Source organism: Pagrus major, chromosome 13 (assembly GCF_040436345.1).
Source record: "Pagrus major chromosome 13, Pma_NU_1.0".
Classification (NCBI taxonomy): domain Eukaryota; kingdom Metazoa; phylum Chordata; class Actinopteri; order Spariformes; family Sparidae; genus Pagrus; species Pagrus major.
Window position 1 is genome coordinate 22,708,600 of NC_133227.1, and position 71,569 is coordinate 22,780,168.

Sequence of the window (71,569 nt, forward strand, 5' to 3'; positions counted from 1 at the left end):
GTCGAGTTAAAACAAGAAGGCAGAACTGAAAATATAAGAACACAAAAAGTCAATATGATTAACTCCAAGTAAAAAGAATAAAGGTGATAAAACAGGCAAAATCACAGAAAACCAAAGAGAGAAAAAAGTTACACAAGAATAGAAATAAATAAAAGATTAAAATCAATAAAGGCTGATAGTTAGAATAGTTTGTAACTAAAGTCGGCCTGTAAAGACGGACTAGTGAGTAGATGAGGCTCCGTGTTCGATGTGATGACGTTTTATGTCCCCGACAACTTCTGTACTTTTATTTGGCCACTTTAGCAACCGCCGTTTTTAAGAAACATAAGTGCTTTAGAATTAAATTGTGGGAAATGTAATGATGTGATAATGATATCATATTTTATGTCGTATAACAAAATATGTAAATATCTAAAGCCTGTGGTAACCAAAGACCTTATTTCAGGCATTTAACCAAAACCCATTCAAAAAACCCATTGACTCTGAGACAAGGGAACCGATTGTGCAAAAATGCTAAGTGATTTTTGGGTTTTAGGACTCACTAATACAGCACTCAATAAACAAACAAGATGTTAACAAAGGACTATTTATGATTGGAGAATTTTGATTCATGAATATTTATTTTTTTTTGCAAGTAAAAGGATCAAATTGATGATGTAGTATTGTTTTGGTAGAGAATAACTTATTTTCCAATGAAAGCCATTTCATTTTGTGGATGTAAATTGCTAAAATAATAATTAAATGAATTATGTACATTTAATCTGGGGAGAAGTTGGACTTGTTAAAAATGAGTAAAATATCTATCTTTGTTAAGAATGACGTCTTTTTCAAGCATCGCTGAAAGATATTTCTGTAAACCAAAACAAAAGGCAGTAGTGTGGAAACAATCTGTAAAAACATGTTCAACAGTTTAAAAAAAAAAAATTCACTTCTGAGAGCTGAAATGTTATTGGTCCCCTACATCCGGTGATTGTCTCGCATAATTCGGTCACTTCCGTGTTCTGGGAACGGACGCCGACACCTCTTTGGTTCCCACCCAAACAAACAAAGCTCAGATGGAGATTTTTCTCCCCTCATAAAAACGAGCTGGACGTATTTTCAGAAAACAAAGCTCCCGTCATCTAGAAACGATGTCGGCCGGTTACTTTCTCTTCCTGTAATTTTATCTAGCTTCACTGACGGCTGGCGCTTTTATTTTCAGGCATTGCGCAACAGTGTTGGTAACGCTGCCGCAGCTAGCTGCCACTCAGTGTCCACACAGCAGCCGGTGCTTAGCAAGGCAGGGCAGAGATGACAAGCGCTTTGGCTGAGACAGTCTGTACTTTAAAACAGGCTCTGTAGGCACGCATGACAGCCCGGTTTGGTCTACTGCTTGGAGAAGATCAGAGGTTGAGAAGTGTTTCTTGAGTCGAGCTAGCTACCAGGTGAGTTTTGGGTCTTTCTGTGTGGTGCTGAAGTTAGCTAGGTTAGCTGAGATCTCAGACCCTGATTAGCTCCTGTTCGGCTGCTGTTTTAGCTCTGTCATGTTCGTCCCAGTGAAGAAACTGAACCACATACGGCTGATTTTTTTTTTTACAAAAGGTTAATTTTGTTTTTTAGAGGTTGTTTTTTTTAGATAAAGTACAGCAATTTGCGGGGTCAACAACACTTAAATGTGGCTTCATCTTGTAAAAGTTGAACCTTGAGGTGCGACAAGTGAAACAAGTCAGACAGGTTTTTATTTTTATGCTTTCTGTTTTATATTTTAGTCTCCCATTTACAGTCTCATCGTCATCGTTTTGATTACAGTATTTTAGTAGTCATTATCAAGCAGTGATGGAGTATAACTAAGTGCATTTACTCAAGAAAGGTACTTTACTTGAGTATTTCCATTTTCTGCTGCTTTATAATCTAGTCCACTACATTTTGGAGGCACATATTTGTATATTTGTTATGCCTAAACAAACAAAATAAACAAACTCTCTTTGTTTTTATAACTGAATAAACAAACTGAACTCAAAGGACAACACAGTCACATGCTGTCTTACTTTGTTTATATGTGGCGGACCCCACCAGCTTCCTAGCTTCAAACAGTGTTCTGGACCTTGTTTTCCTCTGAGAACAGCTTGTTTATTCAGTTTTGGGAGAGATTAATATTGGGTCTCTGTGGGTCGACCCATGTTATACAGTATAAACATACATGTAAATATATGTATACTTAGCTTTGACTTGTGCTTTTGTTTTTGTGCATTTGATATTGGATATGTATAGACTTTTACTCAGGTACTGTTCGTATGAGTCACTTACGTAAAAAACAAAAACAAAAAAAGTAATATTTACCACAATATCTTTACTTTTACTCAAGTATGACTTTGGGTACTTTTAACAACACTGTTATCAAGTCAGGGGCAGTATTATTTTAGTCATTTGTTTAGTAAAACATTGGCTCTTTGGACTGTTGGTCATAAACTAGATATTTAAGACTTAACTAGATGTATGGGGTGCTACAGTGCTTTTAGTTTTGGCATACTCTTTCGTGGCAGCCCTTATTTATAGTTTGTATATATTGTATATTGTATATATTATAGCCACTGTTTGTTTGTTTATTGTTTATTGTCTTCAATGCATGCACCTTATTCACCAAGAAAAAATCCTCGTCGGTGTAAAATCCCTCTTGGCAATAAATCTGTTTCTGATTCTGATTCTGATTGAAAAGAAAGACTTAGTTGTGGCTGAAGTGTAGAAATACATGAGTTTTCTGTGGACACAACAGATATTACAGATACAGACAAGAGGAAGTGAAAAGATTTGTAAGCAATCCCAGAAAAGTTTAGAATGTGGTAAGGTATAACTTTCAGTTTCTCAAAGAGGAGAAATTATATTTATGAATTCAGTAGTGCGCCCTCTCATTTGTTGTGTATCTCTTCTTTCCACACAGCACACTGAGCATCCTTGTAAATTACCCTCCCCCCCTCCTCCTGTTTGCTCTGCTGTGGTCTCGTCCTGGGCTTCTCCGAACCCACTTACTATGAGTGCAATGCGTGTGGATGCCAAAGTGGTGATGCTGGGAAAGGAGAGTGTGGGCAAGACCAGCCTGGTGGAGAGATACGTTCATCATCGCTTCTTGGTGGGCCCGTACCAGAACGTGAGTGTCATCTGTTCTGCCTTCGATTTCCATATCGGCCCGTTGCTGATTTCCTCCGCGCCTGCTGCCTGGATGAAAGGCATTACTTATATAATTAGCCGCGGGGAGGTTGTGCTAATAAGGCTTGACTCTGTGTTCATCTTAAAGCATAAAAGCACTGATAGAAACACGGGATGCAGTAATGTTTCGGTATGTTTCTTTAAGCCGATGCTGCATTAGACAAGCATTTTTGTTAGAATTGTACATATTAATGTTGAAGCTGTTCAGACATGCCTCTCTTGTGTCCAGATAAAGAATGATACACCATGATATCTTAATAACTTCACAGTTGCATGAAGTAAGTATGAGTAGAGATCAGCTTTGGAGCAATTTCTCACATGTGTTTTATTCCCTGTGATTTTAATACTTCAACCAAATAAAACTGCATGATGTGTCGCAATACATTTGTTGCTTTTGTGTGCAATATCAGTTGCAGTTCAGGATTTCAGCAGAAGCGCCATGTTAGCATAGGACAACATTCTCCACAGTCTACAGGGACTGATGCCTTCCTGCGCTTGTTTTCTCTTCCTCACAGACTATCGGTGCTGCTTTTGTTGCCAAACCAATCCAGGTGGGGGAGAAAGTGATCACCCTGGGAATATGGGTGAGTTGGATATGAATTTGAGTGTGTGTGCTGCAGAGAGATCTAAAAAAGGTGCCTCAATAGCAGCCTGATATCCAGTCACATCACATCAGCTCCTGCCAACCACATCTACACGCCTTTTAAAAGCAGCAAACGGTTGAATGAGCCGACAGCAGAGTGCAGGATGGTTTATCTGGAGGAAACTCTTCTTCTCCAGGAAGCAAAAATTTACCCAAAGATGAATATACAGCAGTATAATGAAGGATACAGTCGACTAAAAATGAAAGACTTAGAAATAAAAGATAAACATTGAGTGTAAATTTGAGTAAACTTTGAAGCAGTGAGGAGAAACTGGAGCAGGAAGCAGTTAGCATTGTGGTTTCTTCTGTCTTTCATTATTTCACCCTGCCTGCTTTCACTGTCGATGGACCTCAGTTGTTCTTTCCTCTGTCTCTCTCAGGACACAGCTGGATCAGAGCGCTATGAAGCCATGAGCCGAATCTACTACAGAGGAGCCCGAGCAGCCATCGTCTGCTACGGTAAATCTAAATTGTTCCTAATCATCTTGTCAGAGAGCTTTGCGGTGTGAACAGCTGGATGATTTATCATTGATTTTGCACTTCATACTGCAATTTGCATTTGCAAGCTTAAAATGGCTTTTTACTTTTGTTTGTTTGCACTGTTCTTTATACCATATGGTTCGTTGATGTACTGCTGCCGCTGTGAATTTCATCCTGTGATAAATAACTTTAAATGAAGGACTTTAGCTCGTACAGAACTGAATGCACAAATGCAAAGGTTACTTTTTGGGCTGTTTTCAACGGGGAGCTGAACATCGTGCCACTGATCTGCATCAGTGAATTTGTTTTATGGATGCTGTCAACTTGTTAGTGAGCTACCAACAGCGTCCGGTTTTGGCTTTGAGTTATGTTTTAGCTGACTTTTCTCAAGCTCTCCTCGTCCCGCTGTAGTCCTGCGCTCTGTTGGCTCAGAACAAGCCGTTGAGTGCAACAGCTTGATCCAGGCTGTTGTGGTGGAGACAGGTCTCTGTGGGCACATGTTGTTTGGCCAGCCTGTTTCCCATTTCGTCCATTTTCCTTTTCCTCCGACTGGGCATTAGCCAGGCAGCCTTTAACCAAGCTGGGTTAGCGTGTCTCTTATTCCGACTCTCTTCCTCCCCGGAGCGGTCCAGCCGGTCAGGTTGGATAGTCGAAAGATGCCGAGGCCTGTGATGGTCGCAAAGTACGCTGCACTTAATCCAAAACACTCACTGGTGAACACACAGGCTTCAGGTTAAAAATGTAACTCAGGGGTTACAGTGGCTACATGGAGACCTGGCTGCTTGTTTTTCTCCTTCCAGTGGTGCTGGTGGAAATTGCTGATAGTGAAGACAAATTGAAGCAAGTTGCCCCTTTCCAGTAACAGTCATCTGGCAAAAACAGCTCCACTGTAAACACAAGAATGTAAACACGACAAGGCGAACCCTCCCATTGTCGCCCTTTATCACAGCGTCAACAAAAGAATGTAAACACAGTTACTGTTGGGGACTAAAATGAAATCACGCATGATACATTATATAACTCCAGGACAGTTTACTGCGAGAAAGTAACCTTAGTTTTTAAAGAAATCTACAACAAGTTGGTTGTACTTGTACCTCAGGCGTTACCTCTCTGTTTGCCAGGAGGATACGTTGAAAGATTGTTGAGTAGCTCAGGGAATAGGAAAAACAGATGTTGTTATTATTTATACACATGTCGATTATTTCCATGATTCACTGATTAGTTGTTTGAGCTGTAACATGTCAGAAAATGGAAATATGTTGATCAGTGTTTCCCAAAGCCCGAGATGACGACCCAAGAAGCTGGAAGTTTGAAGCGAGCTCAGTCCCTGTGAAAATGGATAAGCATCAGAAACGAGATTTAAGATAAGATGAACATTTTGATCCCAGAGAGGACGAGAATATTCAGAGCAGCAGCAGCAGGAGGAAACTGATGAAGGATATGAAAACAATCACAGTATGATTGGACTGAGAGTTTCTTCATAACTTTGAACACGGAGCACTTTCTGCTCACAGTGAACAGATCTGAGAACCGATCCTCAGACAGGTTAAGGCTTGCTGTGTGCAGACTTTTCTGAATGGTTCTCACGTCTCTGTTTCTTTGTTCCACATTGAGGAACTTTGTCTCTGAGGAAATAGCTGATGGCATTTCCCAGTGGATTACTCACACTGCTGTCATGTTTTATTCAAGTCAGCTGGGCCATTTTCTTCTTTACCTTCCATCTTTATTGTTTGTGTGTTTTCTTGCACAAAGCAGTGATGCGATGGGTTATTTGTGAAAAATTACTGAGATAGTAAGAGCTGATAGTTTGATGTTGTGTCTGTTTTACTCTTCTTGTGCTCTGAATGCAGGGTTGTGTTCATGAACATATCCAAAGGAGAATATGGAAATGTTTGAATAATTATACGTACACACAGTCACTAAAAGTGTTTCTCATTTATGTCTTTCAGATCTGACTGACAGCAGCAGCTTCCAGCGAGCTCGTTTCTGGGTGAAGGAGCTGCAGAACTGCGAGGAAGTAAGATAACTTTTATAATTTAATGTTCACACGATCATTATATAGCTTCTTCACAGTTAAAGGTGCAATATGTAGGAATTGTTGTTCAAAAGAATAAAAAAAACGGAAATTATCGACAGAATGTGAACTTTGACGTGATGCCAGAGCAGTCTATGGCGTTAGCATGCTAACTAACTAGCACAGCATGAGGTGCTCGTGGTATAAACATCAACACTCCCTCTGGTGTTTCCAAGCTTCCAGTCCGGGCAGACTTCAGTCAGCTAATAGTACCGCTGGCTGCACTGCTAATTGAGCTAACTAGCTTACAGCAGCAACAGTTATCAGCAGTTGGCGGTTACTGCGGTGATGTGCTGCCCCATATTTGTTTGGCCAATTCTTACATAGTGCACCCTTTTTAAAGAAGCTGAAGTATAGAGTTCGATCTAAGTGGACTCAGTTTGCTAGTTGAAATGACAAAATTCAAAGTTTTGTGTTGAGCTTGTGTTGTTTTTTTGTTTTTGTGTGTCTGCGTTGTGTATCCAGCACTGTAAGATCTACCTGTGCGGCACCAAGAACGACCTGGTCGAAGCAGATCGGAGCGTGCGCCAAATCGACTACCACGACGCTCAGGACTTCGCTGAAGGTAATGAGTCCGTCTCACTGATGTAAATCTGCCTTTCTAGCGCTGTTCATGACCGGTATGTGTGCATGTAAATATAATCACCCCCCTTGTAATATGCTGATGTGCTACAGAGGCTTGTCTGATGGAAAAAGTCAGCTGTTACTAATGTACAGCACAGCGTGTAACTGATGCTGGAAATTACTGTCATGCAGACTTCATTAAGATGTCTGAATTATCACGGGATTATTTTCTTTGTCCAGCAGATTGGAACTAATGACTATATAGACTAACTAACTTAAAAGTTGTGTAAACAAATCAATCATCAAGATAGCTGCTTATTACCTTTCAGTCAATCAACTAACCGATTGACTGACTTGTCGTTTCAGTTCTAAACTTCAATATTTTACTCACATAGTGGATAAACAGGGTCTGTAGCAGGCAAATCAGGCGAGTGTAGCTGTTTGTTTACTCTGACAGTCGTAGTGCCACAGGTTGTGGTCTAATGGGAGTCAGCTGATGGCCGTCTGCACGTCCACTGCTGTGTTTTGATGCGAGACAGTTCACCGACAGCGTATGTCACCCCATCATCTGGGAATTTTTCTGACAAGATGATTAAACTACAGCTGAAAACAGAGCTGAGTGTCTGAGTCATTTTCTCTTACTGTGCGTACGTGCGTGATGCTTTCAGATATTGTTCGGCTGCGTTTTGTTTAGTTTATCCAGTGACACTTTGATCTCCTGAGTATCTTTCATGCACATCTTCGCATGTAAAACAACTTTAACGGAGTCTACAGGTCTTGAAAAGTCTTAATAACTTGAATGAATTTAGTTTACTCAAAAAAAGGCTTCAGACGGTTTGTAGAAGAAGTTGTTTGAACGCTTAAGAAAGGCCAAATCATCCTGACTGGGTTTCCATCATGAAACAGGAATAAAATTGCATTCTGTGTCACACTGAGAAGGCTTAAGAAGTTAAGAACTTGCAGAAACCCTATTAAAGAAACCAGTTTAAGGCTTTTCATTGGTTTCACTAGCAAAGTTGAGCTGTGTTAATCCTTCAACCTGAAAAAAAAGTTAAAGGATTAACATGGACATTTCTGAGATTACGTCTCTGCCCACACTGTGTAATAATTAGATCAACAAAGTTCTTGTAAGCGTCTTGAAAATGGTTAAATGATATTAACAAACCGCTGACCTCATCTGACCGATCACTCTCTGAGCGTGATTTGCAGGAATTGCAACACGGACTGAAGTTACCGTGTCTTTCTTTGCCTCTGCCTGACTGACATTTAACCTGACTGTTTTGATTTGCTTCACAGAGATTGGTGCGCAGCATTTTGAGACCTCCAGTAAAACAGGAAACAATGTGGGTGAGTCACACCTTCAGTCATCTGCAGAACAGATTTAACCCGGGTGGTTGGCTGCTATCACAGCTGCACAGCTGTATCATTCATGGTCTGCCAAAAGAGGAAGTGTGTTTACCTCAGGGTACTGATAATGAAAAAATCTGGACGGATTTAAATGATTTAATAAGTATTATTGATTACTGAAAATAAAAGTATGTTTCAGTAGAAGAGAGCTCAGGAATCCAACATAGAGACAGTCAGTTCTTCAGGAGAGACACCAATGAATGAAAATATGTAAAAACTTTACCTGAAACGAGAAAATCCGTAATAGTAATGAACTAAATTGAAGTGGAAAGTCCACATTAAGCAGGTTTACCTCGTTTAAATTCAGCTCAATGTGAGCCAGAGGCTCGTCACTCAAATGCGAGCCTGGGTCGAACTTGTCGCCAACTCCAAGGATCACCTTCTTCACTGTAATCAGCTGGAGGCAAGTGAGACACAGGAGCTTGGCTTGAATTTTCAGGAGTATTTATTCACCGACAAATAGCTTAAACTGTTCACGTCTATAACGTTACTGCTACCTTCATACTTGCTGTCACAAAGAGCCACACTCTTACTCTCCTTCGCTCTCTACTGCACACTCACTAGTGTTAAGCACACAACCTACCTACTGAGATATTCCTGAAAGAAATACCTACTTCAATAACACATTCTAGTTAAAAAAAACATTTTAAAAGTCCCTGATGCTCAGGGCCGGCAGGGAGTCAACATTCAACTGTTGGGCTGCAAGTCTTGCAATACACAGGTGGAAATCCTGTCCTGTGACTGAATGAATGATTGTGAAAAAGGAAACTGGGCAAAAATGTAAGACATGGGTCAAGTTGAGACATAGAAGACTTTGACCTCTTCTAGAAAAGACAGGAAGTCAAAGCGATTGCAGAAAAATCTGTCTTCACTCAAAGCCCACGATGTGCTCGTAACTAGAAGAGACAATTGAACAAAGTGAATTAAGAGAACGATGTTATTATAACCTCAGTGTGGACTCTTCAGCCAGCAGCAGGAGCTTGTAATCACAGCACTCGCAGCTTTTGCTCGGAGGTGACCAGTGTGTATTTTTACCTACTGAGAGTCTGCCCCTCATTTCACTTCTCTTTAGAGTTCATCTCCTTCTGATTATGTCTCCGATCGACAAAACTTAACACCCTGTCATAGCCTTGATGAGAACATTTCAAGCTTCAGTAGTTGGAGCGTGTTGTGAACCAGGTATTTTTCTGTATGAATGAACTGACAGGCCTCCTCCTTCCTCTCTACAGATGAGTTGTTCCAGAAAATTGCTGAGGATTACAACAGCACCGCCTTCCAGTATATGACGGGTAAATGCACCAAGTGATGTCATGAAGCTCGTAGAGCATTTACCTCCTGAACTGATCCCAAAGCTGCCAAATACATTTTAAAGTCTCTTTCTGTGTTTCAGCAGAAGAAACAGGCGTCGACTTGGGACAGAAGAAGGACTCGTATTTCTACTCCTGTTGCCATAACAACTGATGTCGAGCAACAGGAAGGGAAACGGACGCGGTCGCCTTCCCTCGGCTGGAGGAAAACCTGGATATGCTGGATGTGTGTCAGAGAACTCAGCTGGGATCCAAGAAAAGAAATCAGGCAGAACTGTTTATACCTTGTTAGATATGTTTATTTCTTTTGTGCCATAAAGAACTGAGGGCTGCGAGACTTTAAACGAAGAGGATCTGCTTCTGCTGTTACTGGGTGGAGAGGGATTTACAAACCAACACTCACACTTTTCACCCAGTTATATCCCGTGTTTTATCCTCTCACGAGCCGGTCCCTGTTCCTCTGGACCATGGAAGTAAACATATCCGTAAAAGCTGCGGTGTCAAACAATCTGAAGCTCTGCTGTGGTGAGAAGACGACCTGTGTCGACGAGAAGGATCCCACTGAACACGGACTGGCAGACAAAACTTGATTGAGGCTATTTATCGTTGTAGCAGCTGCAGCGCTTCAGGAGGGTGAATGGTTTGTTTACAGAAGTTGATTTTTGTTTACCTCCAACTCTATTTAACCTTGTTGTGGAAACCCGTCTGTTAGTCCTGCACGTCCTCCGTGAAGCCTACACGAATGGAGCGACGCCTAATCGGATGTGATCCGTCAAACAAAACACTCCCCCGTCGTACTAAATTGAAGTGAATTCTTGTTAAAAGGAAACATGAATGAAATGATACCAATGATCTTTAAAAAGGCCTTATACCCGCAGTAGAAATAGCAGGACTGTGTGTCTCTTTAGCGTTTTTACCAAGACACACCACGACTTTTGCCAAGTGACAGCCACGGATGTATTAACAGAGCTGGATACTGCACCGACCACTGTTTCCCCCAGTGGCCACTCCTGGCACTGCGACGAGCATTTCCCCTTAGACCACAGAGGTTTTAGATTTGTAAAACCTACTTTTTATGTCAGTTACACCATCCTGATCGTGAGCTAAGTGGAAACACGTGAACGGGGCCAGCAGGAGAAACACTAATGAGCGCGGGGCAGCGGGCGACACAACGTGGAAGTGAACCCAGAGGCTGGATATAGAGGCAAAGCCCCGTTCCGACCACCATAGACCATCTTCACATGGCGGCCATTTTCCTCAGGGTGGGAAGCTTAAATGTCGTACTGCTGTGTGTTTCAGGTTTCAAGTCGTATAAACGTAGGAAATCTGACAAATTGTTACTATTTAACCACTTCTTGATTGACCAGCAACAAGACAATGGATAATGAAAATTTCAGAGGGATATCAGGCTGTGTGTCAAGGTAGAACGACATATTTGATCCCGTTAACATCCGCTAACGTTAGCATTCAACCACTTCCTGGCTAGGAATTACGGTTTTATAACGTGATACGACACGAAAGCTGTAAATTAACATTTAAATGTCAATGCACACCTTGTACTCATTTATTTAACGTTAGCCAACTTATGCCAACGGTAGCTAATGGGTTATCAAATCTGTGGTTTTACCTTGAAATATGGCCCGATGTTCCCCCAGATGTTCCCTTTCTTTTGTCTTATCGTTTGCTGATTAATTGGGGAACTGTAAAATAATAATTTGTCAGATTCTCTGCAAACGACATCATCCTTTTGATTTGATTATTTGAGCTTCCCGCCGTGTGATAATGGTCTAAGGGGGCACAGCCTTGCTATCTCCTTTCGGGCTGATACACTCGGTGAGCCTTACTAGGATCCAGTATCCAGTTCTTGTAATACATCCGTAGTGACGGGACGTACAACATATATCGGAGACGTTATCTTTTGCTGCATAAGCTATGTTTCTGTTGAAAGAGAATAAAATAAGCTGATTTAAAGGTGGCGGTTACCAAAATGCCAACATGTGTGTGTAAATTAAATTTCATGGCCTCGGCTGACTGAAAGAAAAACTTAAAAGACGGCCATTTTCTAAATTTTGACTCCAAATTTTCTATTTTGTAATTACAAATGCAAAGTACACATGTAGGAGGACGACTGTTAAATTGTCTTTCAGTCTTCACTTCAGCAGCTCTTTCGAAGACACAAAGATGATCAAAGAGCAAAGTTCCCCTTCACCGTGTTGAGAAACTGCAGATTTCACCAACACAGGAAAAAAACATGAATGTTGTAACATGGTACAAACTGTCCTCTCAATGTTCTCAGAACAATATTTACACCTGTATTTAACTGACGACTCGAGTCACTAATTTATTGCCTTTTAAGTTCGTGACGTGGGGAAATAAAAAGGACACAATCTCCATGTTGCTGCTTCGACGTGTTGATGTTTCATGTGTTGATATTTTGATGCACAACATTTTTTATCGAGGGATGTTTAAAGACAGACCGGTGTAAAGTACAAACATGTTCTGTAAGATTAAACGAATGTTTCAAAGCTCTGACAGACCTGAAGTTTTATAGTGTTTTTTTGTTTTTGCCCTCGTGTATTATATCTGAGCTTTTGTTTTGCATTTGAGTGAGAAAACTGGCAATATAAATAAAATTGTAAAGTGTATTGTAAATCATCACAAAGTTTGTGGCATACTGAAAAACCTGCATTTTTTTTTCTTCCACTTGCAGCTAACTTTTACTGGTTTCAAGTTTCTCATCTCTATAGTATCATTTCTTGCCGTCTGCCTCCACCTGGAAAGAAATCTTGAAACTAGAGCTTGTGTCTCTAGAAGGGACGTCCCCATAAACCAAATAAATCAACTTGAAACCAGCGAAACTGTCGCTGTAAGTGACCGTCAGTTGAATCCTCTGTGCTTTATATTGTAAACCACTTTCAACATAGCACCTGTGTCACAGGCTTCCTTCACTTCTGGCCTTGGTGTTTATTTATGGACACTGAGCATGATGAGCTACGCCGCTGGAAAATCATTACATACGTCATAAAATCAACAATCAATCATATTAGAGGGTATCTGCATGTCCTGTAAAGTCTTAAAAACACTGCATTCAGATCTTAAAGTACTTTCTCTGGCCTGCTACATGTGTTTATGGGCGGTTAGGTACAGAATTGTATTGCTGTCACCAGAAAAAGAAAAACAGATCATCAATGTTGTTATTTCAAGATATTTTCACGTTTTTATGACATACAAACTTATCACAGGACAAGAAACTTTTGTTATAAAAATATAATATTTATATTGTTATAACGTGAAAAAAACCTTCATATAACAATTTTCATTATTTAACCGATCGTTTTTTCTTATTCTGGTGTGGCAGCAGTAGCTTCTTCAGCTGGGAAACATCACTCACCTATAAGCTAAACATGGGATTGTTACGACCTGCTGGAGGCTTTTTAATCTTTTTACGTGAAGCTTCAGTCGCACCATCAGACCTTTAACAAACATTATAACTACTCCTAGCTACAGTCTTGAAATCAATTTAAGCAAAAACTTATGACCTTTGATAAACGTTCTTTTTTAATTGGCCAATCTATCCATCAATCTTCTGCTGCTAATCAGGGTCGAGGACAATTTAACAAACTCATTTTAATGCTACAAAATGATTGTTAGAAATGGGAAGTGATGACAAAAATGTGAGATGAATGTCAATGAATTCATGTACTTAATAGTAAATAATAAAATAATTGTAGCCATACTGTCCCTACAGCTTTTCCGTCAAGTGTTTGACTGGTATGACCATGAAGAGGGCAAGCTAAACCTTCCAACACCACTGATAGGGGTATTTTTAACATGTGTTGGATAAAGTGGGAAATTAATATACTGACAACTCACCCATTTTTTATTTTGATGTAGAAAAACCTTTTTCCTCACCGTCTTCACCTGATGCAACTGCAAACAAATCCATCAAGTCATTAACAACAAATGAAATGTGAAGGAAAACACTCTTAGTTTTGGTGCGATGTGAAGAAAAGATCACTACCAGAGCCGATTTACAGCAATCTTTACAGGTGATGGGAGTCAAATAACGTGTTAGGATGACATTATTACTGTGTGCTCTGTATTTCTGGATGTTCAACCTTCCTCTGTGAATGTATTGCTACATGTTTACATTCATTCTGACGGTCTGGCTTGTGACTGTTGATTTATTTTCTACTCAAGTTGAGTTATTTTCTGTTTGTGTGCGTTAGCTTTGTATCACTTAATGTAAATCTATAAACATACATTGACATTTTTGTGTCTCCTACGCTTTTTTCTTTCTCGTGGCTGAATCTAAAAGGCTTCGTTCCGTCTCTGGCTTTAGCTGTGAAACGTGAAAAATAAAGTTTACCACAGCATCTTCACATTTTGTTGTTGTTGTTTCATTATCAGCTGATTTATTCTTATTCTTATTTATTCCGTTAATGCTAAGCTAACGTACAGGACAGTAAAATGTGAACATCGACCGAGAAAGCAACGGTTTTGTTGGCATTCAGCTACCACATATCTCCCGGCTATAGCTACGTGGCTTTATTGGTTAGGATTTCACGTAAGAAGTGACAAAAGCTAAACTAACGTTAGCTAGCGTCTGTTCCGTTAGCGTCGATAACCCATCTACGTTTTCTCTGCAGCTAAATGGTGGGCCAAGAAATGAAATAAAGAATGAGGCGGGTACAAAGCTTATTTCGTAACTTCTTTTTCTTATATATTTATATAGCAGTTGTTTTATGGTCAATGGTTGAGATCTAACAGGTCATAATTACACTGGAATGAGACATTGCTTGTTGGGCAACTGTAAAAAGGCATTAGTAGGGACACTTGGCTCTCACAGGTGCCAAACCATTCCTTAAAAATATCTCCAAAGAAATACACTCTAAGGCATTGGCAGATAACACACGGACGATATAAAGCTTGAAGACAGAGCGAAACAAGAACACATACTGCAAGTGCAAGCATCATGACAGGAGTCCGTCGTTTCAAGCGTCTCGCGTCCTATCCAAGTCTTTTGTTTGAGTCGAGATGAAGAGGGAATCCCCCTCGTCATCGTTTGTGCGTCACAGAACTGTATATAAATAATAACTACAGAGCACAGCATACACACGGGAACAAACTTAGTGCTATCTCTGCATTCAGACCTCCATTGACCACGAGGGCAAGACTGACTTTCTGTTTTGCCCCGTGTTAGATGGAGGACATTAGCTTCAAGAGTGTCAAACCTGCAGTCCAACCCGTCTCCTTCTACGAGACAGCTTTAGTGTCAGCTTCAGTGAATCCTTGTCGAATGAAATCCTTCTTTTTTGGCATGAAATGGTAGAATCTAGAGCAAGTTTCTTCTTGATACTGGCAGCTTAAATCCCAAAACTATCTGAATCTTCTTATAAACAAAATTTAACTCCTTTCGACGGCATCGCACTTCAACAGTCTCGACCAGCTGCACTGACGGTTTTCTCGCATGTCGTGTGAACTCATCGTGAGGCTACACCAGGCAGCCAATCATCTGGCACTTTGACATTTTCGTAGACGATCTGATCGTGAAGCACTCAGCCATTGAAGCACCATCCAGGAGTCGAGAGGAGAGTAAATGGAAGCAAACGACGTCTGTGTCCAGTGAAATCCCAATTTATTGAACTGATTCAATCCAAAAATGTAACTTAAACTGGTATATTCACGGATAAATTAATGTTTTTTTGTGGTACTTGTGTACACGAGCCGCCACGAAACTTCAAAGATGCAAGCGTGGCCACCGTTTGACTGATACGTGACCAAAGCAAACCCCATTCTTCGTGGTGTTCGTCCGACCTCGACAGGAAGCTTGACGGGAACATACAACGACCGTCTCCAACTACTGACATACACGACACTTTAAATACGACTGAAAACAAACCAGAAGGTGAAATCGGTCAAAATGTGCGAAAACAAGTATATCGGAGTGAAATATGTTTTATACAAAACCCAAAGTTCTATGTAGCAGTTTTCTTTGCTTTTGATTTCATGTGTCTTGATCTCATATCAAGGTGCAGTCAGCACCAGCGTGTGCAAAGTCACTGTTTTTCTCCAGCAAGTTTGTACTGAAGTCCGGGAAAACGGAGCGATGGCGAGGACAAAACTAAATAAATACTAAATAAATAATATCTGTCTATGTATATATGACTCTATACAGTAGTAATATTTATTTATTAATTTATGAAGTTCATTTATTTATGTGTCGATTTAGTTTTGTCCTAAAAGTTCCTCCGTGAATCCAACATGGATTCAAACAGTGACAGACTGGGCTACTTGTGTAACGTGATTGGTTAATTGTCACCTGCCTCCTCTCTATAGTAATTTATAATCCACTGTGTTTTACTCCTCTTCTTCCTCTTCCTCCTCCTCTTCTTCTTCTTCCTCCTCTTCTTCTTCCTCCTCCTCCTCCTCCTCTTCTTCTTCAAGGTAGTCCACTCCCTCCTCCTCCTCCTCCTCCTCCTCCTCCTCCACTGCCTCTCCGTCCTCATCATGACCATCTGATTTCTGATCCTCTTCCACTGACTCCTCCTCCACTTCCTCCAGCAGCTCCTCCTCTTCATCCCTCTCCTCCTCGTACGAGGAGATGGGCGAGTATTGTGGGAGGTCAAACACGTGCGGGCTGCTGGGAGCGTCGGAGCTGCTGGGCGGAGGCGAGGCAGCAGGCGCCGCGACAGGAATAGTGATGGGTACTGGGATGGAAAAAGCAGGAAGTGACTCGGAAGCACACATGCCAGCGCCGGCGCTGATGTCCTGGACCCTCCTGGTGGACTTGTTCACACTGGTGGTAGTGTTAGAGGCAACAGAGGGGATGACGGCCATCCCCAAACCTGAGGTCAGTGATCTGGATTGGGGTGTGTATTCCCGGATCTCCCCTGGTTCCAGCGGATCAGGCCCACAAGGGTCGTGTTCACTGCAGCACAGCTTGCCGTCCAGCTTGGAGATGAAGAGCAGGCCGTCGCGGTGCTGGTTGCAGTAGGAGCTGGGGCACATCTCACAGAAGGACGCCGCATCCTTACCACATATATCACACTGGTGCCACGGACATTCCCAGCGACCTACGATGGATATACAAACAAGAATGTCAGAGAAAAAAACAAAAGCAAGTGTGACAGACCTTCTGGAGGAATAAACACCCAGAGTCACATCAGATTCTGCTCTGATCTGAAACTGTTTACCAACAGAAAACTTTTTGGCAGGTGTTTCCTGACATAAGAAAAGGTTACTGTGTCGATGCAAAGCCACCGACCTGCTGGCCTCTTGGTGAGGTTGAGACAGTCGGCGTGGTAAACTTTGGGACAGCCAGGCCTCTTACAGGAAACCATCTGTCCTCCGTCTCCGCAGCTGAAACACTCGTCCTCTCGTTCTTTGGTCACCACGACCTTCTTCTTCCTCTTGCCGTGGCCCCTCCTCTTCAGCTTACGACCTTTGTCCTCAGATGGAGGGTTGTTCTGGTTTGGAGAGGAGGAAAGTGATTTAGTGAAGACCTGTTCTGATCTAACTCGTACCTCAGATGTTTAACGATACATGTGTCACTCCCCTCACCTTTGGCCTGACACCGAGGAAGCCGCTGCAGTTTGGTGCTCCACATTTACAGACCGTTTTCCCGTTCCCCAAACACTCCAGGTTGTAGTTGAAGGTGAGCTCTGTGCCTGAACACACACATGCACACACACAACTGAAAGGAGGCAGCAACACTGGAACACACACACACTTTTCTTTGAAGTAATCAGCCTCGGTTTTTGCAAAGCAGCGTACCTGCAGCGACGTCAACCAGAGCGAACAGTCCCACCCGGGTGTCTCCGCTCACCGTCCACTTCTGCGTCTCACAGTTCGGCTGACAGCAGTGGTTCATGAAGCGAGCCTCGTTCCCCTTCGGCCCGGCATCGATGATTCGATCCTAACACACAAACTCGCTCCAATAAGAAATTCTGGTGGTTCAACCTGTGGACACTTGAGTCTGATGCCCGTTTGATAATTTCATGCCCAGTGTGGCATGAAAGCGGCTGAGGGGAGTTTTATTCAAATGAGCCAGGAGATGAAATTGTTGGAGGTATTTTGGTGGATGACTCAAAATCAAGTCTGGTTCTGGAGAAAAGTCACTCAGCTGGCTAATAGGTGATTCTTTTCTCAAGTACTTTGTGGGCATTTTTGTGGTTTTATTTCCAAGCAGTAGAGAGACGACAGGAAACGAGGGACGTAACAAAACTCCAGAGGAGACTCATACTGGCGGCCTTGAAATTCATGGTCGGTACCTTAACCTTTAAGCCAGTGGCAGTGGTCTCAGACTTTTTCTGGCATTTCCTCCTTTGGATCTCATCGTATCATATTGTATCGTATCATAAATCTATCATAAATATTCTATCGTATCGTATCCTATCGTATGTTACCATATTTCTATCGTATCATATCGTATTGTATCGTATCATATCATATCATATCGTATCGTATCCTATCGTATCCTATCGTATCATATCGTATCATATCGTATCATATATCGTATTGTATCATATTATATTGTATCGTATCGTATTTCTATCGTATCATTTCGTTTGAGTGCACGCATGTAACATATGGAAACCCAAAAACATAATGACTCAAGCCACGACAGAGGTTTCCACAGGTCCGTTTCTGATCAGGACCAAAACTCCATTATTACCCACTAAAGCATATTCAGATTATATTACATATTTTTTTATGGCTCTAAAGAAACTGAATTCGTTTTTGAAGTTATTTTTGCTGTCCAGATAATTAATTAATTGATTGAATGGGTAAAACATGATCATCAACTTCTGTGAATCTTGTTTTGAAAGTACATTTATTTCCAGAGAAGAATGAATAATGCATGTATTTTTTTGTATCCTCAATGCCATAATATTGTAATACCAATATGAGTTTTTAGTATCAGTACAAACTGCAGTATGGACCTGGGACACAGTTGCTCTTGGAAACACACACACAAACACGCTCTGAGCTGTACCTTGTCCAGAGTCAGCATGTAGAAGTTACAGATGTCGTTCTCCTGGGCGTGTCTGATCCTCGACCTGCACTCCTCTTCATCGATCACCTCCCCAACGTACTCACTCACAAACTGACCCTGAGAGAAAAACATTAATTATTTAGCCTGATCACTGAACACCAAACCACACAGCAGTCAGTAACACTGTCAAAGCAGCGTCGTTACCTTCTTGATGTCGTGGACACAGCGGAGCCCCCAGCCTCGAGACAGCGTCCTGAAGATCTCCACCTGGCTGTACTGACGCTTGGTGAACGCCTGGTTGAGGCACCGCTCACCCGCCGGGCAAACCTGCAGGTTCAGAGGATCACAGTCAAGTTGTAGGTGACAACAGCAAATCTATTATCAATCTACAAAAACATTTTGTGAGTGTAATGGAGGCATTTCTGTACCTGCGGGTGACATTCGTACAGCAGCATGCGGTTGATGCACTCCGAGTCCATCCCACACGGGCTCTCATCTGTCGCCTTACAGTTACAGCGCGGGATCTCTGATAGGTCGGCCGTAAAGATCTGAACCTTTCCTATTGGTCGATTCACCTGGATGAGTCAGAAAGGTGGAATGAAACATGAACTCTCCTCCACAATGTTTAGTGTTGATTTGGCTGATTGTTTGATGATGAAGATAGAGCGGAGTGTCGTCAGTGTGGCGGTGGTAGGAAGATGGAGCCTTGTGGGACAGCTCAAGGCAGTGCCACTGACACCAAACGTAAATACAATTCTAAAGATACAATTTCGTAACTAAAACAACACTGTCCGAATCAAACAAAGCCACGACTCTTCTCCCCCACCTTTATATGTTTGTATGGAGGAGGCTTCCTGTCGTTCTTCCTGTCCTCTTGAAGCTGCCGAAGCTCCTTCTCTGCCTGCAGTTCACGAAATCGAACAGCCGCCTCCTCCAAAGCTGAAGACGGAGATCAACAGTGGCAAAACTCAGCAATGGCAAGTCATCAAAGCAGTTAGAAACTGAAGACACAGCCAACAAAAAAACTCCAATTGACAGCTGTCACTTTGAGGATCTGTTGAAGAAACAGCTGTCACATTTTCCTTAGCTGCTTTGTACAAAGCTTCGGTGTCATGATTGTCAACTTAGGACTTTCAACTTTGCCTGCCAGTGTTTTTGTTTCAAACAACTCGAGTTTTATCAAATATCATTTCTTGAAACAGTTCAAACCTTACATTGTCTGTTGTCATATTTTACGACAGAATCACCAGAAAAAAATGAAACGAATTAAAGTAAAAACCCACAAACAAAATCCTGATTTTGAATACAGTGATTCAGGGAGTCTTTTTTTAAATGAAATAAACCCCTTAATGACTGTTACTAAACTCAAGTGGTGATTTCTTCAACATCTCCCTTTGTAGCAGGACGTTCTTTAAGCTGCAGTGAGGTTGTTTTCTCTGAAAGGCCAATAAATATGGATTGAAGCAGCATATTGCAAAAAACACATTATGGAAATTATTACATCTATCTTTTCTTTCAGTAGATGTTGACTTTTGGATTTTCTAGCCCTCTAGAGTTATTGGAAATGTTTAGATTACATGAGTCAGAGACAATCCTACAGAGCCGCCATTGGAATATAATTCTACAAATACTGTAATACGAGTAATATAAATACAGCATAAGATTTATCTGCAACTGTGCAGAAATAGGGTGTTTGAACAGAATGAATAGACATTTTGCTGGATACCTTTCTTGTAGGTGGCATCAACACCTTTCCCCATCTTTTCTTTGCTGTTGGCGTCCACGTCCATGTAAGGGAAGACTCTGGCCTGGTAGGTCCACAGGTAGTCGTTGGAGCCAAAGAAGTGAACAGGGAACTCCCCGACATCGTGCCTCATCCGCTGGATGTTCTCTGGGATCGTTTTGGGATGGCTGACCTCTGCAGGCCACCACCTTTACAGAGCAGGAGAGGAGCAAAACAGCAAAGGTAAACTGTAAACACAGTGTCTGGGGAGGGATCAGATATCTTGTGTCTGTGTTGGAGGTTTGGAAAAGTTTGTAAAGTTAATGGAAGAGACTAATTATCTGTTTAGTCCATATAAAACATCTATAGCATATATCATATTGTTCTCATGATATGATGGCCACTGACCTGTAGCGCCCAACCTTCACCCACAGGATGTCCTTGAAGCGAGGTTTCTTCCCAGCCTTGCAGTCGTTGCAGTACCAGCTGCCTTTTGGCATTTCGATGTTAAGACACTCGCGGTGGAACGCAGCAGGACAGGATTCGCAGCACAGCAGGCTGCCCCCTGGAGCACAGGAGGAGGAACAGCATGTTAGTGACTGCATGTGAAGGATGGCTGCCTCGTGGATGCCTTAAGCCTCTTTTAGCTCATTTCTTTTCTTTTAGAGAACTAAAAGTTTGATACCACTCTCATGACTGTATCTTAAATATGAAGCTAAAGCTAGCAGCTGTTTAGCTTAGCTTAGCAAAAAACAGTGGAAAAAGGGGGAAACGACTAGCTCGGCTCTGTCCAATGGTAACGAGATCCTCCAACCAGCATCTCTCAGGGCTCTCAGGGTTATTCCAGATGTCCCTAAAGTCGTACCTTCAGTGCAGACGAAGCACCAGCTGACATTGACGTGTTCGTGGTTCTTGACGCCGCGGCGTGGAGTGAAGTGGTTGGGACAGATGATGCTGTTGTTGGAGAGAACAACACATCCTGCTGCCATGCACAGGTCCGTAGCGTGATAGGCAACCGGGCAGCGCACACATCGTACCAGACGACCTGCAGTCAACACAAAACAACAGCTGCACAGTTAGAACGAGGGTGGTGCACAGAAGTAATCACAGTAAATGATCCGAGTGTCCTCTGGTTTTACCTTTAGAGATGTTGGAGCCGTTGGGGTTGGCGATGAAGCAGGTGAGACAGACGTGGATGGAGCAGCGGAAGCCTCGGTTCACAGGCGCCGTCGGGGCGAAGTTGGCGATACACTCGCCGTGGTAAAACTTCCCACATACAGGAATCATACAGCGCCGCACGTCCTCACTGCGCTTTTTACATACGAAGCAGGTGTGGATGCCTAAGAGACAAGGTACAAATCATCACCTGTTGTACCTGTATTTCTGTTTAGATCAAGAGTAATAAATTCAATAATAATAAATAAGATGAAGTTCAACAGCATCATAAATATAACATGTTTTTGGTTGTAAAAAGTGTTGGAATGAAAAAAGAAAATGTTAAACAGAACTTTGGACTTTTGGGCCACAATTAGCATCGATCAACTTTATGTATTTATTTATTAAATTCAGTTGAATTATCTTCACACTGCAGATTAACAGACGTACCTGATTTGCACTCAGGACAGACAAACTTTCCTTTAGGCGCCTCGGCCAGAGAGATGCAGGGCAGGTGAAAAGCTCCACAGCACTGACCCTCACAGAGCAGCAGCTCCCCCGTCTTCTCACACACCTGGAACAAGCAAACACAACCTGCTTTAAAAGACATGATATGATGATGACATGATTCATAATAATAAAACAAGCGAAGTAAGAATTATGAGAAACACAAGGAAAACAAAATACAATGGAAGAATGACCAATTCAGGAGAAAGCCATTCTGGAAAATGTGTTTTAATATTTCTAATATTGCATAAACAAATAACAGTCTGGCTTTTTCCAACGTTCCCATGAGGAGTTAAATCATTAACAAACCCACAGTGTCACAAGATAAACTTCCTGCTAGATCACTGCTAAAGTTATCTTGAAAGCTCAGAAAGCTTCTGAAAGTAAAAAACCTTTCTCTGACTGTAAACTGGACCTTCCAGTGAAGCTCACCTGACATATGTTCTCCTTCATGGAGGCAGGGCCTCCTCGGTCCCCGATGATCTTCCTCGAAGGTAAAAGTAGGTCATCACACAGCGACAAGTCGTCTTTCATGGAGGAGAAGCTTTGATCCAGGCTGGACTGGTCGCCCTGAAGAGACAGAGGAAGAAGTCATGATGAATTAAGTAAACAGACCTGTGCCTGTACTTATCAAGCGTCCCCAGTGTAACCTAAAACACTCCCTCAGAGAAGACTGAGAGCAATGAAAGAGCCTTCTGTAGTTTTCTGACAACTGCTGCTTCAGATATTAAACAAACAAAATCAATTTCTCTGTTTGAGTAACTTTTTGGAAAGGAAAACATGTTCAGATTTATTTGCTTCCAGCTTCTTAAATGTGAATATTTTCTGTAGCCTTTACTCCTCTGAGACAGTAAATTGAATATTTTTGCGGTGTGGACAAAACAATTAGTTTTTATGGATGTCATCTTGGGCTTTGGGAAACACTGATCAAACACTAATTTCATCATTTCGGACAATTTACTGACCAAACAACTAATTATTCAATCAAGAATAGAATCGACAATGAAAATAATGTTTAAAGCTGCGCTGGAGAGATACTTGTGGCTTTAACCATAAATATGTAGAATTTAAAATATTAGATAATATGATTCAGCTGTGTGACTATCCACAGTATGTCTTCAATATAACTCCACAATTGGTGATTTCATACAAGCTTGTTTATTTGCAGCTTTCCATGTTGACTTTCCATATCAGATTGATTATTGATGAAAAAACTATTGGTTGTAAAGGAATCATCGCTGTTTCAAATCAGCATTGTCCCTGACACTGTTTGTGTCATAAAAATCATCTTTTAATAAGCTCATTAGTCATCAACATGTCTTTTCTTGTACACTTTATCTTTGTTTGAACGCCATCTTCTGGTGACTCCTGACAGGTTTGGACACAAATATTAGCTGATGGAGGACTAATTTCCAAAGTTTTGGCCAGTTAGAGACCGATTTCCTCTTCCGATAGGGCTGATAAATATGGGTCTATACAGAATGAACAGAAAAAGCAAAGATGGCTGACCTCTGAATCTGCTGCGTCCTTTTTGACCTCTTCAGATTTATTGTTCTCGGCTTCAGGAGCATCTTTGTCTGCTGATGGTGTCTCCACCTGCTCGGGTTCGGGTGGGGCCGGCGTAGGAGTGGAGGCTGCAGGAGAGCTGGGAGGAGGATCTGTCTGGACGGGGGGCGCTGGGGCAGCGGTGGAAATCTCTGTTGTTGTCGGTGTGGAGCTGGATGCTGTGAGCTGCTTACTCTTTGATTTTAAAGGCGGTGCAGCAGAATCTGTGAATGAGAAAGACGTTGGAATAAAACCCCAGGCAAAAAAGTGAAGTCTCAGCACTGCATGAAAGTCTAAATTATTTAATTCTCTTCGATTCTGGGTCATTTTAACTTATATTTTTTCACAATCATTTTTCTGACTGGAAATCCAACTGAATTTTTCTTTAATTTTCTAAAGTCAGGACGCAGGACTTTAGTTTTACATGTCTCAAAGAAATAAAAGTGCAGCACACGATCATGATGAATTACTCAACAGTATAATAAACGCTGCTGTAAGATGATTCACCAACCTGATTGAGGAGCAGGATTTGAATTGTTCTTCAGTGTTTTGACCTGTGGAAAGAAAAACATAATCAAAAACTGTTCATGTCAAAGTGACAGCATTAAAACATCCTTCTGACATGAGACAATCCATTACATTGGAGACAATAACCTTCTTTTTTCTCATTTTCACTGCTCCTGACAAACATCGGTTCCTTAACTTTACCTCCTTTTCACTGAGGTTCAGTGGTGGCGACTTGTCTGTACAACAAGCCATCCTGTCCTGCAGCTTGCATGTTATTGAACGTTGTTGCAGACTTGAAGTACGTTATGTTTTGTTTTGCTCGTTAGTTAAATGCAAACCTCTCTTCCCTAAAGGATGATTCAATCACAGAACATCATGTCGTACCTTCTTCTTGAGACCGGTTGAAGCCTCTGCCTCCAGACAGTACTCCAAGATCTTCTGAGTGGGTTTCCGCTTCCTCTTCCTCCCCAGCACAGGAGCGTTTCCTGTGAATCAAACGTCACATAAAATAACTCAAAATGTTAAATAAGTTTTATGCGGCTTGCTTGAATCAACATAAAAGGAAAAGATGAGTGTGAAAGCTCATTTTTGATTGGGCAATAGGCTGATAATCAGGCATTTTGTTTATCTTCATTCGATTTGCCTGTTATTGAATTCATTTTAGTAAATTTCTTGATGGAAATTTTTTTTTTTAACTCTTCCCAGGAGAGTATAGACTGTTATGTCCACATAAAGATGTATTGTTCTGGTGTCCACATAGTTTTGGACATTTACTCTACTGACGCTTATCAAGAAGACCTACATTTTTTATCTGTGAATGCTGTTAAGCTGCAAAGAAAGATACGCAAACACGTCCTTACCGGTGTCTTTGACGAGGCCTTCTGACAGTGAAGGATCAGCTTCGGGGGGAGGCGTTAGCGTGTCGATGGAAAGCACAGGTGCATCTTGGGGGGATGTGTTTTCAGTGCTGGGAATTTGTAGTTCAGAGGGCGTCGTTGCAGCGATTTCCTCAGGAGGCGGTGTCTGTATTTCAGGAAGCAAGTTCAAGGACGGGTGGTCATGCGCGTCCTTGTCTGATCCCGGGGGTTCAGACACGAGGGTAACGGGCTGAGTGACCTGAGAAAACAAATGACGTCAGTTCATTGCCAATCCCAAAATACAAGGTTTTAAAAAAGTGACACTGAATGCTTAATGCCATAGTATCATGCAAAAAGTTGGAACAGATCTTACATTGTATCATTTTTACCTTTCCAATCAACTGGAGAGGCTTTTTGTTTTTCTTCCTCGTGGAGAAAATCTGATCGTACTCTTCAGTCCATTCAATCAGCCTCTTGCTTGGTTTTCTTATTCGCTTATGTGCTGAAAAACATGTGTAAGAAAATACTATCTTTTTAAAATTTCTGTTGTTTATAGCTGTTGCACACAATTTCTAATGTCTTACCACACAGGTTTAACTCACTAGTCTGAACTGAACAGCCCTTTGTCAATTAACATTTATCTTCGAGTACATTGCACTGATGACATGGCTACTTACCACAGGCGAACGAGTAATGCTCAAACTGTTTGATTTTCAGATTTATTACTGGCTGTGATGTAGTCTATGTTCATTACCAACATTCATGGTGATTAAACCAGTCAGTGCTTCGACCCTGCTTCCCTTTTTTGCGCTAGGTTTTACCACATAACAATCTGCTGTTAATCTGTATACAACCACGGTGCTATTGTTGTTACAATAACCTCGGAAATATGAGTCAGAGCTGGGAATGACTTTATACCCGAGTTGACTGCATTCCAGTAGCCACTGTTAGCAATACCAGTTGATACCAGTAAAATGCACATAGAAACACCGAAGCAACATGTCCACAGTTGAACAGTACTGTGTGTAAGACTAATGTAATAACACAAAAGCTGCTGTCACAGCTGTTGATCAGCTAACAGCTGTCTTTGGGGGTCGGAGCTGTTGAGGTGCATCCCACTATCCGAGTCGTAAATATGACTTGTTAGCTTGGATCAGGTCCACTAACAGAAATGGCTGGGCTTCTGAGAAGGTCAAGTGAATGGGCCCAGATCTGCTTTAGTTGTGTCAACACATGTGCGTGTCTCTCCCTTAGATAAACATCTTGGCTATAATCAGCATCACAGGTGGTGGCAGCTCTTGCACGGACTCATGGCTTGTAACATTAGCGGTAATGTTAGCCTCCTGGTTACTGTTGTCTCTTCAGCCTCTATCAGTAAATTTCGCAGGGTTGTGTGACCAGCTGACCACAGTGCACTTTTGACATTTTAATGCCATTTTCAGGAGAGGTGGTTTTCATTATAACACAGGCTACATTTGACTAAAGCAACAATAAATACATTTTATGTTTTTGTTTTGTTTTAAAGAGTAAAGGTTAGTATTTTGGTTCTAAATAAAATGTGCTTGTCATTGCTTATATTAGCAGATGCATTAGCATATATTAGCATTTCTTGGGCCTGCAAAGCAGCTGTGCCCAGGAAAGCTTTCCCTTCTCCCCACTTCCCTTGCTTAGATTAGTCATCGGCCAAAATACAGCTCAAGCTGGTTAAAGTATTCCAGAATGTGACTTGGTTTTTGTTCAACTTTGCGAGCCAAGAGTCATGTAAGGTGAAATGTGCTTAATATTTAATCTAGTAAGAATGAGGTAATGGTAATGCTGAACAGTAAAACTCTTAGCAGATGGAAGCAACATTTATCATTTGTGTAAAGAAAAACCTGTTACCAAGAGTAGAAGAAGCATGCCAAAGCCCTCAATTTCATTATTTGCACTGAGGGCTCAAAAGTGTCTCCAGCAAACCAATACCCTCTGCTCTTTCCAGTCATCACACTGCTATCGTTCCAGATTTGTCTACAGCACGGGTTTTCAAAATCTGACACCAAGTCGAATTCTTCATCAGCAGTTTCTGTTTGCCATGTATCCATATCATCACAGGTGATAATATCCTCAGAGAGTGCAAGTCGCAAGAAACTTAAAAATATGTGTATTATGTCTGTGTTTTAAAGGTCCAGTGTGAAGGATTTAGGGGGATTCAGGAGGATCCACTGGCAGAAATGGAATATAATATTCATATTTATGTTTTTATCAGTGTACATTCACCTGAAATCACGAAACATTGTGTTTTAGTTACCTTAAATGAGACCTTTATTTCTAGAGGAGGAAGCGGTTCTCTTCCACTGAGTCCGCCATGTTGTACCGCCATGTTTCTACAGCACCCAAGAATGTACAAACCAAACACTGGCTCTAGAGAGGGCCTTTCGCATATTTAGCAGCCACCGTAGGGGAGGGCGAGGCAAGGGGTATTTCGTTGGTTGGTTAATCCTACGTACTTGAATGAGTTACTACTTTGAGAAAATGTCTTTTTGATGTAAGGTGGACATGGATCTCTTACTCATGTCTCTTCCTCTGTGCCCTTCTGATGTCCCTCAATCATATTATCAAACTGATTGGTATGCTGTACGTGTACACAATATGATCAACTTGAAAGTTTGCCATTTTCAGCTGGTCTTTGTGCATGTTTTATATATAATTTTCTGGGATCTGGACCAGACTGTGCATCACTATTTAGGGCAGACTCTAAACTAGACTGTTCTTACCTGTTGCAGCCTTGTCGCCTTCTCCAGCACTCCGCATCAAGCTTGTGTTAACCTCAGTGCAGTCTGCAACAAGTCCGTTCGGCTGTTCCTGGCGCAGCGTAGTGTTGAATCCCCTCTGCTCCAAAGGCACCATGTTCTGTAGATTCTCATTTACTCTGCTCCACCTCTGATCCTTCCTCTCGACAACCACTCCTTCACCACCTCCTCCTGTCTGCCTCTCCCAGCCGCTGGTCTGTATCTCCAACAGGGACTGGACACTGGAATCCAATCCTGATGAAGAGTCTGTTGCTGGCAAGGACTCCAGTCCTGGAAAACCAGGTCCAGACCTGGCAGGACGACAAGGCACTTTGCGGTTGGCTTTCTTTTTGAACCCAGTGGAGCTGCCCCTTCTGTGGTAGGGCCTCTTGGATATTCGACTTGTGGTGACTCCACTGTGTGCGATTGTGATTTTGTCTGGACTTGAATTTGAATTGTTTTTAATATGTTCAATTTGTTGATCTTGGCTAGCAGTTGTAGCCTCCCCAGGCATCACTAAGGGTTCCTCCTTAACATGTGCACTGGGTGGCCCAATTTCCAGTTCTAAGGGAGTCCCATCCCGCTCTCTAGTGTCATGCAAGTCCTTCAGCATCATAAGAAAAGTGCTGAACTTGTAGTTGGTGTCTGCTTTGAAAGAGATGGGTTTACCATCACCCTCATTTGTCAGGGACTGGAAGGATACCTCCTCCACGTTTTTAAAGGCATTCATAAAAGAAAATGGCGAGGAAGGTGATGATGAGGAGCATATGTCAGAGGAGTGATCTTCATTCTTTGCTTTTACCCGAGAAGTGAGGGGTATGAAGTCCATTGGTGGGGTTGAGGATATCGAGAGGTCCTCATCTTCGCTCTTGACTTCAGCTTCAAAGTCAGCGGAATCAGAAAATACCAAGGGAGAGGTGCTACAGCTAGAAGAAGTGTCCTGATCATACTTGCCATTGTCTTTACAGGGAGATTTAAGAGATTTTATTTTAGTGCAACTTTCCCGTTTGGCCTCAGGATTCCAAGTGGAGTTACGTGCATTGTTGCACGTAAGGTTCTCAGCTTTTCTGTGCGGATTCAAGAGGTCTTTCTGTTCAGCCTCCTTTCGCACTCTTTCACGCTTCTTCTGTTCCGCCTCCTGCATGGCCTTCAAGGCTCTGGTCATCAGCCGATTGCTGGCTGGGAGGTGGGCAGGCTGCTCGGGTAGTCGGATTTTATTCACTTTATCTGGAACTTGCTTTGATTTGTGGAGAACTTTCTTGGATTTCTCAGAAGACAGGCCTTCGGGTACATGCGCCTTCCTACATTCTGAATTCCCATGCCGGTGAGAGGGCGAAGGAGTCGTATTAAAAACTGTACTAGTGGTAATTTTTTGCTGTGAGCTACCAAACTGATCAGAAGAAATGCTTGCTACTTTGGAGTCAGAAGTCGTCTTACCTTCTGGCTGGTCTGATTGGTTAGAGGATGAGTTAGCCACCTTGCTTGGGTTCACATTTAAAACAGGTATCCTTTCTGATTCCAGGCTACCCAACTCACTGGAGGCAACGATGGTTTTCCCTTGTGTTGATTCCGACGAGAGACGAAGAATACCAGTCCCACCACTTGCTTTTAACTTCTTAACTGAGAGCTTTATGGGTTCTGAACTGGCTTCTTTATCTATGGAGACACGTGCCTTGCTGTCCAAGCAATCCAATTGTTTAGAGGACATTTTAGAAGCATTAGTATCTTGTGTTTTTTCATTCTTTGTAGATCCAGGTTGGTCAGTGGTACTGGAGTTTAGGAACTTCTTTCCCTTAATGTCCTTGCGTATTAATTTGACAAAGGGCAGCCTACACTTAGAGACAAGACTTGTTTGCTTTTCCGGCCTTGCTAATTGGTCAGTAGTGGATGCTAGATACTTACTTTCTTTTTTTTCCGCTTTGTCCAGAATCCTGTCAATTACATCAACCTTTTTATTAGCTCTCATGTCGGAATTTTCCTTTCGACTGACACTCTCTGAAAACCTGGACTGGTCATTGACGTTGACTGTCGTGCTGGGCTCTAAAGCCTTTTTAACCTCTGAGCTACCTAACTGGTCAGACGCTGTGCCCATCACAGTGTCAGTTGTGTTGCTGATTGTATGTCTACCCTTTGAATACCCACACCTGTCAGAGGGCACAGCAGCCTCAACAGAGACCAGGGACTTCTGCTTGTCTGACGATCCTGACTGGTCAGTGGGACAGCCAGTTGTACCAAAAGACCTATTAGCAACTGAGCTGTTTTTACACTTCAAATGTCCCGACTCTTCAGATGCCAGAACTGTTTCAGCAGATACCAGAGTCTTATGTTTGTCTGACAACCCTGACTGGTCACTGGGCCCACCACTAGAGGAGGAGGCACCAGGAACCAGTGTCTTCTTACTTACTACAGATGAGTTCTTCTTCTTACAGGACACCTTACTAAAGAGAGTGCGGTCTGGCATCGGACTGGTTGTTTTAGGTCGTCTGTCTTTGCCTGATTTACTGAACCAAAGACCAGTCTGAATCTCTGGCTGCTTCTTCACCTCTTTGACAACTGTGACGGATGGCTGAGTTGTTACTACCTTGGACTGACGTTCCAGCGCTTTAGGACACAAAATCTTCGGGACTGAGTCGAGGTCAGAATATGGGCACTCTCCATTGTCTCTATCAGACTGATCAGGGTTACTATGCAAAGTCTTTTTAGAGTGTTTACTATTCACATCCTTTGACGATTTACTTGGTTTCTTCTTGCCAGATGATTTCTTTAAAGTGCTTGGCTTTGCTGGAGTTGTTATTGGTGATAACACTTCAGGGGATGAAATGGACCCATTTGTCAAGTGTGATGTCTCAGGACAGGTTGGTGAAGAAGGAGGAGGGAAGATTGGATCAGCCTTGTTTACTCTCTCCGGTGTGGAATTGCCATGGAAGGCATCATCTATGGATGATGGAATGAATGAAGCCATTTTGGATCTCTCTGGGAGAACAGATTCAGCTTCTGCCACGCTGGATTTCCAAGAGTTCTGAAAGCGCTTTGGAATCTGCGGAAAAAGACAAACACATTAGTTTACCGACAAATTTGCTCAAAATCACCATTGCAACTTCAGTAATTGCTGAACAAGGATGTTTTAAAGAGAAAGAACTACATTTTGTTGTTGTTTGTTGTTGCGTGCAAACTTTCTTTTATTGTCCAACATGATGATCACCCAGCAATGATGATTTCACTTTTTATTAAGGCATGCAAGTAGCAACTCAGAAAATTCTCAAAAAACTCAGTCTTAAAATATTAATTACAGTGTATTTGTGGTTCTGCTCCTTTTGCTTCCCCCTCCGGCGCAGCAGGGGGAGCTGTTCGAATTCAAACCCTCCGTGAAAAGTGTGAGTTGATTTTTCTTCCACCCAGATTTGCTCCACAGGCTCCCCAAAGGTCCTGACATGGTAGAGCCGACCGGGCCGCTCGCTGGGCTCTGAGACAACAACAGACATCAGCCTCAATCTCATGAGACACAAATTAAAACCACATCATCCTGCACAGGAAGTAGAGGAAACCATCAGCTCAGCTTTAACATGCCAGAAAACAGAACTCTCTGACTGCATCACTGCTAATCATCAGCTGATAAGAGGACTGTAGTGTGCATTTGTTGTTACAGTAAATGTATATATGATTTATTAGTGCTAGAAAATCTGCAAAACTGAAACTTAAAGGGTAACTCCACCAATTTTACACATATAAGTGTTTACAGGTCCACTGCATAGGTGAAAAAAGTAGTATAAAGCCTTTTGTGGCTCCAGAGGATGTTGCATGTGATCTGGTAAATTACTACTAGTGATGTCACTCAGTGGCTAAGTTGAATTGTGATATCTCTGGTTCTGCTATATCAATTTTGATCATTTGTTTTTAAACAGTCCACAATGAGTCCACCACTGCTAGACCAGTGGAAAGCTTTTCAAAACCTGGCACCTACATTACCCACAAGGCAATTTGAAAAAAGGGTTTATACTACTTTTTTCACATATGCAGTAGTACCCCCCAAGACCTATAAACACATGGTAGTTACCCTTTAAATTCACAATACCAACACATTTAACTCAACTCGCTGAGACATAAGGATAATCCAAGAAAAGATAATAATTGTGTGACTAGACTTTTAAACTATTATCTAATTTGCTAACGTTTTGAAAACTTTTCTGTCATGATGGTTCTCTCCACTTGGTAAACTGACCTAAAGCAGTATATGTCATGTCAGTAATGGCATGTTTTACTAAATGAAACAGTTTACAACATAATAACTACACATTTTTACAGGTCTTTTCTCAACATGCTATCTTATGTCCCAATTCATTTTCTCAAACACTGTTTTAATCAGCTTCTTAAAGTACTGTTAATCAAAATTTATGATACAAGGCAGCTCTGCCATTATCATTTGGGGATGTCAATTAACTGATGAACAAAATAATCCTTTTGAGCATATCTCACTGCTGAAAGCAACAGGTAAGTCAGTTCCAGTCCCACCTTTCACTCTGTGATAGATTCCCTCTACGGGGTCAACGATCACCTCACAGGGCCACCATGGTCTTCGGTTGAACTTTGCCCAAATAACTTCACCCTCTAAAAACTTCACTGGCGGCAAAGACTTTTTCTTGAGGCTGTTCTGCTGTTGACAACATAACAATGGAGAAAAAACTGCAATGAGACGTATGAAAATGAGTGGTAAGACGACGTCTGACTCCAATGTAACAAGCATTTCTTCTGATCAGTTTGGTAGCTCAGTGGATTTGTTTTACCCTGCTTGACCTGCCAAGGCTTCGCTTAGTGTTTGCCTGAGCTATTATGGCATGAAATGTGAACCTGTGATTAAAATTCAATCAGTATCTCCTCACCCCCATGCCCGTGGAAATTTGGGTGAAGTTTCGTAGTCCACAAAACATTTCTGGAGCTTCACAGCAAAACAGCACTTCAGCTTTCTCCTAAACAAGTGAAGTAGTTGGGGACTACAAAAACATTAAATGGCTCCCGACAGCTTTTCCAGCGTAATCCAAGTCTCTAGAAATCCCAAGATCCCAAATTGATTCGACAAGTTGTTACCGAGTCCAGTTTTAAAGCTGAAATCTTCGCTGTAGCTCCTACGCTAAAAGCGTTAGTGTGCAGCCCGTCTGAAGCTAGGGCACAAGTTTTTCCATGCATCGAGTGTGTTAATGATAATGTCTTTTCAAATCTATTTGAGATCTCAGCACTTAAGGACACTTAGGACAAGCTTTATGGAGCCATTTAAGGTTTTTATTGTTGTTTTTTTACACAAGTCCCCATCTACTTCAGTTGTTTAGGAGAATGCTGCAACTCTGTTTTGCTGTGAAGCTCCAGAAATGTTTTATTGACTACAAAACTTCACTTGACTTTCCATCAGCATTGGGCTGAGTAGATAATGACTGAATTTCCTTTAATAGCTTTCTGCATTCAGAGCTGAATAGTGTGATTGAAAGCAATTTAGATTGTCTTTTGAAATGAAAATTCACGCTCCGATACTTTGGCTTGCTTTTCATCACAAAGTTTTACTTGACTGAACAGAACAAAGACAAAATGTGAACCGTTGTTTGCTTAAAATCATCTGCTCTTGGTATTCCTAAATTGAATCTTTTATCACATTTGTGGGTGTGCAGTTTATTCACACATATAAAACTGCGTGAAAATGAAAAGGCCTGTCGCTTTTTATGCTCTGTCCATAATGAGTCAAAGCCTTCAGTTTCTGACCGACAATGTTCTCTTGGGTCTTTTTATAAGCTCTAATTTTAGCTTGTCTTCTCTTGATCCAGAACAGGATTCCAACCACAACACAAATCACTGCAAAAAAAAATATATCACAACTCGGCACCACTACTATATCCTTTGTGTAAATGGGAGTATCGGCTCACAGCAGGTTGAGTGGACTGGTGGGATACATGAGCAGGCCTGAGTTATGACTGGCATGTAGCAGGAACAGCCAGAGGGGTGACACTGGCTGTTAGCTATGATGTAACCCATGCTGGAGCATTTTAAAGGAATAGTTCAACATTGGGATATATGTTTATTTATAAATGTTCGCTCTTATATCTGTCTGTTAAATATGAAGCAACAGCTAATAGTCAATTAGCTCATCTTAGTATTAAAACAGGAAGCAGGAAACAAGGGGAATCATGCTAAACATTCAGGTACTACAGTCCCCATGATTTCTGGAGGGATGTAAACAGGTATAATTTTGCCATGGAGTCAGTTAGCTGTGGCTACAACATCAGCCCCTATTCATTATCCTATATCTGTTTAAAGTATGTCCAATTATCTATTAGCAGTTCCTGTTTGCATTGTATGGATGAGACACTGAGAAATCTTAAAATTGGGACGATTCTCAAGCCAGTTCTGGAGTTATAGGCGCATCTTTTTCTACTATTTCTAATTAGATTAATGGACATTTATTAGCAATGGACATTTGATAATATAATATCATCAGGAAGTGTAGATTACACTGAACCTACAATCATGTGTATCATGTCTGTGTACTCAGATTTAACAGTTATGGCTCTGAGAACTTGTTGATTTTTGACACAAATTGTTGCAAATGGTTTTTCTGTACATGAAAAGGTATAATTTGTAGAATCTGGCCAGAAGTAGCTCCAAAAACATAGGGGGCATCGTATCACCATAGTAACTGACAACTGCTGCTCTTTGCTAGACGTCCTGGGCTGTAGCTAGCTACCGTTAGCTAATTAGCTCATGGCTCAGTTAGCCATGGAGCCAGCGGACCAAGACTTTGTCTAGACTGGAATCTCAGATCACGGGGGACGTCATCAATGGGAGGTGGGGCCCAGCTCAACTGGGGTTAGCAGCCTGAGAGTGAACGTGGTTGGACACCAGACTGGGGCTGAACACAGCCAGTCTGAAGACAGGGGATACAATACAGAGGTGATTGACCGTGGATCTGGACTATGACTTCGGGGACGAGGAGACACAGCAGGTAGGGACACGAGAGGCGTGGATTGGTAGAGGAGAGTCGGGCATCAGCAGCCAGAATATCTTCACATCTTACTCTGTGAATTGGGGATTTATTTCAACCAAACCACTCGTTTATGTCGAGTTTGGGTGTGTTTATGAGTTAACACGGCAATTAAACTCATCTTTGTTTGGTTAAACAGAGAAATTTGAATTTTTAAAGTAAAATTCTGGCCATATCTTACAAATTGCTCCTTTAAGGGTTTCCATGAGCAGCCACTGCTACATCTACAACTGCTGACCATGAAGACGAGCAGGCCGAATCCTGCAAATCCACAATAATTAACTTCCTGACAGTTTGAAACCCTCTGGAGTAGGTGAACCTTGTCCTCTTTGAAAACAGAAGACAGTCAAGTTTTATCAACGACAGAGTTTACAGTCGTGGAGCTGTGTCTTGTGTGCGCCCATCCATTATTTACAATGACCCCCGTTCTGTAATGACAGGTTAGAGTGAGGTGTTGTATGAGTTGTATGAGAAGGTATTCCAGCACCACAACAAATACTTTCTAATCAGGTGAGTGTCAGTCCTCCTTTAAGGCCAATTTTGGAATTTTACTATTATGTCTCTCTCTAGACCAGAAAATAAAGCTGTTGCTATTGTTGAAAAACTGAAAAGCCTCTTGTGGCAAGTTAACTGAGGGTAATAAGGGTAAAACTTGCCATTGAATGCCTTAAGGAACTATCCCCGAGCAGGAACAGCTCGGTGTCGCTGTCCCACTCGTCATCTGAGCCGTCCCAGTATCTCCTGCGCTGACCCGAGGACTGGGACCGGGTGACCACCTTTGCTGACGACAGAGTAGCCTTTGAGTCCGAGTTTAAGCCTCCAGGAGTGGACTGAAGAACGTTCCTGGTCGTCTCGTCTTTGTCCTGCAAGCCTCCGGCAGGTGACACAGTCTCCCGGTCTTCATCGTCGTCCTCAAACAAAGAGGATTCAAAGTGGAGGAAGCCGTTAGCGAAGGGGCTGTTGCTGTCGAGAGAGAAGGCCGGGCTAGGCGGTCCTGAGAAACAACTTTCCGTCTTTTTCTCTGAGACGACAGGATCGCTCCGATTGGTCGTCGGCGCGTCTCGACTTCTAGCTAGTTTTTGTCCAGCAGGAGATTTACCAAAACTCTCCTCCCTGCTTGTGTTCTTGGTGCCAGAGTAATCACTGCTAGTGCAATCAGCCCAGGAGTCCCTCTCCCTCTCCGTCTCCTTCCCCCTCTCCTTCTTATTCACCCCCCACTCCCAGCTCCTCTCTGGCTCCCTCAGAGGCAGCACCAGGTCGGGCTGGCTCACCATGGTGGTGAGATGTTGCAGCCTCCTGAGAGGACTGTAGGAGGACGAAGAGGAGGAAGAGGAGTGGTCCGCTTGTGCAAATCCGTAGACAGATGCATGCTTGTAGGTGGAGGCGGCAGACATGGTTAGGCCGATCCTGTGGTCATTGTGTCTGGAGGAGCAGGAGTGAGTGGAGAGGTCACGGCCGGAGGTCAAAGGGCAGCTGGACTGATGAGTCTCCCTGCCGGGGCCTGTGTAAGGCCCACTCATGCTGGCATGATTCCTCCCTGAAACATGAGCAGAAAATGATCAGTGTGGAGCCAAAATGATTTGAGATCAGAATATCAAAGTTTGGATTATTACAAAACACAAAAATGCACATTTTCCTACATTACGCCTCGTTATAATATGCCTGTGGGTCTGCAGAGGTCAGCTGTGATTTTATTATATTTTCTATCACCCTACCATGTCAATGCTGTGAGGAATTACACGTTGTCGTTTTTGGGTTTTTGCATTGCATCGTCCCACAATCGGTCACAACATTGCTGCAGCTTATCTAAAGTTGTCCCGGGCAGCTGGTAATGAGGTATTTTTTCAAAGTGTCAAGGCGAAAGGCGAAGCTCAGGCATCAAATCCGTGCACACAACAACAATCCATCTTCGCATGATGTCAAATAAAACGTAAACAGACTCACGGATGTCGAGCGGATCGACCTAATGTGACATGTTTTTTTGGGGGGGGGGGGGGGGAAGAGACTCTGCGCAAACACCGCAGCCTCGCTGTAAAGCCTCTGGTGAAAGATTATCGCGATATGATGAAAATGACATCAAGTACGATAAGGTCAGCCGCCTGTAAACTCACACACATGCATGCAGCACACACACACATTAAAGCCGGAGAGATGATTACAGCGCGTCACGTCAAAATCCACCGGATGGAAACACGCCGGCGCTGTGACCACCAACTGGAATTAAAATGGACCCGCTCGTGCGCGCGCGTGTGCATGGGGTGCGTGTGTATGTAGGTGTGTGCAACTGCATGTGTGTGTGTGTGTGTCGCTTCTTTTTTTTCTTTAACAGTGGCTCCGTGATTTGCACGAAAAACGCATGAACGCAACACAACACGAGACGGCGACGCAAAAAACAAGTTCACCTCCACACACTGACACGCACACGGACGCACGCACACACACACACTTCCACAGGCTTCCCTTCCCCGACGGATGCCAGGCTATGTGCATCAAACAGCAAAAATCACGCACAAAACGCACAATGACACGGGATCTGTCGCGAGAATCTTACCATTCCGGTGTCGGCCACCGCGAACGTGACCCTCAACCCGCTCATTTTGGCGTTTAAATGTGCCAATTTCCAATTTTTTGAAAGCGGATGAGGAGAGTCCCAGCGGCAATACTACTAGGCCTGGATCCTGTGAAACGTACTCACTCACTCACTCCCCCCCTCCTCCCTCTCCTCCTCCCTCCTCCTCCCTCCTCTCTACATGCGCTAAAGCCTGGTCCAGCGGCCCCTGGAATAGATATTCAGGCGTGTTGTGCTCCTCCAGCGACACTCCCCCTTTTGCTTTGTGATAACTGCAACTTTATAATTCGTCGTCTTTGGATTTCTTGCTCTGTTTCCTGCCTGCAGACTCTCTGCCTGCCCCCTTTGAAAGTCTCTCTCTCTCTCTTTGCTTTGCTTGCTGTGCGCACTGCCAGTCGTCACCACCACTGCCTCCCTCCCCAGCCCGGTCCACAGCGTGGAGCACAGAAGGGGCCGTAAATCTCCTCTTCAGGAAGAAAAAAAATTAAATAATTTGTCTTGAGGTGACAGCCTCAAAAACAGAAAAAGAGAAAACGACCACACGACACCTCCAGAGAATCGCCCCGCCCCTCTCCTTAATTACAAGCATCAATTATTAACCTAAACCTGGGCTGCCATCACCAGTGACATGTCACATGCCAAACTTGTGCCAACATCTCCTCCACCAAACACCCTCCCTCCCTCCCCCCCGACACGCACTTGCGCCTGGAGATGATGAGACGAGAATAAACAAAACAAATGAAGTCATTCAGAAAAATGTCCACCACGCCTGAGAAGAAATGGTGCAGCAGCAGCAGCAGCAGCAGCAGCAGTAGAAGAAGGCTACCCGGAAAAAAAACAGATGGGTTTCCTTTTTCCCTGAGACGAGTTGCTGCTCTGTAGTCTCTGGCTGCACACCCGGTCCCTTCAAAATGGAGTCCTCCAGCCTGAGAGGAGGAAAAAAAAAAAAAAAAAAACAGGCCACAAAGTGTTAATACATACTCGATATAAAGTTCACCCAGCCACGGAGAAACTGAGCCTCAAAGCGCACCTCTGCTGGGCTCTGGATGTGCTTCTGGAGGCTGCTTTGAGTCTTGAATCAGCCATGCCACGACAGGAACATTTCTCTTGACATGCTATGCCTCCCAAAGTCACTGTCTTATGAGCGTTTTTCTGCCACGACAGGGGGGGACTGAGGCACAGTTGTGTGTGTGTGTGCGCGCCTTGTTGTGTGTGCCCAAAAAACGCGTCTTGACAGCAAAAAACACAACATTTTAATGGCACTCAAAGCGTCGTGTGAGCTGCTTTGGTTGCTGTTGGGGGGAGAAAACAAGACGGTCAGCTTTTTGTCTGCTTTTTTCCCCAGAAACGAAGGGGTGAGAGAAAAACAACTGCAGCTCTCGGCCGGGAGCTGAAGGCTGAAGGCTGAAGGCATGAGAGTCACTGCGAGATTTCAGCCTTTTGTTGGTGGGGTTTTTGATTTTTATGGGTGCATATTTGGAGACGACATGGAGGGCGGATGTGAGGACATGGTGGGGGTTGTTTCAGGTGTAAAAATACCCCCTCTGCTCAACACACACTCCTCTCTTGTCCCCGGGAGGCGATGTGGAATCGGTCGCTGATGATCGACACGGTCGCCACCCTCCTCCTCCTCCTCCTCCTTTCCTCTTCCTCTCTGAACATTTAACAACGAATAAGTAGCAATAAGAAAGCAAGCATGAAGCACGATTGTGTCACTGGTGCTCCCACAGACACAGACGAGCCTCTGCAGGATTGTTTCAATGTGAATGTTTTTGGGTTTTTTAATGCGCTCGGTGAGTCCACTTCCCCTCCTCGGTGTTTCCTTTTTCCCCCCCCTCACCACCACCATCTCAGCTGGGACGGAAACACGGAGGATATGAGATGATATTTTTCTGCCTCTCAGACTCGATTGTAGCAAGAAAGCGTTTGGTGAGCAAACGAGAGAGAGAGACACTTGTGGAGACAGACAGGAAGGAGAGAGAGAGCGAGAGCGAGACGGGCAGACAGGACAGGGCCTGCTGCGGGTCTGTGTGCTGCGCAGAACAGCGCCGCGGACAGGCCGCACTGCGCACGTCCCCGGTGTCATTACCAGCTATTAACGTGGTCTCAAGTCTCATTTGAGCCGGTTAGTCAGCGGCAGTTTCCACTTATCGGACTTTCCACCGCCGCGTCAAAGCAGGTTTCGGTTTTGACGAAGCGTCGAGGCTGTTTTTTAAATGAGTTTCAGCTCTGATAACACGTCGGTAAGTCCCCTGAGAGCTGTGACAGAAAAGGAAAACACAAGTAGTAGGCCTCAATGTCATTTTCAGACTCTAAGTCCAGAGGAAGTGTTAAAAAACAGCCTATAAAACAAACAAGGTACGACAAAAACATATAAAATATATACTACTAGGTTATTAATAGTGATATTGGTCTCCTAACCAACAACTTCCGGTTAGCAAGCTTACATACTCTCAAATTATTCACGTTATTTCAAAGTATGTACATCTAATTCATCGATAACACATGTTTGATTCTTTCATATCTTGTTAATTACAAAACTTTGAAGACCTAAAAGAGTGGTGACGTAGTTTTGTTGGCTAACCCGGAAGTTAGCATCACCCTGGTTCCCCTCGACAAAAAGTCAATGAGATTTTTGAATTGGATTTTTGAATATCGTTGAAAAATAAGCTCTGTGGCAAACACAAGTTTATGATAATTACGCGTTTTATTCAGCAAGATAATCTACACAGATGAACACCACTTTTATGATTAAAACTAAAAACTACACCTCTCCATAACTTCCTTTTAGAAAACTGCTGCATCAGCTTACATATAACTAAACTTTGTTTTCTCATGATGTTATTTCAAAATGTGTACATCTAATTCATCTCAAATACACGTTCGATTCTTTCATATCTTGTTAATAACAAAACTTGGAAGACCCACTGTAATAGAGAGGTGTAGCGATGACACTATATTGGAAACACCTCTCAGTGTAAAGCGATGCAGCTCAACTGCATTGTAAACTACAGCCTCCTTTCTTAACTGTTATAAATAAAAACTGAACGTTTTAACCTTCAGGATGGGATGATTTATTTCAGTACTGAAGACTGCATTAGTTTAAGCCAGATGTACATAATAAACTGCCAACAGAAGAAGCATTCAGAGTCCTAAAAACCCTCCATTTACAAATAAAGTTAGAAGTTTTACTTAAAATACAGAAAATGGCAAAATAAAAGTATCAGTGAAGTTATGTAGAGTAGAAGTTATGTAGAAATACTCCTTTCAGAATGAGATATTATTATCAATTATGTATTGTTTTATTTATTTACATAACATACACAACATATCCTCACAAAACAGACAATCAGACATGAATAAAAGTTTTTTGAAAAACGAGTCTGAACTCTTCAGCGATTCATTTTATCAAATACCCGTTCATTTAAAAAAGGAAAAATCCATTTGACAGGTGTAGAGCATTTCCTACTCCACTTTCACTACACCAGTGAAGTGTTAAGTGCACTTCTACAGTCTAAAATTGTCAGATTCGCGATGGACAGGCTCACTAAAAAGTATCAAAATCAATACAGCAGAACCAAAGACGTCCACTTTTATTCCACGCTGTCTTTTTCTTCGTCAAAACCTGGTGCCGACATTACCGACAATGGAACCAGGCAGCTATCCACAAGCAGAGATCAGGACTGGGCTGGTAGTTAAAACTAGCTTCACCTCAATAGCAACAGTAAAATGCTACTTACACATTGATGAATCAGCAACCACGATCTGATGACGTAATGTCAGCCACGGGGGGACATTTTTCTGTTACTTTAAGAGTAAAGTAAAAGTTTTAAGCTCCAGCATAGGGTTGGGAGAGTCCCTCCTCAGGTTGGTTCAAGCTGTCAGTGTGTAAAATATGCAAAAATAATAACAAATGATGAGCGATTTATGTTCCTAAAGCTACGCAGAGCATTAATGACTCTCTACCACAAACATGACTCAGCTGAGAGAAGTGATGGTATCTGTTCTGGTAATATGAGACTAAGAGAGCTCACAGTCATTGCAGTCCAGGAGTGACATTTTCATTAATGGTTTCTAAACCTACTTTCACCTACTTTTACGTCTGTTAACCCTTAAGTAGCTCAAAGAACCGATTTTGAACCTGTGTAATTTAAAAATATGTAGTTCGGCTGGTTTATGGCTTCTGGACTGGTCGTGTGAGGGATTCTTGAAACACTGCTGGAAGCTAGAAACATCTTTGAATGTAGGTATGTAGCATGTATCTAATGGGTGATGCAGATAATCTATAACGGAGTAAGAAAAAATGTGTTGGACAATATTTTGGGGAAATATGCTTATTTAGATTGTTGCTCAGACCTAGTTGAGAAGACAATACCAGTCTCATGTCTGTATGCTAAATGTTATTTTCAAACCCAGAGAAATCCACAAGTTACTCATGGTAAGGGTGCGTTTCATTTGGTCTCCTGTCGCTACTTCTGGGATAGGAAAGATGGCAAAAGAGACTTCACGTAAATACAATTTTAAAACATTTTTGACTGAGTCACGTCAGATAGAATTTCATCAGCAGTTGTGGTCGTTTAATGCTGTTTTCACCACCAGTGAAGCAAGTCTGACCACAGGATCATTTGTGTTTATTCGCCCAAAACTGCCAGATTACTTAACTGCACATCAGCTGTAAACTAGCAAGCAATGGCACAACGAGAGTGTGTGTGTCTGTTTAAATCAGCACTCACCACAGACTCAGACTCTCTCTCTTCCTTTCCCCTTTCCTCTCTGTACTTTCTTCATGAAGTAAAGTACATTTCCCCTTCGGCTCCAGTCAACAGTCAACATTACAGAACATAAACACCCGACAATTGTGGTCACATTCACGGATCACTGCTGCAGTTTGATAAACAGAAGTGAAGACAAATCCACTTTTCAATCCCCCAAATTTTAAAAGTAATCTCGGACTTCTTTTTCTGTTGAATCAGAGCAGAATCCAATGTGACTCTGGGTGTTTATTCCTCCTGAAGTTCTGGTTCTGCACCTGAGTTTCTCCTCCAGAACTAGGTGGCTCTTAGTAGCTGTAGCAGCTTTGTAGTAGTAGTAGTAATAGTCCAGAACATGAACCTCATAAAACCACAAATTGTTGTTTTTACATTTTGGTTTTTGTACCAAGTTGCAACATGCAAATAAGTCAGCTTTAAAGGTGCTGGTAGACAGATTTGTCTAAACAGAGCCAGGCTAGCTGCTTTCCCCTGTTTGCAGTCTTTCTGCTGAGCTAAGCTAACTCAGCTGGCTGTCACTTCATGCTAGCTTATAATCATGAGAGTGTTCTGACCGGCCCTGTCACCAGAATAAAATGTTGGCAGATAACGTTTCTTTGTCATACCTCAGCTTACATTTTTACAATACATGACATATCACGTTCACATTACGTGTTTATGACCTGCCTTCCAAAATAGGAAGACAGAGGGGATGTTGGTGGAGTTAACGAGCCGAGGCTGCCAAGCCAGTGACCACAGTTCAAGACTGCGTTTCAACATTTGTAAGGGTGAAACCTACGGATATTTTTCAAGGAGACCTGGCAACAAGAAATGCATATTTTTGGCGGAGAAGTCGTGACATCTCCAGCTGTGTTTGTGGCGACCAACACAGGTATTTTAAGCCACAATGTGATCTTTTTCTAACCCTAACCAAGTGTTTTTTGTGCCTAAACCGAACCAGTTGCAACAAAGAGAAGTTTTAATGTATCAGTGGTTTGCAGAAGTGTACATTGCCAACATTTATTCTGGCGATTGGGTTGAGTATTTCTCAAAATTTAAAACCTTTCCTTTTAAACTTGAAGGAAGTCACTGGGACTATTCATTCAGAAAAAAGGACAGAAGAACATTAGTCATTAGTAGAAGATCTGCCAGCGTTTGTCAGCTGTCCGTTCTGTTGAGTGATTCAGAGACGACAGCTCTGCTTTCTGCTCTTAACTGAGTTCCAGGATAAGATGGCTCATGATGTAACATGCAGCTTGTCGACAGGTTGTGTTTGTGTTAAGATACTAAACAAAGACGTAATCCTTCAGGCACAAGGCTTCACTCTCCCTGTCGAAGGCTGGAGAGGAACAGAGAGCACAGGGATGGAGAACGGAGGGAGGGAGGGAGTTTTCTGGTAGGAGCCAGGCTGTTCCAGGCGTGTGCAGCCTCCCTCCTCCCCTCTCTGACATTACTCATGAAGCTGACAGCTCATTGGCTCAGGTGCAGTATGTCATCAGAGGCTCTTTTAGCTCATTTGGAAGGATGTACAGGTATTTTTTTATTTAATATCAACTGGCAACACCAACTGCTCAACACTTTGTGTGAAAACCACAGGACCAGACACGACCGGTTGTTTCTATAAAGTTTTAGAAGATTCATACAGGATTCAAACCGTCTATAAGTAGCTCCATCTCAACCAGCTACAACAGTCAAATGCTGCCTCAACATTGATGCATCAGTGTTTACAACACAGTAATTTGTCAAACATGCTGATAACATGTCTGTACTTTTACTTTCCATTGTAAGGACTTGTCATGTCCACTAGAGGGCAGCAAAGCACCTGCTGTAATATGTTCACAACATGACTGAAGACTGTCAGTGTGAGCTGGGACATCTTCATTTACATACATACAATCTTTGTTCATATATTTTAATAAATGCACATATCAAAGTTAAAATGAGTAAAGGGGCTGGACAAAAATAAAGGTCACCACTGGTATGATTCACTTTTGCACACGCATCTTTTATGAAAATAAATCAATACAAACTAGTCTACTGCTCAGTCTTATCAAGTTGATAAAGACCTTAGTGTGATTGTTAGGGTTAATGAGGCCAGATTACTCAAACACATGCAAGCTAAGTTGGGCTCCCTCCACAGAAGAGTCCTCAGCTTTAGGAAGCCTGAACTGCATTTATACTTTGAGAGTCTAATCCTTACCTTCTTCACCGTGTGTGATATACTTTCTCTGTTAAACACAGTTAATTCAACCATAAAGGACTGGTTCCACTGGGGGTTGAACCCAGGACCTTCTGCGTGTAAAGCAGACGTGATGACCACTACACTATGGAACCGTGTTTTTTTTAAGAAATAGACAATTAATATCAAAGTCTGCAATGGGAGCATTAAACGTCTGCACCAAAAACCATGGAAGTCCTTTCAATATTGAGATTTTGAACATCTATTGAAATATCTCATCAACTATTGGATGCACTGCTGGGAATTCCCCCCCCCCCAGGAATTAAAGATCCTCCAATGACCAGCCAAAATGACAAAATGGCCAATGCTCTCAACTATTTTTTTTAATTTTTTTTGGGGCAGAATACAATTGAATAGAAATATCTTTATTTCTTTAAAAAGTTTTGTATCAACTTTGAGTTAACAAACTGAGGTCTGTAGTTGAGTGGTTAGCATGTTTGCTCAACACACAGAAGATCCTTGGTTCATTTCCCAGATGAAACTCTGTATTATGGTTAATCAGTACATTAGTTAAGTCATTCACAGAGTATCAGACACTTTGAAAAGACTCTCACTGTCTAAAAAGGTGATGTGGTGTATTCTGGATAAGCAGAGCTGAATGTTGCATTTTGTTCCCAGTTCATCAAAAGCTGAGATTTTTGGTTGATCTAAGCCACAACGACAATAACATCCAAAAAGTCATTCATGCTCCTCAGAGCTCCCCTGACTTTTCAAACACCACCACTACTCTTCACATGTCGGCTAATGTTGAGTCTGTCAGTGTCTGCGGCCCTAATTGTTGTGGTGTGTCCTGCACAAAAAAAATTGCTTTATGACAGCAGCGGGTTGTATATCCACAGTCCTGAACGTAGGAGCCAGTTGGCCGTTGGCTGTGCGGTGCGTTCAAGTGCAGCTTTTTGGTCGAGACACAGGCGACGTGAGGCGACACCACAGTCAGCTTTCATCACCACGAGTTCTTTGATGTAGGTTTGGTGTGTCTGGGCCCTGTTGGCTTTATGCACAATGACTACAGACAATGGCTGACTGGCTCCTACGTTCTGCTCCTGAGAGAGAGGAATAAACTCTTGATACCACCAGACACTAGACGACTTTTTTTTTTTTGTGCAGGACACACCAAAACAATGAGGGCCGCAGACACTCCCTGACAGACTCAACTTTTTAGGACTTTTAAGTATATTTGTAAGTATAATTTTTATTAAAGTCAATCATATATTTTACTGTGTGGTTCCATAGTGTAGTGGTTAGATCCTGGGTTCAATCCCCAGTGGAACCATTGTCTTACGGCTAATCAATACATTAGTGAAGTCATTCACAGAGAGACACTTTGTAGAGATGAGAACTAGACTCTCACTTTCTAAAAAGGTGATGTGGTCTATTCTGGATGAGGATAGCTCAATGTTCAGCTCTGTTTCCCAGGTTGTCAAAAGCTGACATTTTTGGTTGAGCAACATGTTTTTCCAGACGGCCATACTGACTTACAAAAGGTAAGAGCAGGGCCACACATTGGGCAACTGAATCGAAACATTAAACACATCATCTTCTAATAATAAGTCAATGGTTCCACTGGGGATTGAACCCAGGACCTTCTGCGTGTAAAGCAGACGTGATGACTACTACACTATAGAACCACACAGACAAAGAACATCAGCTGATGTATCATAATGTGTGCTAGACGAGGATCACCAAAGTCTTAAAAAAAATACAAATAATATTAAAAAAAAGATCAATTCTAAAGGCTCCGACATTGGCTGACGGTCAGATGTCGGAGTCTTTCAGTGTCTGCGACCCTAATTGTTGTGGTGTGACCTGCACAAAAGAAAAAGATTGCTTTATGACAGCAGCGGGTTGTATACCCACAGTCCTGAGTCGTCTGGTGGCTGGTGGTACGGAGAGTTTTTTCCTCTCCCTCAGGAGCAGAACGTTGGCCGTTGGCTGTAGTCTTTGCGGTGCGTTCAAGTGCAGCTTTTTGGCCGGGACACAGGCGACATGAGGCGACACCACAGTCAGCTTTCGTCACCACTAGTTCTCTGATGTAGGTTTGGCCCTGTTGGCCTTTTTGATCCCATAAGTTTTGCTCTCGCACCACCTATACTGTTTTTTTATTTTTCATTTAAATATGTCAACATGCATTGAAAGGTTTACAGTGAAATTTGGTGTAGATATGCATGATCACAATATGAAGGCTGATTTGTGTCTTGAATGTGAGTCTAATCCTCAACTCTACAAAGTCAGTATTCAGACTCTCTGTTAAACCCTTTATTCAACCATAAAGCAGTGGTTCCACTGGGGATTGAACCCAGGACCTTCTGCGTGTAAAGCAGACGTGATAACCACTACACCATGAAACCTCTGTAGGGACAAAAGGACAGTGTAAAATCGAAGGTGGAGGTCTTGTTTTTATGCAACCTACTTCCAGAATGTAATGTATAGCAGGTTACTAGTAACTAACATTTGAAAGTAATAAGTAACTTTACAGTATTACTGTCTGTGTATAGTCCCAGAAAATGGCATTATGAATTGTGTGAACTATTTTCCTGAAGAACTTTTTTTTAAAATAACACAGTAAATCTGAAGGGTTGATTTATTTATAATATTATATATGATGTCTTTGTGGTTCCATGGTGTAGTGGTCAGCACGTCTGCTTTACACGCAGGAAGATCCTGGGTTCAATCCCCAGTGGAACCATTGACATTTGTTTGAAAGTGAGGATAAAGAGATGATGTAAAACAAAACTCCCCTGCAGGAAAAACAGTTTGGGAATATGTGTTGTGTGTCTCTCAAAGGAAAAATTCACCCAAAAAATGAAAATGCAGTCATTATCTACTCACCCGCCTCCTCTAACCACTGTAGGCCACCAGGCTTTAGACCTAAAACAGACTGTTTACCTTACTGGTGGTTTGTTCTTTTATGCTAACAATATCCTCACTTTAGTACCATCTTAATCTTCTTAAACTTGAATAGATAGCAGCATGTAAGAGCAGACACACACACACACACACACACACACAGTGAAAGCTCCTGGATCAGATGCGTGGGAGGAAGCGTTCACACCACACACTGATGAAGTTTTAGTCAACTGTCTGTCACACGAGAGAGAGAGTCCCAGAGGCCCACGCTCGTCTCCTCTTCCGGAGGTGTGTGTTTGTGTGTGTGTGTGTGTGTGTGTGTGTCTTCCTGTTGTTTTAGATTCCTCTTCACTCCCCCACTGCTGCCAATCCATGACCTCTGACCCCGGCTGAACCCAGCTGTCAGCTGTCCTGGCCTGTATGGGACAACTCTCTCTCTCTCTATCGACTTCTTTCTTTGTGTCTCAGTTTCACTCCTCCTCTCTCCTCCGCTGCAGCTACACTGAAGCTCTTTCTCTTTCACGTTTATTGTTTCAGACAGTGGTGGAAAGTAACTACGTACAATTTTGAGGTACTTGTACGCGAGTATTTCCATTTTCTGCTAATTCACACTTAAATTTCACTTCATTTCAGAGGGAAATATTGAACCTTTTCCCCACTAGATTTATCGAACAGCAGCGTTAGATTTCACTTTAAAAACATAAACACACTGCTTAAGATTAACCCTCCAGTTCCCTCTTTTTTCTTTTCTTTTTTTTTTTACTTGTGACTTCTTATAAGAGAACAAAACGCTGCTTTGTTTTACACAACAAGGCCATCTTGATTCAGAAACTAAACAAAGTGACATTTCTTGCAAAAACAACCCAATCGGGAGATGTACATTTCTGCAAACCACACATATGTCATGGATTTTCTTGAAAAAAATTCACGTTGAAACTTTGATTACTGTAACCATTCAGCAACAACTGTTTAAATGAAAACATGTTGCAAAGTTTCCTTAGGGTCTCTGAGATGTGATTAGTGAGACTTTGAATACACATACAAAGAATCACAAAAATGCTGACATTTAACTCAGATGGCCAAACTTCAAAAACTCATCAATTATTTGGAGTTCAGCTATGAGTCCCATGAATTTAATAGAAGTTTCAACACGATTTTTTTCAAGAAAATATCCGAAAATCCCTAGGTGAGTTGGCATGTAATGACCCTTCTTTAGTTTCAGTTTTTAATGGTATGTTGCAACAAGGCTGTACTTATGGTCTGGTTAGATTTAGGCACGAAACTCACTTGGTTACGGTGAGGAAAACATGTTATAGCTTAAAATATCCGTTTCTGTCACCACAAACATGGCTGGAAATCGTCCCAAGGTCTTTCTCTTTAAAATATTCAGTGGTTTCACACTTACAAATGTTGAAACGCTGTCCTGAACTGTGGTCACTGGCTTGCTTCTGGCCTGTAACTCCCCCACCATCACGTCCACCACCTGATATGAAAGTCAGATCATAAACATGTAATGTGAACTATATATGACATGTTTTGTTTTATCCTGGCGACTGGGCTGGCAACAACAAATGACAGTCACAAAAATGATTCACACGACTGAAATAAAGTAGGTTCAAGGCACTGCAGCGTTGGCGTTCAGATCCAGAAGCTCCGTCCATATTTGATACATTTTTTATAAATTATTTAAATAAATAGATTCTTTATAAAATATAAAATGTGTTAGACTTCATGGTACCGCACGTTGTAGCTACCTGGTATTGACAAAAATACTTAGATTATAATTTGTTCTCCTTTCCTCTACTCCCGTGTTCCCCATAGTCTTGTGACTAAAAATGTTTTTGGGGAAAATGGTGTTAAAACCAGCGCTGTTGATATTTTACACATATCATCAAAAACAGCAACAAAACGAGGACAGGCCACCAGAGGAAACACATTTTTCGGGGTTAGTGTCAGCACCTGGAGTTGAGTCACTGCTGACCAACAACTGCACATGCTGAATCATCTCATCACCATGGAGACAGCAAGCAGCCCTTTGAGGTCGTCACCCTGGATGTCCATCATCTGATCCACAGCGGCATTTCACATGGTCGCTGTGAGTGAGAGAAACACATGGAGCCGCTCTCCTGCCGGACGCGTTGACAGAGTCGTGGTAATGAGTCGAGGCCGAGCGTCTCAATGTGGACTCTGCAGTGACCGGAGGAGCTGCTCAGGGCAGCAGTGGACGTACACATCAGTGATTCACCTGCACCTCAACAAAACCTCATTTTCCATCTGGTGCAAATGTCATTGAACAAAAAAACTTCTTCTGTTTTCCTCTGCGTTCTGGACAGCCAAGTAAAACAAAGGAAGAAGTCAAACACCACAGAGGAAAAGGAAAACAGAGTGAATATACAATAATAATAATAATAAAATAAAACACCGACATTTTCATCACGTGTGACATTTGTGCAGCTTTCGAGCAACTTTAGCCCCGAAAGAAAGAAAGAAAGAAAGAAAGAAAGAAAGAAAGAAAGAAAGACAGAAAAACAATAATTACTTGCATTTCAAGAGGGTCCTCGCACCGTTTGGGACCCGGGCCCTAAAAATAAAATACAGTTTCCATCATATTGTCACAGCAACAACAGTAATGACAGCAGTAATTACAAGAGTAACTACTGGGCCGGCAAAGAATTAGGTACAATGATATAGTTTTATTATAATTATTATACGTTCTTTGTTTTTTGATATCAAATAAAGATAATAGAGCTAAAATAAAGTTATGAGGAACTTCAACAATGAAGAAGAGTGAAGAATAAATACAAAAAATAAACCAAAATACATTAAAAAAAAAAAAAAAAAAAAATTAAAGGTGCACTAAATAAACAAACTGACCTTAAAGGACAACACAACTTCATACTGTTTTACTGTGTTTATATTTGGCGGACCCTGCCACCTTTCTACAGTGTTCTGGACCTTATTTTCCTCTGAGAGCAGCTTGCTTATACACTTATGGGGAAAATGAATATTTCTGTGTTTGTATTATTACATTATTAATACTGTAATATTAAAGTTTGAATTTCTTCTCCAAAACTACATAGTGCCCCATTAAAGATAAGTATTTAAAGACCTTTAGACGGATCAACCTTTAATAAGAAGTATTCAGGAGATGTGTTGGTGTGATGAAGTCAGTCAGTGTTGTTGTAGCAGCAGCTCTTCTCCACACAGGGGAGGTAACAGCTTCTCTTTAACAGGAAACACACAAACAGGGTGACTTGTCTCTTCTCTTCTACATTTTTTCCGTTTAAAATAATCACTGTCTCGCGTCATTTGTTTTGTCCTTTTTTAGTATTTTGTTTATATATTCTCAGTAAAATATGAAGATAAACTGACTTCAAGACAAAACCAGGAGAAGTCAGCAGCATCTGATGACTCGCTGAGATGTTTTGAAATCTTACACTAAATATCCTCTCTACTCTCATCAAAACTCATTACCTCTCCTCATATACATAATCCTCATTAATCCTCCTTGTACTCGTGAACAACGTGTGAAAAAAGAAGAAAAAAACACTCTTTGAAATGAGAGTCCGCTTCAGTCCAGCTTTGGCGCCTCCAGACAAAAATATCTCAGGATACCATTAAAAAATGTCAAATTCAATTATGCCTTTCTCTCTTTTGGTCTTATTAGACATCACACACACACACACACACACACACACACACACACACACACACACACACACACACACACTTATGTAAAATCTGAATGAAAGGAAGAGGAAGTCCTGAGGGCTTTGAAAGCATGATTGGGAGAAAGCTCTTGTGCTGGTGAGAAAGGAGAAGGTGAATAACAGGCCCTGGTAGCCGGCAGCCAGCACAAAGTGGAGTGGAGAGCTCCATTCTCCCTGCCAGAGAGGGAGACCCCTCACGGGGGGTGGGTGAGGGCCCAGAGGGCCCTCGGCAGCCCGGGACCCTCGCTTAATGAGAAATTCCTGGGGATTTAGAGGGGCGCAGAGGTCTTCATTTTCTCACTGCGCCCACGGGCCCCCGGTAGCCGGGTGGTGAGGGTTCTCTTTCAGCCCTGAAACGTCCCCAGAGGAAGGGAGAGTCCCCCCATTCAACAAGAGCAGGGGCCCGCCTGCCTGCTGGATTATGTATATGAGATGTGGGTTGTAGGATCACAACCTGCCACCTTCTGCACACTGCAAAAAATGTCAAGTCATTTAAAGCTGCACCTGCCTTCACAAAGTGGGACTTGAGCAGGGAGGAGCATCCCATCCCCTCTAATTAAGATGCTTTACATTCACACTGATGAGTGTCAGGCACCAACATCAGCGAGAAAATGTCCCAACACAGGAACTACAGAGAAAAACACACTTCACGTGCCAACGCTCAGATTCTCCAGGCCAAAACCACCGTAATATGTAAACAACTTTTAAAATTCAAACAGTGCTAGAACTTTTTCCAGGAGCACTGTTACAGACGAGGAATATGCTTATACAGAGAGAAGAGCTAATGTACAAGATGTAAACACAGACACATGTAAACAAACACAAGCAAATAATACTTAAACACAAGTGAAAATACGACAGCTTTTCTTTCATTTTAAAGGTTAAAACGAATCAGGTAAAACAAAAATGATAAATGTAAACTTTCCTCCATCTCTCGATGTTGCTCGTCAGTGCTCATATTAGAATTTTTATGACATTTTTACAAAAGGATTTTTCAACAATATCTTTTTTTGGCAACTACAATGTGCTTTTATGGTCAAGGTCAGGAACACACTGTGGTGGTCATGGTTAAAAAAGTTGCTCAACACGTTTGTCCACACTGCAGCATCTTCACATATGAGCATGAGCTCTAGGACACTGGGCTGGTCTTCCCCCACTTCAGGTTTTTAGCACTGTAAACACACCACAGGTTAATGAATGTCTTACTGAATGCAAGAACAGCCATTTCTTAATGCGAGATTATCAGTTAATTATTGTTAATAATTGTCTTCTCATTATAATGGTATCAATTTCTCGAAGTAATAAGATAATTCATCGTGAGAAAAGGGCTTCATAAGATTAGTATGAGTGAACGATGACTTACACACTCTGCTGTGTGGGGTATAAACTTTGATAAACTATTAAACAATTTTCGAAAAAGAGTTAATGCGCTCCATGTTATAGAGCGGTGTAGTCTGTAGTCCTAAAACCCAGAAATCAGTTCGCATTTTTGCACATCTGGTTCCCTTTCCGGCTGATGTCGTGTAGTCCAAACCTTTCATTAGACCAACTTGATCAGACGATTGGACAAATAGAAAATGCTGCTTAAAGATATGAAAAAATCACTTAAACTAGACTCCACCTGAGCTGCCCTAACCACAGAGAATAAAGAGGGATGACACTCTTGGTTCTTTCAGTGAAATGTTCGATTTGAAAACTAATCTAATGAACATTTTATTTCCAGTCCTCTCTCCTCTGGCTGCAGGGGAGTGGACGCTCATCTTACCCTTGCGGGAGTTAATTCTCCAAATGTCTAATTAGAAGAATGAGGCGGACGTTGAGGGGCCGCTGGGTTTCAGCTGCCCCTGTCAGAGCCTCCCAGCACCAGGCCTTTTGGACCTGCTCAGGCCCCCGGGCCCCCGGCTGAGCGGCTCTTACAGCCGGCCCCCTCGGCCGAGCTTCAGAGCTACGGGGTCGGGGCGTCGGACATTGTGTTGAGAGAGCTCTTGCTGAGGATCGACTCAGCTGCCGACACAAACAAACCCCAGTCGTCCGTTTGACGGCTTCACAGGTAGAGAGACGGCGTCCTCTCGCCAGGACTCAACTCCTCAGGAAGCCGGTATTCATGACGGAGCGTCAGGGGAGCGGAGCAGCTCAGAGGACGCTTCGCCATTTATGTCTGCATTCACATCTTTAGTGTTAAACTGACAATCACGCCCACGGCTTAGCTTCAGCCTGGGTTGACCCGGCCAAGACAAAACATGGAGTAGATTCCTGTGTGCGGGGGTACTTCAGAGTGATTCAACTTTTAGATGGTCAGTATTAGGGTTAAGGTTGTCGTATTTACAGATTTCAGAAAATAGTTTAGAAAGTATTTTTCAATCTTTCATATCTTGTGAGAAAATGAGTCAGTCCACAGACAAATAGGAGCACAGCTGGACTGAAAAGACACAGTATGGCTTGTTTTATGTCTCTTTGTGGTAGTTTTGTGTCTTTTGTGGTAGTTGTACGTCTGTTCGTGGTACTTTCTTTCCTCTTTGTGGTAGTTTCACATCTTTTTCTTGTACTTTTGTGTCTCTTTATGGTAGTTTTACATCTCTTTGTGGTACTTTCTTGTCTCTTTGTGGTAGTTTCATATCCCTTTCTGCTACTTTCTTGTGTCTTTGTGGTACTTTTATGTCTCTTTCTGGTAGTTTTACATCTGTGTGTGGTAGGTTAATGCCTCTTAGTAGTAGTTTTAAATCTCTTTGTGCCACATTAATAGATGATTTAATAATAATTACCATGAAACCTTAAACACCTGAATAAGGATTGGAGTAGCTCTATGTGTGGTGATGTCTTTGAGACACACACACAGACTTGGCTCTGAGCTGGACTGTGTTGGTCAGTGCCACTGCTCAGACAAACAACCCTCCTTTTTAAACCCAAAGCACAGCCGGAGGCTTTGGCAAAAAAAAAAGATCTCCAGTCGAGCTCTCAGCGTGAGCAGCAGACTCTCTGTGGACACGGCCGCAGAATCGCTTGGGATCATTATGCATCTATTCTGGTGAAAGAAAACCAGGCTTTTATTTAACCATTAAGTAGAGATGGCTGCACTTCACCCCCATCTCACCACTGTTAGGATTAAATCTTAAGAAGCTGTTGTTTGACTTTCCATCAGACTTATGTGATGTTTTAACAGAGAGTCACTACACTACAGATATTAACAGTAAAATGTAAAAATGAAAATATATCATATGCTGTTTTACGTGAAGCTAAATTCTTTCAGGACAAAACAAAAACACTAAGCAGCAGTTTTTAAAAAGGCTAATAACAAGTGAAATCTGCCAAACATGACACAAGAATTGGGTCTCATTAAAATCTGTGCACCACTGTCCGACTCTGGCCGTCTGAATGTGAAGCCGAACAACAACCACCAGGTTTTATTTCTGTTCTGTGGACACAGTGACCATCAAATCACAGGCTTCAAACCCTTCTGAACACGCCACTCGGAGATCCTTCGAGGACCGAATCCAGAACACACAAGAGAGAAAAAGCTGGAGAAGCACTGCTTTCTCCCTCCGGCTAAAAACTCAACATCCGAGAGCCGCTTGTTCACTATTTAGCACAAGTGTAAAGAAGTCGTCTTTGCGGGAGAAATGTCCAGCTAATTGGTTTGTTAAGACGAGAGAGGGTGTGAGGGGAGAGACAGGGAGAGAAATTTCCCTTTTCTTTCAGTCCAGACAGGTTAAATGTGCAGTTAGGCCCGGACAATGGAGCCGTCCTTTCACATGCAAAGATGAGGTATATGGAGCGAGCCGGGTTTTGTGGCCGGTGTTCAGACTTCAATTGAGAGGCACCAAAGCGTGACGGTATCCCCTCCCCTCCCTCCCACTTTCCCTCCTTTGCTCACTCTATCCCTTCCTCGGTTCCTTCTTTCATTCTCCTCTTTCCCTCAATCCTTTTGCCTCTCAGTCAATTTCAGCCCAGTATCCCCAAATCTTATATTCACACCGGACACTTCTGCACCTGAAGATTTAGCAAAGTGGAAGGTTACAGTGCGGTGGGGGATGGCTGGATAGCATCTATGATTTTGTGATAGGATGTAAAACTTCGATCTCTAATTTGACTTACTATTAACTATAACTGCAAACTTTCCCCAATCTGTACTGCACAAAGTCAAGAGCTTCTGATAACAACACACATGGCCAAGGTTGAGGAGGTTATCGTAATGTACTTGTTAAAAAAGAGGCTGTAGATGGTGGTGATCTGTGAGGCCATTAAAAACATCGTGACATGTGGACGAAGAATCCTCTTCACTAATGTGACCGATTAGAGAAATTGACATCATTTCCAGCACTTTCAGATGTCGGCCATTGTTCAAACTTCTTGATCCTGTCCTGTGGTCATCTCACTTGAACTATTGGCTGCCAAAGTTGTCGGTGTTACTGCTCCATTTCATCCGCACCTGTAAGCTTCCGGATAACGTGCACAAATACAGATGTATCACAGAAAGATATAGGCAGATCTTAGGAAAATGAATAGTAATATAGACATACTCAAGTATTCACTTTTAAAGTTTTTACAATGTAATTTGAGACTTATTTTTAACTTCACGGACGGTCACAGACGTCTCGGTTATCCAACCTTGAAATATTTGCCTACTTGATGAAGGTTAGGATAAGGGTTAGTACGTGTCTCATTTAGACTACAGAGGTTGAGATCAGGGCTCAAATCCTCCCTGAAGCTTTTGTTGCATGGAGTAGTAATCGTGGTAATCTTAAAACAGAATATGACTGTATTTAATGTCTTACCTCATCAACTTGATTGATTTATTATTTTTTTTTGAGTGATTCCTTGATTTTAACAAATATCTGCTTATTCTGAATTTGATGCCAACAACATGTTTCTTACAAGTTGAGACAGGGGCAACAAAAGACTGGGAAAGTTGTGAAATGCTCCAAAAACACCTCCACAGGTAAACAAGTTAATTGGTAACAGGTGATAGTATCATGAGCGGGTATGAAAGGCCCATCCTCAAAAGGCTCAGTGGTTCACAAACAAGGATGAAGCCAGGTTCACCACTTGATTGTATAAAGGAGTTTACTATACGGGCTTGGGGACACTGCGTTGTAGGTGAACACAGCTCCTTTGCAAATGATGAATTTCTGTTTTCATTTTGCTTTTAAACAGCGTTCCAACTTTTTTGGAATCAAGATTGTAGTAGAAGATTTATCCAAAAATCTCAGCGGGGTAGCTCAGAGACAAAAACCTTTCTGGCGATGGATGGAAACATACTTAACTGCTATGTTTTTCCTGTTACTGGCTGTTTCACTCATTATAACTGAAGCTGTTATGTCCCATCTCAAAGAGACAGGACAGTAATAAGACAGGGAGGGGTTGTGTAAAGAAAGAAGTGGAGAGAAAAACAGAGTTAGGGGTTTGTATCAGGGGGGGATGTTGGGTGGTGTCATACAAAGACTGAAGCCGTGAAATGGTGCTTGTAAAAGCCCAGCGCTGGTCGACTCATTGAGTTGTCAATCTGCCCGGCAGGTCCCCTGTATGATGAGACCTGTCAGAGAGCCACAGGGACAGAGCAGGAGGGGTGGGGATGACCTAATGCTAAATCACCTCCCTCCCTTTTCTCCTCTGAGGGGTTTGAGTGACACCCCCACTGGCCCACAATACGACCCCCTGTGGCGCCATGGCAGCAGACGGACCGGACCAATCAGGACACTGGACGCCGGTCAGTGGGGAAGACTAAACACGAGGAGACACTCCTCGGAGATACAGGTGGTAGAGAAGGTAATATCAGCTTCTCATAGAATAAAGGACACTTCTAAAATACTGGTGCATATTCAGTTCAGTTCAGTTCATGAACTGAACTGGTGCATATTTTGAACAACCATTTGCAAAGTATGTACATCATCTAGCAATCGATTAAACATGTGCAAATGCTCATTCTTGGGTCACACAGCTACTGGTATTGAAAGGATGCAGTTTTGATATTGTATTTGTTTCTACTTGTATTAAATGATGAAAAAGTTGCTGTGGCAATTGATCGTGCCAAACGTTGAGATGCATTAAGATGCATTGAGTCGTTGCGCATTCAAACTGCTGACAGCTAAAATTGTAATCGAATCAAATCGGGAGGCCACTGAAGATTCACACCTCTGTCATCTGTATGGGTCACTGCCCACAGCTCATGATCATTGTTGAGGGTTGAGGCGTACATTGACATGAGAAATAAGAGCTTCACCTTCAGGCTCAGCCCTCCGTTCACAACAACAATCTGGTTCCATCAGACACTCACTGACCCACTAACCCTGTGTGTATTCTCTTCATGTCTGTGACATACTCTACAGATACAGACATTAAAGCTGTAGTGACACGCTGGTGTGATGTCGATATGACTGTCTACAGGTTGTTTTCAGGTCTATTTTTGCTGAGAACCGAGCATGTGCGGCGGGAAAGATAGGACGACGCACCGCTGCAGCCTTGCTTGATGGATCAAGTTGGTCTGCTCTAACATGTTTAAACGGACGCCGAAATAAAAAGCAAGACTTTCCGCCACACACTGCTGAGACAGGCACTGTGTTCAGCCAGTTATGAACAGGACCCAGTTACCCAAACCATGGCCTCAGACTCCGCTGCAAGCCTGGAAGTAACGGTCCAATGAAGCAAACAGAGTCGTATCGTCGGCAAAAAGGCAGAGACGCTCTCTTAAGATTTCCATATCTCCAGTCCTTTGAGTCTGAAAATCACAAACAGAAACAGTGTTAAGTGAAGAGTTACTTCACCCAGAACAGGGCAATGTGAACATAAACAAACCAAATACAAAATACTTCGAAGTTAATGGTTCCAGAAAGAGTATTCACAGATTGCATCTTAACCAAATGTTTCGCTCGCAGAGTCATTTGCTTGATTTGCAGTTTTTCAGACGGCGAGGGGGCAGGTGGCGACACAAACAGCTTCACCCACTGGCCTTTAGTTCCCTGTCACCTCCTTCCACCTATCACACCATCTCTTTGTCTGTCTCCGTCTCCCAGAGTTCAGCACTGGACCAGACGCATTGTCCTCTTTGATGACTTGACGTCTCTGTCTGTCACCGAGACGCAGACACAAAGACACGCACACACATACCAGCACACCCCCGTCAGAGTCTGGCATCCTGACAGATTCTCTTTCAAAGGTTACATGTCAATCTGATGTGACAACCATGATAAAGACTTTTAGCTTCACATCCCACTTAGAATAAGAACAAAGATTGATCACCAGATGAATGTGAGACAGCCTCATGTCATGCACAACTGGTGCTTTCAAATGCCCCCAGATATTAGGGTGATTTGAGGTAAGGTAATGAAATTTAAGATCTTGTTTTCATGTTTATTTTCTGTCTAGCCCACATGTTTTACATGTTGGCTGAGAGAAAGGGCCCACAGGGTTTGCAATAAAGGCTCACATTTGGATCGGGTAACCGTGACATGGCAGGCCGAACTACATCAAGACAAGAACACCATTTTGCTCCTGTGTTCATTCATTTTCTGCAAGTCTGTTCACTGAACCGTCCGTCTGGTGTCTGCTTGTGTCTGGTTTCATGTAAATATTTTGTCACATAATTTGTTTAAAATGTAAAATTCAGTCTTTCTATTTGAGATTCAAAGTTGCAGAGAGCTGCTGGAAGGAGAGACAGAGGAAGGAAGGATTTGCATGGGGCAGGCTAGTTTGTACTGTACAACATTAAGACAGAAACAACCAGGTGACTTCCACAGAAAGTTTTTTTGGGGGGGGGATCAAGGTGAGCTTGCCCTCTGATACCACATACAGCATAACACTGAAAAACAAACAGATTAGTTATTTGTTCAAATGTTTAACTTCAAGTTTTATGATCCATTCCTGATGGCAAATTATGCTCTAACTTTTACAACACACGTATAAATCTTGCTGTATGTTTCTAACCAAGCTCTTCCTTACTTGTGACTAACTGCTCTTCAGTCTTGGCTCAATCAAACTGTGGGAGGACATTTCAGGAATACTTGCTAAATGAAAATGGTCTAATTAAGTTTTTACGGTGAATCTAGTGGCATGTGTTTTCTCCAGCAGTAGACCTCCGTGTCACACACATCCCTCTCTCATCCTCCCCTCTCTGGGCCTCACACACACTTATAGAGGAATAAAGATGCCCACATACACAGACCTGCATGCAAAAACAAGCCGTTGGTCATGAAATGTATGTTTTAGATATGAACCATCAACCATTTCTTTGTTAAATTGTTAAGTCTTGATTTTCTTTATCTGCTCATATTATTCATGATTGAACTAGCTAACGCTGCCAGCTGTAAAAGCTGTAAAAACTGTAAGATGTCCTCATGGTGTTGGTCGTAACACTCGGTTACTACTGTAGATAGAAAGCTAACTATGTGGACATGCTAACGAATGTAGCTTGTGTTTGAGCAGATAAACACATTTAGTCTGATCCTTACAGTACCATTTTGCACTTGTCCTTCTAGTTTTAAGGTTAGTTTTTGGTTCTGGGAAGGCAAAAAACTACAAAAAACAATTTTCTAAACTCTTTAAATGCCAATTATAGCTCTTACTACAGGCTCATTTAATTCACAGCTTTAGTTAAAGTTGCTAAACTATGACGAGACAAATACAGGTTTTGAGCATATGGTCAATTTAGTGTACACCTCTACAGTGTAATTACTTCAACACAAAGACAAATAAGACTCCAGGAGAGTCTGGTGACATTTAAAATGACTGTCTTTCAGGAACACAGATTCCAGTCACCGGTTGGTGACGTCCACACATCAGAAGTGACAACAACAGCTTGCACCACAACATGTGGAACGACTTTGTTTGCGACTTACTGAAAAAGTTTCTTGTTACTGGAGTTAAAAATGGAGAGTCTATATTTTCGGACCGTCAGAGGTGGGTGGTTTGTCCCGGCTCGGCTTGGCACGACTCGGCTCAGGAGGCCCTCTGGGACTGGCCTTATTTGTTTGGACAGCAGGCAGTAATGTGGCGTGTTGCAGCCCAGGAGACTGACCAGGAATGTGGCTGAAGGTCTCATCTGGCCTCATCAAAAGACGGCCGTGAGTCTCTCTGCTGTCTCCTCTCTCGAAAAAACCAAAACCATCAACACTGAGATTACAGCTGGACCTCACAGCACCAGGCCGTTTCAAGTACTCTTACTGCCACAATAAATGATTGAAGAAAAAGCCAAAATCTGAATCCACTTACAGCGCAATAGGCCGGCATTAAAGTTAACAATTTAGACACATTTGACAGTTGATGGCTATGTGTTACGAAAAACTAATTTGCCTCACAACTTTCTTTAGATGGTTTCTTATAATATTTTATAATGAGTATCCTAGACATCAGTGTCGATCTGTTGTGGCAGGAAGGTCTGGACAAGATTTAGACGCACTCCCTTCAACCACAGCCTGAACAAAATACTGACGTTTACAACAAACAGCAGCACTTTAGAGGTGTGGTTGACCTGCAAAATGTTACAGAAATAGATGCAAAATGTCCGCAGTTCTGGTTGAATCTCTCTCGAAAACTGCCGGCTGCAGTCTGTGTTTTAAATCGAATGTTTTTGTTTTTTCACGTGGCTTTATAGCTGATACCCATCTATCAACAAATTGTCACACTCCCCAAAAGTCCATCTGAAGTCCGTTCGAAGTTTGCCTGCCAAATCTGAGGCCAACCTGCCGGGACAAACATCAAACAACAACTTGTGCCGTCACTAGCATTAAAGGTGATGCAAAAAGCTTTAAAAGATGATGAGTAAAATGGGACAAACCACATTCAAACACCAAGCAAAACATGTTTTTTACTTCAGGATATTTAAAGAACTGGAGGTGGGTTTGATGTATCACGTCACAGCAACTGACTAAACCCCCGAACTGCAAAACATCACATTTAAAAGGCAGTAAAAATAAAATTGTCCATGCTTCACAAACACACCTCAAATGTGTTTGTCTGGAAGCCAGGGTTGTTTTGATCAGGTGTTTTCATTCAATAAACAAAATCTCTTTGTTTTTCATGACTGAATAAACAAATTGACCTTAAAAGACAACACGATTTCATTTTACTTTGTTTATATGTGGCGGACCCTGCCACCTTTCTGGCTTCAAACAGTGTTCTGAACCTTATTTTCCTCTGACAACAGCTTGTTTATTTCAGTTAAGGAAATAATAAATATTTATGTTTGTATTAGTACCTCATTAATGTTGTAAGTATTAAAATTCTGAGTTTGAATGTATGGGGTAGCGCCACTGGTTTCAAAAGAGGTCCCATTGTATGTAATCTTATGAGAAATTGAAACTACTTCTCACTTGATTTATCACCTTAGTCAACAGTTTCCTAATGAGTTTATGGCCTGAATTAGTAGCATGATGTTCATTTTCTGTGCAGAGTTGGCGGCCACATTGTTGTTGATGATACTAGATGATATTTTACTTTATTTACCACAAACTGCGACTTTCTCGACTTGAAGAATTATCTTTTAAATTGACAAACATGATCTGTGAAGTTCATGGCACAATTCAAATAGGATCAAACACATTTTTATCTCTCCCCACTGACTACTGTACAATAGTTTTCTGAAATAAGGTCCCATGAGGTCCGCTGGGAGGGGCATGACTTCAGCTCTCTATATGTATTAGGACATGGCTACCTTGTGATTGACAAGTCGCTACCATTTGTCAGACCGGGTCAGGATATGCTCTCCAGCTGCACCCTCTTGTCCAAATATGGTAAAAAAAAAAAAAAAATCCTAAAAGATGCCGTGGTCGTAATGCCAAACTCGAGGCCTCACAACTGTCGTCCACACCCAATGGGCGACGTTACATTGGGTTTACAATTGGTGTAAAAACATATGGAGGACTGACGCGTTGACTTGTGTAGTGGAACCCTTATTATCTCTTGCCTTATACCTGCTTTTTACAATAAGCTTACATTTAATTAAGCAGCACACACTCTAAATTTGAGTTTAAGTACTGTTTCAAGTGCCGGTGAAACAGTGAGTTCGAGTATCACAGTGAGCCCAGTGTTTCGGGGATTCCAGGCTCGGCTCCTGACTTCCTGCTCTTCCTCCCCTCTCACCTTTTAATTGGTCGGAGCAGCCGGCGGCCTGTCAGGACGTCTCAGCGCTCCGTGACGCCTGTGCTCCCTCCCTCACAGCTCAGACAGAAAGGCCTCTGTCTGCTTCAGTTTCCATGCTGAGCAACAGCGGGGAAGGAACTTACCGGTTCTGTTCATTTCTATTGTGAGTTATGTGTTTATAAACGTCTGCACCGGCCAAAAGTGTCTAATTTTAGCTATGTGAAGTAGACGATATTAAAAAAAATTTTTCAGTTTGTACCTCCAGCATTTTTAAAGCCAATCTTTCGGCTTGCTGACTGTCGAGCACGGGAACACGTCGCCATATCTAATAATTGTGTTTACTGATATCACCCACGCACTTTTGTGCGAATGCCAGTCAGATGGATAACACTGGTGCCTAACACTTTATCTCTGGCCTGTTTCTTTGTCTCTGGATCATTAACGTCTTCTGGAGGAGACCCCGGTGGTCGTCTCCCTGTCTGTCTCTGTGTAGACTGACCCGTAGCTGTGTGGTCAGACGCTGGTGACAGTTTGAGCCTCCCGGTCAACGGGGCTCTCGCCAGACTGTCTCAACCCCACAGCGCTCGAGACAGACAGGTGCCTGCAGAAACATGAACCACAACACACTTTTGGATGTTGGTTCAAAGCCTACTGGTACCTATGACGAAGACATGTCCAGTTATTTATCTAATGATGTTAATATACGATGACATTTCTGAGGAAACAGGTTTTGGACTTACATAGAAACCAAAAGGGGAGCAAGAGTTTTGATTTACAACTTGTCCTCATAACTTAAATTGCGAGTGCGTTGGAACAAACCCAACCTCATGGCTGACCTTTGGGTGAGAGCAGAGGGTCACTTTCCCTGCCCTCCTCCTCTTCCTCTGATCAGAGCAGCTGGTCCTCGTCTTGTCTCGGACGTTTGTTGTTGAAAGCAAAACAAAGTCAAACAAACAGAGGGAGGAGTGCTGATTTGTCATCACTGCTACAAACACAACAATCACTGACATACCAGAGAGATCAGAGTCACAAACATCTGTCTGATGTTATCAAAACGTGTCCATGTCCAAACTAATATTGATCAATTTAAACCTGCATTCTTTTCTCTCAAGTTTAAAGTTCGTTTTGGTGTTTCTCAGCCAGACAATCCAAAGTTGATCTCTTTGAAAATACTAGTGTTTTGTGTAAGAGTAAAGCTTTGTATCGTCATGTGGTCTCAGGGATCTCGTTGTCCTTGGAAGGACACTTGATGACAAACTTTTACAAAAGAAATCTGAGCTGCTATAATCAATAGTTGTATATTAACAATGGATCATATTATAATGTAGCTCAGGGCAACAGTGAATAAACGCACAAAACTGCAGCTCCCCTCAGATTTACGGAGCGTTTTAGTGTCTTTTAGCTAGTTTTTATTTTCAGGCCCACAACTTTACTGTTTTGGTTCACTCACTCTCATCAGCAACTGTTTTCAGCAAAAAAGCTAAAAAAAACTGGTGAACATAAAAAATGTAGTAGTTTTAAAGCCTGATATTCCATCAGGATATGGTGGAGACCAAAAACGGAGCAAAAAGATGTGCAACTGTTTGCTTATATGTTCATCGTAATAAATTAAAAGGTAGTAATATGCAAATGTTGTGTTCACAACTTGTTTTGCTGCCCTCTAGAGGCCCAAAAAAATGTACAACACACATCTCTTGCTAGTCTTGTGGTAAGTTGTGAGGTGATCATCTCAGCCTGTAGGAAACAAACGTGCCTACCAACACCTCTAGTGCTCACTAATTATTAATTCATTATCAGTTTTTACTAATTTATCTAATCTGCACACAGATTAGATAAATTAGTTAATAACACCCACAAACAAACAAACTAGCTAACACAGAGGGTCTGCCCGTGCCTACATTGGTATTTTTGTTTATTGTGAATAAACAAAAAATATTGATCCAAAACAATTAAAACAAGAAGATGAACAAAATGTGTGTTATACTTTATAAGCTATTTGAACTATGTACATGTTTTGGTTCTTGAAAATATGTTATTTTTTTATGAGAAGGGAGAAAAGGGGTGAAGTTTTTAGCAAGAAAGCAAATCACCATATTTTACCAAAATGTCAAACTGCTCCACTAACAAACAGATATGAACCACATAAACATTCAGTCATTTGAGATGAAGTCATGGGAGTCAGGACATGGCCTCTGAGAGACTTCAAGGCTCCAGTTGTTTCACCTACATCTGCGTGTACGACAGCGCTGCCAGTTTGTTTTAATTAACCTCCTACTGGGATCCTCTCTGGTCTCGAATGTAGAAGCTGCTGCTGCCCACTTCTCCTCAGGAGGAGGGGGGAGGGGACGGCCCCAGTTTGGATCTGTCCTCACTGTTACAAGAGGGAAACTGTGATTGTGCCCTTATAAACACAGACACACGCGAACTGCAATGCTCCAGGCACTGAATCACACATTCAAACATGAGATTATATGCCGATGGAAAAGGCAAATGTTCTTCTTCAGTCACGTCAGTTCCTCGATGCTACTATTGGCTCTCGGCAGGAGTCGGGACTCCCGGGGAAATCCTTATCTCCTGGATGCTGGGACACATGTGACTCCTCTGTAACGTGTTTGACTGACTGAGGGCATGTAAACAAAATGTTGACTTGAAGTCTTTACATTCAACAATGGTAACTGTTAAACTAGTTTGTTTGAGCAAAGAGGCAAACAAACAACTTTCCGAAAGAGTTTCCCGTCAGGATGATAGATCGGATCGACTTAACATTGTTGTCTTTATCTACCTTTTGAAAGACATGGCTTTTTGTCATTTAGACATATAAGATTGGACCACATTCACATATGGATGTATGTGGTGCTGTGATTGGTTGGTAGATGAGAAAAAGCACTATATTAATGCAGTCCATTAAACCACACAGTTTCAAGTTCACCTTGCTAAAGTTAGCCTGGGAGAAGCTACAGAAAGTAGCATTAGTGAGCAAGACTTGATTTTGAAATGACATAAATGTCTTTTAGGTGTAAATGCAAAGGCCCCATGGATTGGATGTAATTATACAGATTAAGCATCCAGATGCAGATCACATGTTATTAACAGTCCACAGCTATGCTAGCAGGTCTGAGGCTACACTTAGCCACAGGCATGTTTTGACCTAAATGCTAAGTTAAAGCGACATGGGTGGATGAGACAGAATAAATTGGTCCAACACGTTCTGGGTTTTTCCTCATAAATTTAGTGAGCTCCAACGTCTAAGAGGAACGAATGTCTGTACATCTCTAACCCATCTTGTGGATGTTGAGAGAAGGGATCACGAAAGTCAGTGGGATTTATCCTCTGGGCAATCTTATAGATATGGTTTTTAAGATATGGTCGTTTTCCCGATGATGGCACTAGATTAAAAATGAAGGGACCACCAACAGTTTTACAGTTCATCCTGGGAGGAACATGAATCTTCATACCAAATCACATCAATCCAGTAGCTGTTGAGATACGTCAGTCTGGACCGAAGTGGTGGACCGACAGACTGGCATTAGCATCCCTAGAGCCATGCTGCTAATGTGGCAAAAATAAGTTATGTGAGGTCTCCCACAATTCCAGATCTGAGTCAGTTTCCATAATTACATCAGATTGTTGTTAAATGTGGGAGGTAAAATAGAAAAAAAGGCCGTGGTGGTGAGATTTCTTGATGCCACAGCAGAGGATCAGAGGTCTCTGTTTACGAACTGTGTCTGTCTGTGTGTGTGTGTGTGTGCGTGTGTGAAAGAGAGAGCGAGATTTTAAGGCGGCTGAGAAAACAAACACACACACATTCACAGAGGAAAGAGCAGAATATAAACAGGAGGAGGAGTGCTGCTCTTTCCGGACTGATAATTACATATTTCACTGATGAAGAATGAATCGTGGGGTGATGACAGCCTTCTTCTTCTTCTTCTTTGTTTTTTCTTTACATTCTTTCTTATTTTTCCATGCGCTTCACATGCCCACAGAGACTCCCAGGGGCTTAAAGGGGCATTTCACGCATAACTCGTACTCATAACTCTTATAACTGTCCGGCTCTCAGAACAACTAATAAAAAACATTCGCTACAGTATTCAGTTGATTTGATTGTTATGTTTTGGTTTAACTTACAGTCTTAATAGCCGCTCTTGTCTGTACAGGGTGTTCAGTTACTTGAAACTGTAACCACATATTGTATTTTTTTTATAAATGTTATTTAAGATGTCATAGCAGTGATGTGTTAAAGGTGCTATTTGTAAGAAAAGTTGATTTTTGAGTCTCATTCCCAACTTGTCTGATGCTTTGGGCTGGCGGCTGACCCGTCCTAAAACCCCAAAGTGTCAGGTTTTGACGAGTCGGGAAACCCAGAGCGTCGTTATTTGACGAGCACCTTTAAGGACTACATTGTTCAAGTTTATCTGTGACCTATTCTCAAGGGCTGCACATTAAACTTGGATTAAGTGCAGCACCAAAGTGTAAAACACACAGGCAGGAGAAGTGCGAAGGTACCCCTGACCCAAGAAAACTACTTGGTTAGGTTTCAGAAAAAAAAAAATCTACAGTCATGGAAAAAATTATTAGACCACCCTTGTTTTCTTCAATTTCTTGTTCATTTTAATACCTGGTACCACTAAAGGTATAATACAATGAACACGACAAAAAATGCAGCTGATCACATAATACTTTATGTCCTATTTGACATTCTTAAGCTTAATTGTATTCCCAGGGTATATAAGAGGCCATTTCATGTCATAAGCAGCACTGCACATGCAAAGGCTTAGAGTGGTTTCCTGCTTACATTTAAGCCATAGCACAACTCAGAAGTTGTCAGCTCTCACATAATGCCTAAAACAAAAGAATTATGTGAAGCCACAAAGGCAGCCATCTTGGCACTGCTGGAAATTGGCATGAGTGAGAGACAGGTAGCAAAAAAAACTAAAGATCTCCAAGACAGCTGTTCATTACAACAAGAAAAAACAAGCCGAACACGGCACTACCAAATTGCTACCTGGCCGCGGCAGGAAACGTCTCTCTACCCCACGAGATGACCGTGCACTCGTCCGTTCCTGTGTCAGGAATCGTCGTCAGACCTCCAGGGACCTTAAAAATGAGTGGGCACTGTCGAGAAATGTGACTTGTTCGGCAAGGACAGTTCGAAACCGACTTGTTGAAGCTGGTCTGAAGTCACACAGAGCACGGAAGAAGCCCTTCACCAACGAAAGGCACAGGAAGGCCCGGTTACTCTTTGCTCACAAGGATTGGACTGTTGATGATTGGGCTAAGGTTCTCTTCAGTGATGAATCCAATTTTGAGTTGATGCCCACTCCAGCTAACTTACTGGTTAGGAGGAGGCCTGGAGAAGCCTACAAACCAGACTGTCTTGCCCCTACAGTAAAACATGGGGGTGGATCAGTAAAGATCTGGGGTTGTTTCAGTATGAGTGGAACAGGGCAAATGCAATTGTGTGAAGGGCGAATGAACCAGGTCATGTACAGGGCTACTCTTGAAAACAGTCTTCTTCCATCAGCTGGAAAACTCTTTCCTGCCTCGAATGACTGGATTTTCCAACAAGACAATGCCCCTTGCCACACAGCAAGGTCAGTTAAAGCCTGGATGGAGAACCACAACATTCGCACCATGCCTTGGCCTGCTCAATCACCAGATCTGAATCCAGTTGAAAACCTATGGAAAATCATCAAACTCAAAATGGAGAACCACAAGCCCAAAAACAAAGCAAATTTGTTTGAATTTGTGCAACAGGAATGGGCTGCTGTGACAGCAGAACAATGTCAGAAGCTGGTGGAGAGCATGCCAAGACGCATGGCTTCAGTCATCAAAAACAATGGTTACGCAATCAAGTACTAACTCCTGTGTGTATCATGTGTTTAAAGCAAACAGAAAAGAAAACATGGAATGCTTAAAAGCAGTGTTTTTGGCAGTACAGTGCCATAGCTATTGATGTAAGAACTTAAGTGATTTTGGTTACTATCAAGAAAACCATGGAAAATGGCTAGATATCAGCTCTTAAATTAAACTCTTACGAGCTATTTTTGTTGTTATCATTATATTTGTCCAAACAAATGTACCTTTAGTTGAACCAGGCATTAAAATGAACAAGAAATTGAAGAAAACAAGGGTGGTCTAATAATTTTTTCCATGACTGTATTTGGTTAAGTTAAGATAAAAAGTACTTGGTTAGGGTAAGGTAATAAACTATTTGGTTATGTATAGGCAAAAAAGTACTTGGTTAGGTTTAGATGAGACAAGTACTTTGTTTAGTTTAGGGTAGAAAAAATACTTTATTAGGTTTAGGAAAACATCATGGTTCTGGTTTCAAATCACTACATTACAACTTCCATTACAAACATACCTACTTTACTTAAGTAACTTAAGTTACATTATGTACGTGACATTACTTCACTATGTTAGTTAGATATAAAAAACTCACCGTTGACTTCTGGTTTCACACTGCACAGGAACAGCGGTCACCTGAATGAAAGTCCTGTCCTTGTCAACAACTTTCAGTATATTAGCATGCTAACACCGATAAGATAGTCAACATACTGCATACCTGCTAAAAATCAACATGTTAGCAAGCTGATGCTAGCATTAAGCTCAAAACAGTGTTCTGCAGAAGTACAGCCTCACAGAGCGACCGCTGACTCTTATTCATGTAACAAATTAAAAGCTGGATAATCCTTGCGGGGCAGATATAGACAGTGTTACAACTTACAGACACAAAGGATTTGTTATATTTTGTTGGTTCATGTACAGCAACACCCTTTTCACTTTGTTGTGTTCTGTACATGCTGTAAAGTTCACCCATAAAACAGTCTCATGAAATCACAGTGTTATAAAATCCTGCAGAAGTCAGTTGTCTTTGAACATGTTTTTAATTCCCACACGCAGCTCGACACCACCCGGCTGTTAAAAATGTCAACAAATGAGACCAGTGAGGAGCTGAAGATGCTCTTTGAACAGAGAAAACTAATTAAAGTTTACTTGCAAAAACAGAAGTGCAAATATTTTTACCTTCTTACTATTAAAGTCACTGCAGAATGATCCAGAGGTTTATTTCTGTGACTGATTATGTCTTTTATATATCCAGTGAACAGGATCATCTGTGTTTGGTGCCTTGCGATCGGTTTTATGGTCTACAGGACTCTGTGCTTGAAGTGAAGGTTTTTGGGTCAGACTGTGAGAACTCTTCACGCTTCATAAAACCTAAACACATCAAGGCAAAGAAGAAAACTGCTGCCACAATCTGCCCGAAAGTCACGTAACTACTCCGAAAGGCTGCACTGAACATCCCAAAGCACTTGGAGCTGGATCCTTCTGAGTTATTTAGTTCCAACATGTTGGAAATCTAGAATTATTTTGTGTTTTATTAATGGACTGATCCTGATTTATGTTTCAGGTGTCTTCTCATGTCCGGTCAGCATACGTTTTTAACATCTTTCTGCTTTTCACACACTAATTATAACATATTTGTTCTTTATATGAGTCATTTAAGAGAAGTAGAGATGAAAAGCAGCGGCAGATTAAAACACTCTCCTCACAGATCTGATGTGACCTTACTCACATGAATAGATGAAACAAATAGAAATGTCATATTTCCATTTGGAGACTTGGCGCCACCTCGATGAAGCAACTCCTAATAATTGCATAATTGAAGTGCATGGAAATAATCATTAAATCGCACTTTTTTTCTTCTTGATTTTGTCGAATCAATTTAGGTTCAAATTCATGGCTGCTGATGAGAAGTCACTGACAGCTGTAATATTTTGTTTATATAAGTGTTTTGGGTCCTCTAACAGCACTACTGACACAGCTGAATTTATTTTCTGGTTTCCGACAGCAAAACTTGAAGCTCTTGTCTGTCTTCTCACCAATATTTTCCAAGTTATGAATCTAAACTCCAGAGGGTTTATTCCTCCAGATGGGATTTATTGTCCAAAATGAAGCTGTCTGACTCCCTGTAGAGACAAACAATGAGCGTTGATCCGCTTATAAGACAACAGAGCTGTTTGCTAAAAAACAAAATAAATAAAACATCTAAACCTACTTGAGGAAGTACTCCAAACCCAACAACGGTTTATGTGTACAAAGAACATTCAGTTGTGTGAGAATAAAACCCTCTCAGTATTATGTGTGTGTGTGTGTACTTACACTAGGAAACATTTAAAACTTCAGAGGCCTAAATTGCCACCTGGACCTTCTGGGTCATTAGCTGCCCTCTTAGGAGAAAGTGTAGGGTTGAGAGAGTTACAGTTCGACTGTAATAAGCTCGCTTCATGTCTGTTGACGCACATTTCGACTTAATGACATCCAATCAGTCACATCCTCGGGGCTCCATACACGAACAATTACAGGCCTGCTTGGCTGCAGCGGACGGTAATCGTTCACATCAGCTGAGTAACAACTCTTTAAAAGCCCAGAAAACCCTGTTGTTATCAGATGACACCTTTGTGTATTACTAATAAAAGTGTCTGTCTGTAAGCTGAGTTTGTGTTATTGCCTCAGTAACATTGTAATGACTTTGAATTTCTTCTCCAAAAATGACATAATACCCCTTTAAGATTAGCTTACCATTTTTCATGGATTTCTAGGTGCTGGCCTGCATCTTCAACTCGTTTAGCACATACCAGCTGTTGCCTCTTTTCTAATTTTCGGTGAGATTGTACATAAATTCAGTCTATAAATCTTTTTCTCCTTCAAGAACTGGTTACATTAGCTGACATTACAAGATGTTTCCCCTACGGCCTTCAACCCTGAGCCATAGTCACCTAGTGAGAGTTTAAGTGAGACTGAGGCTGCAAGGGTCTGAAATGCTATGACAAGAACTGAACAGTGACATTTCACTTTACCTCATAGGTTTTGGACTTTTTATTTTACGTTTTAAAATATATAGCTTTATAATAAATACAAAAAAGTACACATAGACACAAGACGAGCATCAGAGGAGAGCATCAGAGCTAACAAAATGAGAGATCTTATGGTTGTAGTGAGTCCTCAGTGGACTTCTTTAGCAAGTTTTATCATCAAGCTTTTTGGGGTTTTGTTTATTTATTATCTACTCTAGTTTTTTCAACTTTTTGTACACCGTTTTGGTAATAATGATAATAATAATGGTCTAAATGGATGTGATGTTGTAACATTTTTTAACTGAAACACGTAAGATTTTCTTAGGGGAGGACCCCAAAAATCCTCCGCTGAATACATGCACCTACACCTTCCACAAAAACCAGTGCTGATTAAATAAACGATAAAAGATATGTCTAAAACTACATAGTGTATGTATAATATTACATCAATAAGTAGAATTTGTAAATAAATAAACAAACATTTTTTAGTCGTTAGTTAAGTTTCTCAGGCAACTTTAATGTGTTTGTAAGTTGATTCTCACAATGAAAACATCTTTAACCAACATCTGTTCTCAAGACAGTGAAGCAGTCTGACGTGCAATAATGTCAAATATACTGTATGTGATTTAAAGATAGACCAAAACCAAACCAATGATATGCTTTTTATTATTTTTTTGCACGTTACAGTAATTAAAAACGACAGGAAGAATGAAAACTTCCTGTAAACACGAACACTTTAACACAAAATAATTTACAGCCCTTGAAAAACGCCTCACACTGAGAGGTATC

General features: G+C 41.9%; 2 protein-coding genes and 4 non-coding genes across 9 annotated transcripts; 2 read left to right on the forward strand and 4 right to left on the reverse strand.

Moving 5' to 3' along the window:
• Positions 1-990: 990 nt before the first annotated feature.
• rab24 (RAB24, member RAS oncogene family) lies at positions 991-13,931 on the forward strand. Of its 2 annotated transcripts, none has more exons than XM_073479111.1 (9): positions 991-1,424; positions 2,918-3,124; positions 3,699-3,767; positions 4,207-4,285; positions 6,256-6,323; positions 6,846-6,945; positions 8,241-8,291; positions 9,581-9,640; positions 9,742-13,931. In XM_073479111.1, exons 2-9 carry the CDS (start codon positions 3,008-3,010, stop codon positions 9,810-9,812), a joined length of 615 nt encoding a protein of 204 aa, XP_073335212.1. In that variant the 5' UTR covers positions 991-1,424; positions 2,918-3,007; the 3' UTR covers positions 9,813-13,931. The 2 variants fall into 2 exon arrangements, with proteins under 2 accessions (XP_073335212.1, XP_073335211.1); XM_073479110.1 differs by having other exon boundaries at positions 1,019-1,424; positions 9,745-13,931.
• Positions 13,932-14,376: 445 nt separating this feature from the next.
• nsd1b (nuclear receptor binding SET domain protein 1b) lies at positions 14,377-37,371 on the reverse strand. 3 transcript variants are annotated; one of them, XM_073479109.1, is made up of 25 exons: positions 37,291-37,371; positions 35,396-36,276; positions 32,228-32,369; positions 31,009-31,181; positions 29,156-30,755; positions 27,704-29,026; positions 25,340-25,452; positions 24,954-25,209; positions 24,478-24,578; positions 24,098-24,140; positions 23,551-23,810; positions 22,474-22,611; positions 21,985-22,108; positions 21,519-21,719; positions 21,245-21,424; positions 20,788-20,944; positions 20,383-20,588; positions 19,483-19,595; positions 19,085-19,231; positions 18,861-18,983; positions 18,657-18,773; positions 17,435-17,576; positions 17,222-17,328; positions 16,926-17,127; positions 14,377-16,734 (listed from the first exon to the last, which is right to left on the reverse strand). In XM_073479109.1, exons 2-25 carry the CDS (start codon positions 36,257-36,259, stop codon positions 16,019-16,021), a joined length of 7,548 nt encoding a protein of 2,515 aa, XP_073335210.1. In that variant the 5' UTR covers positions 36,260-36,276; positions 37,291-37,371; the 3' UTR covers positions 14,377-16,018. The 3 variants fall into 3 exon arrangements, with proteins under 3 accessions (XP_073335210.1, XP_073335209.1, XP_073335208.1); XM_073479108.1 differs by having other exon boundaries at positions 27,704-30,755; positions 32,228-32,366; XM_073479107.1 differs by having other exon boundaries at positions 27,704-30,755.
• Positions 37,372-44,317: 6,946 nt separating this feature from the next.
• Positions 44,318-44,390, reverse strand: trnav-uac (transfer RNA valine (anticodon UAC)). The gene has a single exon. It is a non-coding gene; the product is annotated as a tRNA-Val (tRNA).
• A 1,460-nt stretch (positions 44,391-45,850) lies between these two features.
• Positions 45,851-45,923, reverse strand: trnav-uac (transfer RNA valine (anticodon UAC)). Its single transcript has one exon. It is a non-coding gene; the product is annotated as a tRNA-Val (tRNA).
• Positions 45,924-46,570: 647 nt separating this feature from the next.
• trnav-uac (transfer RNA valine (anticodon UAC)) lies at positions 46,571-46,643 on the reverse strand. The gene has a single exon. It is a non-coding gene; the product is annotated as a tRNA-Val (tRNA).
• A 264-nt stretch (positions 46,644-46,907) lies between these two features.
• trnav-uac (transfer RNA valine (anticodon UAC)) lies at positions 46,908-46,981 on the forward strand. The gene has a single exon. It is a non-coding gene; the product is annotated as a tRNA-Val (tRNA).
• Positions 46,982-71,569: the final 24,588 nt, after the last annotated feature.

Bases quoted from the DNA above. Each gene is read 5' to 3' on its own strand.
- nsd1b (XM_073479107.1), bottom strand. From the start codon at position 36,259: ATGAGTGGGCCTTACACAGGCCCCGGCAGGGAGACTCATCAGTCCAGC. The intron at 22,612-23,550 runs GTCAGCCATCTT...CTGTCTCTTCAG, and splicing joins AGGACGCAGCAGATTCAGAG to GGCGACCAGTCCAGCCTGGA. The intron at 21,425-21,518 runs GTAAAACCAGAG...TGTTGACTGCAG, and splicing joins CGGCTCCAACATCTCTAAAG to GTCGTCTGGTACGATGTGTG.
- rab24 (XM_073479111.1), top strand. From the start codon at position 3,008: ATGAGTGCAATGCGTGTGGATGCCAAAGTGGTGATGCTGGGAAAGGAG. The intron at 3,768-4,206 runs GTGAGTTGGATA...TGTCTCTCTCAG, and splicing joins TGATCACCCTGGGAATATGG to GACACAGCTGGATCAGAGCG. The intron at 6,324-6,845 runs GTAAGATAACTT...TTGTGTATCCAG, and splicing joins AGCTGCAGAACTGCGAGGAA to CACTGTAAGATCTACCTGTG.